Raw genomic sequence first — 72,089 nt, forward strand, 5'->3', positions numbered from 1 at the left:
GTCTACTTTTATGATACCTTTCCTCTCAAGGAGCAGGCCGTCTTTTCATTTCCTGACTGCAGCCACCTTCAGCAGTGAGGCCCCGGCCGCCTCACCCTCCCACTGTCCCCACGCAGGCCTGACGTCTCTCCGGCTCGCGCCCCTGACCACCGGCCTCCGCTGCCGCTCCGCCTTTTCACTGCGCGTGCGCACAGCGTCATACCCGGAAGGGGAGAGCGGCGAGCGGAGGTCTCAGCGCAAAGTGAGTTTCTCTTTTTCTAGACAAGTCTTCCTCTCTTAGTTGTCTTTCCTCTGTAATGTGGGTTGAGGGTCGCTACTAAATCTAAATCTCTGCGCCCGTCCCACCACCACCAGCAAATTCAGATGTCCGTGTGTGGCGAAGAGGCGCCTCCATTTTGCTTTAAATACGCTCTGAAGCGGATGCCTGCGCTTGGTCCCTGAGACTCCTCGTTTCGCACCTCTTTGCTGCTTAAAACCAATTTCTGAGTTCACTGACCCCTCTGCCCTTTGTGCACCGCGTGAAATTCTCTTGGGTGATGTGGCTTTATTCGCTCCGCGGTCCCCAGGCTCGCGCTGTCGGTCCCAGGAGGCCGGGCCGGCCCCCGCTTCCGGAGAGGCCCGGTTCTCTGCCGGGTCCTGGGATTCTGGAGAGCCCGCCCCGCTCCTGAGACTCCCAGCCGCTCAGTCGTCTCCTCTCATCAGGCCAGTAGTTCTGCCCCTCAGGCCGTGTGGGGGGAGGTGGCCTGGGCCAGCCACGTGACACCCATGATTCTGTGTCCCAAATACCACCCCCTGGAATGTGTCTCTTACGGGTGGGGGCTTCTTATTCAGTCGCCATCCCTGCAAATAGGAGGCCAGGAGGGTCAGGAGAAGCAGAGACAGTGACTCCGAGAGAAATAGAAAATTGAAGAAAGCATGTTGGAGAAACGATGGCAACGAAGAGGATTGGTGACGAACTTGGGAAGAGATAGCAACATGGAAGAGCATGAGCTTTAAAGGTAACGGTGGGTCAAGGAGAGAAGCTTAGAGAAAAGCAGGGTCTCTGGAAAGTTAAATGTGTGCAACATAGGGAGGTGGAGTTGAGTCCAGGGATGCTATCTAACCATCTCATCCTCTGCTGCCCTCTTCTATAGCCTTCAAGGGAGAAGGGCTGTAAATCAGCGGTCCCAAATAGGGCGACAGTGGAGAGGCAGTTCACACAGAGAGCCCGCAAAGGGGATACAAGTGTTGGAACCTTGACCTACAGACAATATCCTGCTGGCAGAGAAAGGGGACTACTAGTGAACGGAAACAGTGACGCACTTTATTTTCCTGGGCTCCAAAATCATTGCAGACGGTGACTGCAGCCATGAATTAAGACATTTGCTCCTTGGAAGAAAAGCTGTGAGCAACCTAGACAGCATATTGAAAAGCAGAGGCATTACTTTGCTGACAAGGGTTTATACAATCAAAGGTATGGTTCAAGTAGTTATGTATGGATGTGAGAGTTGGACCATAAGGAAAGCTGAGCTCTGAAGAACTGATGCTTTTGAATGTGGTGTTGGAGAAGACTCTTGAGAGTTCTTTGGACTGCAAGATCAAACCGCTCAATCCTAAAGGAAATCAGCCCTGAATATTCATTGGAACAACTGATGCTGAAGCTGAAGCTCCAGTCCTTTGGCCCCTTGATGTGAAGAACTGAGTCTTTGGAAAAGACTGATGATGGAAAAGATTGAAGGCAGGAGGAGAAGGGGACGACAGAGGATGAAATGGTTGGATGGCATCACTGACTGGGAGGACATGAGTTTGAGCAAACTCCAGGAGTTGGTGATGGACAGGGAAGCCTGGCATGCTGCATTCCATGGGGTCGCAAAGATTCCATCAGGACTGAGGAACTGAACTGAACTGAGTGAGTGGAGCAGAGAGAAAGAAATTGAGCTGAAAGGAATCATTGCACTTGGAGGTGCCAGAGAGTTGGGAGGAAGGGGGGGCAGAGATGGAGGAAGAAAAGGAGAAATACATGGAGATTTTGGATTATCAGGGAGGTTGGAGAGAAAACATCTTTATGGGGAACAGATGGCAGTGAGAGGCAGGATGGGAGTCAGGGAGGAAGTAGAGAGGAGGACAGGCACAGCAGGAGAGCAGAGGGGAAGAGGAAGGGAGACGGAGAAAGAAATAGGGAAACAGATAAACCTTATGAAGTGGAAACAAGTAGTGTGCAGGTGGTGGAGGGGACTAGATCCAGAAGAGTGCTGAATCGATTGGATAAAGAATTAAGATGTGATACATTGATTTTTAGCTTTACAGTCTAATAAATTTAAATCTTGCTCCTTTAAATTATACAGAGGAGGATGAGAATTGCTAAACTGTCTGTAAGGCTTCTGGGTGTTGTAATTATTTGTATTAAAAGATAGCATCCATGTGCAGAGTCTTTTGAGTTGGGGGCTAAGGCACTGACTTGATTCTCTCAGAGGTGGGTCACCCCCTTTCCTTTTCCTGGTGTGGAGTAGAGGTTGTGGGAGAGGAGAAGTGGTCCAAGAATTATCAGAATCTGTTACTACATGGTACCTTTTCAGGGAACTTTCAGGGAACATGTTCTTAGTGATGGTTTTCCTTTTTGCTTTCTCCTTTCTTTACAATAAATTCTTTTCGTAGCTTGTGATAAAGATTAGTTCATTCAATACCTACTTTCTTATCAACATCTATTGACTTCTGACAAGATTTGGTCGTCTCCTATCATTAATTCATGTCATTGTTTTCTAAATATTCTACGTTAACAATATTTTCTTTCACTTTGCACCAGAATTTTTCAATGAAAAAATTTTTAATAAGCTGATTAACTTTAGGTTTGTTACACATTTATTTGAGGCCCTTTTGCTGTCTCTTTACATTATATCTTGGAGATGTTCTTTTGTAACTAACAAATAGTTATAGACTGTTTTCATGAGTACTTAGTAAGGATGTCAGTGATCTTTTTTATTGAATCAGGACCTAATTTAAGCAGTTAGTATGACAGTCCATTTTCCTCTCTTTCATGTGGTCTGGTAACTAGTGAGCTATGAGTTGATCTGATGATATTTACTCAGGTCCAGAAGGTGAGCAACAGTGACCCCTGAAATGATTGGCCAAATTGGGTGTGTGACTATGTGTGGCAGTTCTTTGAGGGAGTTGCCACTTGTCATTAGAATTTGAGATGAATCAGTTTTCCACAATGCAACAAGGACAACAGTGGGATTGAGGCAGGAACATAAGCGCAGAGTCAGAGAGAATCATGAGCCGTCTTCTGTGAATAAAGATCAATGTGAAGCGATGCCTCCCACCTCCACTGGCTTCCCCGTGTCCTCAGGGCAGCATCCTGACTCCTCAGGTCGCGGCCAGTGTCTCCAGCCTCATCCTGGGAGCCGACCCCGTTCTCATGGTCAGTCGTCCTGCTCACATTCACTTAGTCCTTGTTTTTAGACACTGAAACCTTCTCTGTCTTGGATCTTAGTTTTTTCTCCTACCTTTGGTCATTACATCGCTGTGGCTCTTGCTCTTTCTGTTCCTTCTGGTCTGGGCCAGAGAGGTCTCCATCTCCTTCTGATATTTGCTGTCACATTAACCAGATTAACTGCCTCTGTATTAATCACCTTCATCAGAGATGCTCTTCTTTGATTATTTGGAATCTTTTCTCTTTTCCCTTCATTGAAGGATGCCCCATGTACCTTTTCCTCCCTGGATGCTTGGAGTATCTTACTCTAGGGGTGAGGACTGGGACTGTGGGTTGGGCTGAAGAATTCTCAGGGGAGTCAGAGGGGACAGGGTAGGTGATGATGGTTCCCATATCTGTTCTGGACGTTTCAACTCTAATTGATCCTTACCCCATGTGATCACTTCATTACTCAAAAACAAAAAGATTGAAGAATCCTGAAAAGCCCGATAGATTTAGTGTCTTGAGGTATCACCTTGTTTTAGTCTGCAGTGTGACTGCTCACTGCAGCCCCCAGGTCTACTAAGCTCTGTCCATCCAGGGACCAGTTGCTATCTTGGACAGCAGCTCTGCCTTCCAGCAGTTCATGTGCTCAGAGCAGGGTATGATGAGTTTACTATATTTAGAGTGGCCAGAAGGTTTGGAAGTTAAGTGTATATGAAAGAGACACCTCCCCATCCGACAACCGCACACCCCCTTAATGACCTGAAGTATCTGCCAGTTAGCTGTGAGCACAGAGAAAAGGAGCTAGTGAGATGGGACCTCTCTCTTGTGACTTCTTTACCAACCATCCCTCAACTGCATAAAGTCTGCAGCAGCTGACAGGTTTTCCCAAGAGAACCGGGTTCTTGGTCTCCATTCTGAATGCTCAGTGTTCTTGGATTTACAGCTCAGGCAGGTTTCTGTTGCAATGCCCACGCCCAGTAGTCTCTGCTTTTTAGCCCTCTTGTTCAACCGTTCCTGGGGAAGAGGCAGTGAAAAGGGTGTTGGGTCACTAGAGGTGCCCCCTGCTACTGTGTGCATGATCCTCACCAGGAGGGGGAGTGTGATGCCAGGGAAAGTGTGGGAAAGTCCCTTGTTGGGCTCTGTGCGGGAGTTGACTGTTCTGCATCCCTCCTGAGACAGTGGGACTGTCTGTTCCACATGGTGAGGTCCTCCCTATGTGTGTGGTTGGGACACAGGAATGGGCTGTGTTGACTCTAAGTGCTAAACAGCATGTTTTCCACTTTCTTGATACCCATCTGAAGACTCCTGTTGCCTGAGGACGCCCAGAAGAGGAGGGAGGGGAAAAAGCAGGAGTCAGGCATGGCTCTTTCTCAGGTAAGGTCATATTCTCAGTGGATTCTCAGTCTGTCCTTCCTGAAATACCCATCTTTGGACTCACTAATCTTCTCTGACTCTGGAGTATCCTGTCTCACACCTTTACATGCACACTCATCAGAGACCTTCCCTCAGGGTCTGTTGTCCTCACTTAGATCCCGCCTCCCCATGACCCGGTGACCTGGCCCTTGTGAGGAGGCTCCCCTGGACACCGTCCTGGACAGGGCTTCTCACCCACAGGTTGGAGACGGGGTCTCAGTGCTGTTGAGCAGCAGGGATTGCTTAGGGCCCATCTGGGTGTGCTGTCTGCTCTCTGTCAACCAGGGTAAGGAAGCTGCAGGTAGATGTCAGGTATTAACATGCACAGTACGTTGTAAAATATGGATAGGGGCCACTAAGGTGAAATCAGTTCTGACTTTGTGTAGTACATTTAAAAGTAATTGAGCCTCCTTGAAAATCTTAAGGATTTGGGAATGGAACGGAAAGATCAGAAAGAGACTTCAGGGCTAGGGTATGTTTCATTATATCATCTAATTGAAACTATGAAATCAGCATTTTTAAAAAAATTTATTTTCTGGCTACATGATGCAGCTAGTGGAGTCTTAGTTCCCTGAGTAGGAATTGAACCTGAAACCATGCGATAGAATATGAGTACTTAACCACTTGACCTCCAGGAAATTCCCCAACTCTCCTAATCTCAATGCAATATTTTGTTCATGGAATAAAAAGATAAACTTTGGTTTTTGTTAATAACTGGATACCTAACTTTAAGGATTAAATCATTTTACTATTTTTTAAATATATTTATTTGTTGTACTGGCTCTTCATTGCTGTAGTTGTTTTTATCTAGTTCTGTGTAGTGGCCACTCTCTAGTTGCTGTGTGCGGGCATTGTGGTGGCTTCTCTCATCTTGTAGCACAGGCTCTAGAGGAGGCTGGCTTCAGTAGTTTCACCTTCTGGGCTCTAGAGCCTGGCTCAGAAATTGAGGCTCATGGGCTTAGTTACCTCTTGACATATGGGATCGTACTGGAGCAGGGATCAAAGCCATGTCTCTTGCACTGGCCAATGGATTCTTTACCACTTTGCTACCAGGGAAGCCCTCATATTACCTTTAAATAGATGTTATGTTATGAAGATTGTAGTTGGAGTCTTTTATATGTTACTTTATGCTTATACTACTTTTTATTATTTTGAACTAGTATAAAATAATGTTGAGGAGTCCTCCTAGTACAGTGGAGAAGAATGTGCCTGCCAAAGTAGGCTTCACAGTTCCACCCTATGTCCAGGAAGATCCCTCAAAGCAACTAAGCCCATGTGGCACAACTACTGAGCCTGTGCTCTAGAGCCCGGGACCATCACTCCTGAAGTCCTCACACTCTAGAGCCTGTGCTCCAAAACAAGAGAAAGCACTGCCGTGAGAAGCCCATACACTGCAGCCTCAACTGGAGAAAGCCTGCTCACAGCAACGAAGACCCAGCATAACCAAAATAAATAAGCTTTAGGGAAGAAATAGATTGTTGACATACTTACTGAAGTGCAATTGATTCATTTTTAATGTCCCAGAGATGGGGAAATATACATGCTTAAAATGTAAATGGGAGTGTCATCCCAGAATGTGTCAAAAGGCAACTGTTTCCAGAAGAGAATGGCCACCCCCTCCAGTATTCTTGCCTGGGAAATCCTGTGGACAGAGGAGACTTGCAGGCTACAGTCCATGGGGTTGCAAAGACTTTGACATGACTGAGCAACTGATCAGCAACCTCCACACTCAGTCAAGTGAGCTCTTAAAAACAAATCTAAGTGTCTAACTTTCCTCCGGCAGATTCTTCAATGGCTTCCAGTAGCTTTTGGAATAAAGTCCTAAATCTACAGACCTTGCAGAACCTTTCAGAAATCAGCCTCTACCTGACATCACCCCTCTTTATTCCCTACATTGCAGTCACACTGGCTGACTTTCTGTTCACTGAATATCTTCCTGCCTCAGAGTCAGCACACAGGCTGTTCTCTCTGCTTGCCTCACTTTTGTATTTTCCATCTTGCCAATCTTAAGTGTTTCTTCCTCACAGAGACCTTGTCTGACTTCTCAATGTAGGTCAAGACTTTCTGTTAAATCTTCCCTTATCACCAGGCCTGTTTCAGAGCACTTATTACAGTAGTAATGTTAAAATTATGGATATAATTGGCTGACTGGCTGCTGGATTGTAAGCTCCATCATGTTCACTGCTGTATTCCAAGTTGGGGCACAGAGTTGTTGCTCAATAAATTTTGATTGAATGAAAGAAAAAACTGTAAAGACAGGTCTTCCTTGTTTCAACCAGTTGTGTGTTTACATGTGCATGCATGAGTGCATGGTTATGTAACTCCATGGTTTTATTACAAAGCATCATGTCTTAAATATGTTTTATGCTTTGTAGCAGTTGTGCTTGTATCTTAAGTGTATTCCATGACCTTAAGTTTTTTCTACCTCATCACATGATTGATGGAAATAGTAGTAAGATTATTGACATGTTGTGGGTTTGGTGGGAGAGGGCGACCCTATACAGTGACTATTTATACTGTTCCATTGCATTTCAGTTGTCTTTTTCTTGTTTAAGGTATTCTCAGGGAACTCTTTGTGCATGCACTTTCCTGCTCTGTTACTTAGCTTTTTATTCTTTGTCAGGCTTAACCACCTGACCTCAAGGGCTGTTGCCTCATTTCTTAACTTGCTGATGAGTGATTTCTTAGAGTGACTGAGTTTTCTCCCCATAAGATGGACACAGATCTTTCTCTAATGTGGTTTTATGTTGACGACAAGATCATATGTGTAAAGTGTTTAGAATAATGTTTAGTGTGTAGGATGTGTTGAAACCCCTATAGTCAGTGTGATAGTGTCATCATCTTCACAATGTAAGATCTGGTGTTCTTTTAAAGCCGCTGTGGACTTGTCATCTCTAAAGATACCATTCTTGTTGTAACTCAGCTAGATATTAAATGTCACCCAATGTGTAAAATGTAACCCTTCTACAGGGGCAACTCATTGTTACAGGGGCAACTCATTGTTGAATGTTATTTGTATGTTTTTCATGTATTGTCCACACAAATGACAAGTTCATGTCGATTGGAGTATATCATAGTCTTAAGAGAAAACAGGAAATTAGAGACCAACAGTGTGTTCCAAATAGCTTTTAATAGATCTATCAGAATATTACTTCCACTGAATTGAACCTTATCCCTCTCACTTATTCTCCTTTTGTGTAAAAATAAGAAGCCTCCTTAGCACCTGTTAGTGAAATGCGCTTTCATTTCAGACTCAGTTGACCATCAAGGATGTGAACATCAGGTTCACTCCAGAGGAGTGGGAGTGCCTGGACCCTGCTCAGAGGGCCTTGTACCGGTACGTGATGGAGGAGACCTACAGGAATCTGCTGTCTGTGGGTGAGGATCTCTTCCCTGTGAAGTTGGAATCTGGTTTGGGGTATCTCTGCATTTTCCCTCTGTGTCTCTTGGGAGCCCCTGTTTCGCTTGACTGAGTTCACAGCCTTGTAGATTCAGAGGTGGAAAAGCTTTGTGATTGGCATCAGGAGTATAAGCTTGTCCTTTCTTCAGGTGCTCTGCCCACTGTGATACACAAGGAGTTTTTCCACAGCTTGAGCATTTGTTAAGCTGATTTCAAACTTTGAAATATCCAAATCCCTTTTCCTTCCCCTGTGTTCTTGGTTCAGTATTTCTTCAAAAGTAATTACATATCTGCATGTGTGTGTGCTCTGTCACTGTGGTCATATCTGACTCTTTGGAACCCAATGGACCACAGCCCACCAGGCTGTTTGTTGGTGGAATTCTCCCGGCAAGAATACTGGAGCGGGTTGCCCTGCCCTTGTCCACAGGGATCTTCCCCATGCAGGGATTGTCTGCATATTCCTATATTTTATAAGACTGATAGTAAATTAATTTGTGAAGAGCTTTTCTCTCTGTCTATAATGTCCTCATTTCTTGGCTGATGAAAGAGCTGTGACTCTACCCCTGCCAATTCAGGAGACAGGGGTTCAATCCCTGGTCTGGGAAGATCCCACATGTCACAGAGCAGTTAAGCTTGTGTGCCACAGCTGCTGAACCAGCACTCTAGAGACCAGAAGCTGCAAGTACTGAGCCCACAGGGGACAACTTCTGAAGGCCATGCACCCAAGAGAAACCACAGCAAATGAGAAGTGGAGCACTGTAACTGGAGATTAACCCCCAGTTGCCAAACCTCGAGTAATGCCCAAGCAGCAATGAGCACTCACCATAACCAATATAAATAAATGAATAAACAGAAGTGTTGAAAGTAACATACATTAGTTAAAAAGGAGAGGTTGGATTTTGGAAGAAGTCACAGTACATGGCATTTCATCTGAGCAAGAATTTCTGTATCTGATCTGAATCTTACCTCTTTTTTTGTAGCAGAGGAAGATCCCTGGATTGTGTAGAATGAGGTGCAAATGTCTGGAAACCAGATGAGTTGTAAGGTATCAACAGTGTGATCAGAGGTCAGATCTCACAAGGACAAGAGAGGAAGCCACACCATTCATAGTGTTTGGGAAGCTCCAAATGGGAAGTTCTGTGGGAAAACAGATGTTTAGTGTTTGTGAACTCTCACAGGAAATTTTTCTTCTGCCCAGCTTCCTCCTACATTCTTTAACGTGTGAAATGTATACCACCTTCCAGTGGTGCTGTGTCACCCAAAGACCCAAAGGCAGAGTCTTTTCTTTTTGGCTGTACTGGATCTTTATTGCTCTACATTCTTTTCTCAATTTGAGGCGAGCAGCAGGTACTCTCTAGTTGCAGGGCCCATGGCTTATCATTGCAGTGGCTTCTCTTGCTGTGAAACATGGGCTCTAGCCTGTCCATCACCAACTCCCAGAGCTTGTTTAAAGTCGTGTCCCTCGAGTTGGTGATGCCATCCAACCATCTCATCCTCTGTCATCCCCTTCTCCCACCTTCAGTCTTTCCCAGCGTGAGGGTCTGTTCCAATGAGTCATCTCTTTGTGTTAGGTGGCCAAACTATTGGAGCTTCAGCTTCAGCATCAGTCCTTCCAATGGATATTCAGGACTGATTTCCTTTAGGATGGACTGGTTTGATTTTATTGTCCAAGGAAATCTCAAAGAGTCTTCTCCAACACCACAGTTTAAAAGCATCAGTTCTTCAGCACTCAGCTTTCTTTATGGTCCAAATCTCACATCCGTACATGACTACTGGAAAAATCATAGCTTTGCCCACACAGACCTTTATTGGAAAAGCAGTCTCTTCATTTTAATATGCTGTATAAATTGAGGATCATCTTGATCACTGTCTCCTGTACAGTGTGACAAACCTCAGTCCATAGTTCTTCAGGCACTCTATCAGATCTAATCCCTTGAATCTGTTTGTCACCTTCAGTGTATAATCGTAAGGGATTTGGTTTAGGTCATACCTGAATGGTCTAGTGGTTTTCCTTACTTTCTTCAGTTTAAGTTTGAATTTAGCAATAAGGAGTTCATGATTTGAGCCTCAGTCAGCTCCTGGTCTTGTTTTTGCTGATTACTGTGTAGAGCTTCTCCTTCCTCGGCTGCAAAGGATATAATCTATCTTATTTTGGTATTGACCATCTGGTGATGTCCATGTGTAAATTCGTCTCTTCTGTTGTTGGAACAGGGTGTTTGCTGTGACCAGTGCCTTTCTTGGCAAAACTCTGTTAGCCCTTGCCCTGCTTTATTCTGTACTCCAAGTCCAAGCTTTCCTGTCACTCCAGGTATCTCCTGACTTCCTACTTTTGCATTCCAGTTCCCTATGGTGCAAGGGAAATTTATTTTTAGTGTTAGTTCTCAAAGGTCTTGTAGGTCTTCATAGAACCTTTCAACTTCGGCTTCTTCGGTATTAATGGTTGGGGCATTGACTTGGATAACAGCAATTTTGAATGATTTGCCTTAGAAACGAACAGAGATCAATGCCTTTATTGTTTCTTATGTTTTAAAGATCATGTTTGGGAATATTCATAATTTTGTTCAGGATGGGTATGAGTTTTGGTATCATGTGTTCAACATAAAATAATTTATTTATGAATTGTAATTAGTAGGATACCTGCAGTTCTTTGTATCTTGTAGATACGTCTCAAATACATATGGTCAAGAAATTCCAAGGAAAAAGAAACAGTGGAAAAGGAGAAATTACTCAAAAAGTGATGTTGGGAAGAGCTGAAAGCCATGAAATCAAAGATGACTTCCTCGGGAAGATACAGGAAGCTATACATGATTTTGAGAGTCTGTGGACAGGTAATGAAAGAAATGACAAAGGAATGTCTATATCCCATAACAGAAATCTCACTGATGGAAGAGATCAGAGTAGAAATGATACAGGAAATAAGTCTGTTGAAAGGCATGAATCAAGCTTTCAAGATGAATTGCAGATAGTTCAATCTGAAGGAACAATTTTTGAATGTAGTCAAGTTGTGACGAATATCAACAGTAGCGCCTCAGGTTTGCCACCTCAGAGAACTCGTGTCCACAGAGGCATTTCTCATAAACATGAGAGTGCTGTCACACATCCCTCAGAACAGGCACCAGACCAGGAAGCATACAAGAAAAACCCTAATGAGTGTGACTCAACCTTTCTTCAGGACTCAAAACTCCCTAGACAGGAAAGAATCCATATAGGAAGGAAACCATATAAAAGTGACATATGTGGCAAGGCCTTTAATGATAATGCAACCCATGCAGTTCATCGGAGAAATAATACAGGAGAGAAACCATATAAATGTGATGTATGTGGCCACTGCTTTAAACAGAATATACACCTTCAAAATCATTGGATAATTCACACTGGAGAGAAACCATATAAATGTGATGTGTGTGGCTGCTGCATTAAACGAAATACATCTCTTCAAGTTCATCGCAGAGTTCATACTGGAGAGAGACCATATAAATGTAATGTTTGTGGCCACTGCTTTAAACAGAATACACACCTTCAAAATCATCAGATAATTCACACTGGAGAGAAACCATATAAATGTGATTTGTGTGGAAAGGCCTTTAGTCGAAAAGCAAGCCATACAGTTCATCAGACCCTTCATACTGGAGAGAAACCATATAAATATGAAGTATGTGGCCATGGCTATACTTAAAAGTCACAACTTGTAGTTCATCGGAGAGTTCATATTGGCGAGAAGCCATATAAATGTGATGTGTGTGGCAAGGCCTTTAGTGTAAATGCAAGCCTTTCAGTTCATCGAAGAATTCATACTGGAGAGAATCCTTATAAATGTGATGTATGTGGCCGTGGCTTTACTGAAAAGGGATATGTTGGAATTCATCGGAGAGTTCATACTAGGCAGAAACCTTACAAATGTAACGATTGTGACGAAAGTTTCAGTACACGGTCATCCTTAACTAAACAACAGGCAGTTCATAACAGGAGAGAAAGCATGTAAATGTACTTTATGTGACAAAGTCTTCAGTTCCAGGCATTACTTTGCAGTTCATCAGAGAACTCATACTGCAAAGAGACCATGTAAATGTGATGTGTGTGGAAAGGCCTTTTCTCTCTCTCTCTCTTTCTCTCTAGTTGGAAAGCAAGCCATGCGCTTCATCAGATTCTTCATACTGGAGATAAACCATATAAATGTGATGTATGTGGCCATGGTTATAGTCGAAGCACAGAACTTGCAATTCATCAGAGGGTTCACACTGGAGACAAACCATATCAATGTGATGTACGTGGCAAGGCCTTTAGTATAAATGGAAACCTTCCACTTCATCGGGAAATTCATACTGGAGAGAAACCTTACAAATGTAACAGTTGTGACAAACATTTTAGTGCACCATCATCCTTAATTCGCCATTAGGCAGTTCATATAAAAGAGAAAGCATAGAAATGTAATTTTGTGGAAGAGTCTTCAGTTCCAGCTCTTACTTTGCAGTTCATCAGAGAACTCATATTGGAGAGAAACCATGTAAATGTGATGTATGTGACAAGACATTTAATCAAACTGCAAAACTTGGAATTCATCAGAGAATTCATACTGGGGAGAAACCATGTAAATGTGATATGTGTTGCAAGGCTTTTAGTCATACTGGAAGCCTTGCAGTTCATCCTAGAATTCATTCTTGGGAGAAACTTTAGAAATGTAAAAATTATGACAAACATCTTAGTGAACAGTCAGCTTTAACTCACTGTCATGTAGGAGAGAAAGCATAGAAATGTGCTGTATGTGGCCAGTGCTATTTGAAACACTATCTTAGAAGTCATCAGATAATTCTTAGTGGAGAAAAATGTACAAATGGAACATTGTGATAAACATTTAGTGCGAATGTAATGAGTGTGGCAACACCTTTAATCTGAGTTCAGGCATTATAATTCATCAGAGAATTCATACTGTATAGAAAGCATACAGATGAAATGAATGTGGCAAAGCTTCTAGTGCTTGCTCAGCCTTAACTGACCGTTAGGTGGTTCCTAGAGGAGATAAACCACATAAATGTAATATATGTGACAAACCCTTCAGTCACAAGGAATGACTTTGCAGATCGTCTGAGAGTCCATGTCAATGAAACCTTACAAGTGTAGTAAATGCAGTAAAGTATATCAACTTTTTGACACTCAGAAAAGTCAAATGAAATGTGCAAGGTGTGGCAAAGCTTTGATTCTGTGTTCAGACATAATTAACCATCAGGTAATTAATTAGAACTGAATTCTTACCCACGTAGTGTGTGTTTTATGTGTTTTGGAAGACATTTGGTTTTTACAAAATTGATCCTGGTGAGAAGCTGTACATTTAGAGCGCAGTCAGTCCCTCCAGTCTAGATTGGAGGGGGTCATATAATGCGTGTGGCCAGAGCTTCAGTAATAGGCTGATCATTCCCATCATCAGATTATTCATAATATGGAGAGACCTTACAAGTGTACAAGGGTGGCAAATCCTTTACGTGGCAGTCAGGCCTAAAAAGACATCAGGTGATCCATACTGGAGAGAACATCCAAATGCAATCAATGTGGCCAGGCTTTTCAGGTGTTTACACTTTCGGCTTCTTGAGAATATTCCCTAGGTAGATGCTGTATCAATGAAATGAATGCATCAGGGTTTTTAGACAATCTGAAGTTAGGATTCAGTAAAGAAGTCATCCTGGAGAGAAAACTTACAAGTGACATGAGGGTGTAGAACCTTTACTCGGGGCTCACATCTCACCAACCATCAGATGATCCATCCTAGAGAGAACTTTCCAGTGTACAGAATGTGGGAAGGCCTCTTGGTACTGCTTCAAACTCAGGGTTCACCAAACACTTTACTTAGAAATGCAATGACTGTGATCATTTTCAAAATTGCCTCTCACTCTTTAGGTATCTGAGACTATATATTCTGGTATTAAATCACACAAATAGAGTATTTGTGTAAAGGATTTTACTCAAACGTCTAAGTTGGGGAACATACCTGGAGGAGTGCTTTACAAATGCAACAGGAGTGGAAAAAGTTTCACCTTGGATTGAAGTATTAGGTAAGAGTCCATAGTAAAGAGGAGTCTTGGAAATGGATGGGCAAGGGCTTTCTCTGGGGTTCAGAGTGCACTAGACTTCAGAATATATGTCTTTCAGAGAAACCACACAAAATGTGCACACTGAAGCTTTAACCCAAAGATCAAAACTGTGAAACGTGAGTGGTTTTATATGGAGAGCAAGCTTGCACAGGTAATGAATATTGTGCAGTTTTTTTCCATCAAATATTCACCCCTTGGACATAATGAAGTGATTCACGCAAGTCAGAAACTGTACAGTTACACCAAATTTGGAAACACATTGAAGAAAACCATATTTCCTCAAGATTCCCCCCAAAATTCTTATCAGGGAGAATCCGTACAGCTGTGATGAATTTGGTAAAATTTTGGACAGTTGTTACAACAGATCACATAAGAGATAATTCATTTTAGGAATAAATAAGTCCTTAGTTTTTCAACAATTAACCTACTATATTACTACAGAATAATTATGTTTCTAACTTAACGTGTGGAAATGACCCATTATCTTCAGTGTGTATTTAATTGAGTTTTCTTGAGAAGTTGACATTATTTTTTATGGCATTTCTGCAAGGTTTGAAAGCTTTTATAGCTTTCTTTGAGACTTTCATGATGGTCTGTGCAAAGAAATGAGTAAGATGAAGGGGCAGACTTCCTTAGCTGTGGTTCATTCATATCTGTCTTTCGTGGGTAAACAGGGCCACTAAAATATCAAATTCAGTGGTGTGTGAATTAGAATCAGTGAGGGACAGAGAATCATATAAAAAGCTAAGACATCATTCTTAAAATGCTGAGGGTGCCCTTCCGTAGAGAGGCCACCTTGGGTTATGGGACTGAATGCTGTACCATTTGACCATGAAAAGGGCAGGCTAGACATTACAGGACTTGGGCTTTTCTTGGGAGGAGGGTTGACAGGTTATTGGGGACTGATTATGTGGGAGAAGTTATACCAGGGAAATGCTGGTTGTTTTCTCCCTTAACTGGGAATTGCTGTTGTATATAAATGATCAGTGGAAACTTATTCTTTGAAATTGAAGAGAGCAGTTTTCTTGAAGAAAATTTAGTCAAAAGGACCAGAAAAGTATGTGTGTGTATCTGCTTCAGATTAATTGCTGCCGTTTATATTGTGCCTCTGTTTTATTCAGAATGTATCCTAAGTCTTGTGCTCTAATAAAGTTTGTATCATTTGTTCCATAACTCAGAATGGATCATGTTTCTTCCAACTACACAGCTTTATGCCATCTCAGTTCTTCATAACAGAAACTAGCAAGGCACCAAAGGCTCTCCAAGGTGGAAAGAAGGTAGAAGAATTTCTTTTCATGATGAAATAAAAGAATAGACAATTTTGGGATTATATACTAATAATTTGCTCTTGAGTTATTCTCTCCACACTGTCCATAGTGGAGCAATTATATTTCCCGATGTCCTCTTTTGTGCCCAGATGAAACTAATAGCATGTGCCTAGTTTACATGAGGTTATTGATATTTCTCCCGGCAATCTTGATTCCAGCTTGTGCTTCTTCCAGCCCAGCGTTTCTCATGATGTACTCTCCATATAAGTTAAATAAGCAGGGTGACAATATACAGCCTTGACATACTCCTATTCCTATTTGGAACCAGTCTGTTGTTCCATGTCCAGTTCTAACTGCTGCTTCCTGACATGCATATAGGTTTCTCAAGAGGCAGGTCAGGTCGTCTGGTATGCCCATCTCTTTCAGAATTTTCCACAGTTTATTGTGATCTACACAGTCAAAGGCTTTGGCATAATCAATAAAGCAGAAATACACGTTTTTCTGGAACTCTCTTGCTTTTTCGATGATCCAGCGGATGTTGGCAATTTGATCTCTGCTTCCTCTGCCTTTTCTGAAACCAGCTTGAACATCTGGAAGTTCATGGTTCAGGTCTAGTCAAGGCTATGGTTTTTCCAGTGGTCATGTATGGATGTAAGAGTTGGACTGTGAAGAAAGCTGAGCACCGAAAAACTGATGCTTTTGAACTGTGGTGTTGGGGAAGACTCTTGAGAGTCCCTTGAACTGCAAGGAGATCCAACCAGTCCCTCCTAAAGGAGATCAGTCCTGAGTGTTCACTGGAAGGACTGATGCTGAAGCTGAAACTTCCAATACTTCGGCCACCTCGTGCGAAGAGTTGACTCATTGGAAAAGACCCTGATGCTGGGAGGGATCGGGGGCAGGACGAGAAGGGGACGACAGAGGTTGAGATGGCTGCATGGCGTCACCGACTTGATGGACATGAGTTTGAGTAAACTCTGGGAGTTGGTGATGGACAGGGAGGCCTGGTGTGCTGTGATTCATGGGGTTGCAAAGAGTCAGACATGGCTGAGAGACTGAACTGAACTGAATTCACATGAAGTGAAAATAGGAATAATAGATGGGCAAAAATTAGGAAATAAAAAACTTTGGAAATAACGTTAAAAGTGATAGCTCTTTTTGAACTTGGAGCATTCTGAAAGTTTTTTTGTTTTTTTTTTTTTTATTATTTATCATTGGCCGAATAGTTGTGGCTCGCAGGGTCAGTAACTCCACAGCATGTGGGAATTTCCCCAACCATGTCTCCTGCATTCGAGACATGCAATTGGAGTATTGGAGTCCCATGTCTCCTGCATTGGCAGGGAGATTCCTTACCACTGGGCCACCAGGAAAGCCGTGGAAATAATTAGAATCCACATTATATGATGGGAATTTTTTTTTTGTTTGAAAAACTGGAAATTTCTTACATTCAGTTCCCAACGTATTGGTTCTTGTTACTTTGCTGTCACCCACTGGAACAAGATGGAACCAACCCAAAGTTTGGTTTGGATATTGAGACAGATACAGCCATATGCTAAAATGTTATGAGAATGTTAACTGCTGAAGCTTTCTAGTGGGAACAGGGTAGACTTCCAAGCTGCTGGGGGAGAAAGCTTGACTAACAAGGAATGGTGACATTCGTGGAGTGTTAAGATGATTACTGATGACAAGGAGGAGAAGGTACCTGCTCTGGTGAGTTACCACTTGGTATCAAAGGAAGGGGGCCTTAGTCTTTTTTTCTCAGCCTGCCCAGAGAGGCAGCACAGGAAGCGGTTGTTTTTAAAGTCTAAAGGAGTCAGTAGTCAAACATGGAAAAACCACAGTGAGACTGTAAGAAAACACTGAATGTTTACTCATGCTATGAATTTATAACATTCCTTTTCCTGCTGTACCCATATGTTCCATTGTTCTACATGGTTTTTGAAGATGGTAGTAGCTTACTATTTATCTATCTTACTAAACAGATAAATTACTAATTACTGTCTCTTGCCTAAGGTATTTTTACAGTAGCCTAATGAACATTAATGGTTGGAAATATTTATTAGGTAATAATTACTAAATAGAAGTCCAGTTTTCCAGAGGATATTAAAGTGTTGATGTCACATTATAGAAATAAGTAATATGGTCCATGGTTCATTGTCGGCTGTAGTAAAATTCCTGCTGTTTTTTTTTTTTAACAATATTTTGATGGTTTTTTCCCACACATCAACATGAATCAGCCGTAGGCATACATAGGTTCCCTCCCTCCTAAATCCACCTCCCTCCCCAGCCCATCTCTGCAGGTCTTCACAGAGCAGTGGCTCTGGTGCCCTGTGTCATACATCAAACTCCCACTGTGTGTCTCTTCTGTATATGGTAATATACATGTTTGAATGCTAGTCTTTCAAATCATGCCACCCTATTTCTTTTGTTTTCTCAGTAGTTTTTCCTTAGCATTCTTTTTGTCTGTCCACATGTTTTGACCTAGATTTAATGTTTAATTTCTATTTCTTCCCTGCTTTATACTAACAAATACATTAGTCTATAGGTTATTTTGAGACTTGTAAGATTACAATGCACATAAGGTAGTGACAGGGGACATAGTACATGCCTTATAAATATGAAGAAAGTTCCTTTAGAACTTGAGTTCAGTCAGTTAATACATGTAGAAGTATTTATAAATAGTGCAAAGTTGATAATTTTGGTGAAAATAAACTTCTCAAGACTATATTTTACAGTCTTGTCCACATCTGACAGCTTGCTGGAACAACAGAAGAAAGAAAATATATTACAATGTTTAAACAAAATGTAAACTACCTAATTACCATCAAATGATTCTCTAGTAATTTGGCTAACATTCCCTTCCATTGAGGAAGTACTGATATAAGTATTATATATTACGATGTATACAAGTTTTTCACAAAAATATTTGAAGCTATGTCATGAAAAGCATGGAACAGAAACACTTTTTATAAAGTCGAATGCAGTTCTTATTAAAGGGCTTTTTTTTTTTTCTCTTTAATAATGTTTAAATTTATTTCTGGCTGTGGTGGGTCATCACTGCTGCACTGGCTTTTCTCCTTGCAGCAAGCAGGGGCTATGAATTCTGTTCATAAAATACATAAACTTGGCAGGGGCTTGCTTGCAGACAGGAGTCCTGACCCTCCTTGTTTTGGTCAGTGCGCAGTACTCAATGTCTTTTCTGTTTCGGGCTGTGCTGATTTGCTTTTGCTGCACGTGGACTTTCTCTCGTTGCAGCCAGCAGGATCTACTCTCTAGTTGCTTTGTGCAGGCTTCTCACTGCTGTAGCTACTCTTGTTGCAGAACGCAAGCTTTAGAGCACAGGCTCAGTACTTGTGTTGCACAGGCTTGTTGCTCCGAGAGACGTGGTATCCTCCCAGACCAGGGATCAAACCCGTGTCCAGTGCATTGGCAGGTGGATTCTTTACCACGAAGTGTCTTTCAACTGAGGAAATCCCAGTATCTTTCAACCAGGATTTGCATGTATATTTTAACTGGAGGGCTATGTATGTTAATATAGTGCCATATAAAATTTGGTGTCCTCAACCAATAACTGGGTGACCTGAAACCAGGAGAGAATCCCCAAAACTTACCTGGAGCTGCTGAGGAGGATGATGGGCCCAAGCGGCCCTTCCTGGTCTACCAAGGCCAGAATGTCCAAAGCACAGAACGGTGCCTGCTTTTCTCCGTCCTGCATTCCCCTCAGGGTGCACTGTAGGTGGGCCACTGCAGTGACTACTAAACTTGATCCTTGAAGAAGCGGAATGTCATGAGCAGGAAACCTTACTTTTGATGGTTATTATCCCACAGAATTTCCAGCTTTTATTTTGAAACTGTTACAGATAGTTACTGAAACTAATGATGAATCAGTGGTGGAACTCAAGACCTGAAACACTGTGTGTGTGGTTAGTCGCTCGGTCATGTTAACTCTTTGGGTCCCCATGAACTGTAGCCTGCCAACTTCCTCTGTTGATGGTTTTCTCCAGGCAAGAAGACAGAAGTGAGTTGCTGTGCCCTCCTCAAGGGGATGTACCCACCCCAGGGAGCGAACCCAGACTGCTGCATTCTGGGTGGATTCCTTTAGCATCTGAGCCACCCGTGAAGCACCAAGTACTTCTAAACCCTGACAAAATGCCTCGGCAACCAAAGGATGGAACATGCTGGTATCTGCTCTGGCCCACTTGGGCCCGCCCCTCATGCCCAGAAATGGAGTTTACAGCAAATGTTTTTTGTTTTTTGTACTGTTTTTTATTTTTATCTTGTTAAACTGCGCCTCTGCTCCCTATCCATGGTCTCGAGTCACTTTGGACCCTCCTACTCATCCACCCGTTCCTCCACCGCAAGTAAATTCAATTGTGGACATTAGAGGCCCGGGGTTTGAGTCCTTTTCATGTAAAATCCTGACACAAATAGTGCACGAAATACATAGTAGTTTATAGAGGAAAATCATTTTAATTAAAACATGACACTTTATAATTTTATAAATATCCTGTAATAAGTGTTCAGGAACTAGATTAGAATTTCGACTTTGGGGACTAGTGATAGACCTGCAGTTTCTTCTCAAGTGTTAGGGAGGCTTATTACTGTCCTTTTCTGGTTTATATGACCAGAGTAATAAATTGGCTACAAAGACTCTTCATTTTAGAAGATTATTTTCAGTAATGCTAGTTACTTGTATCAGCACTAGAGTGAAAGAGAAATATAGAATGGTCACTGTGCTCTGTTGCCTCTGACTCTGAAACCCCATGGAGTGTAGCCTGCCAGGCTCTGCTGTCCATGGGATTTTCCAAGCAAGAATCCTGGGGTGGGTTGCATTTCCTAATCCTGGGGATCTTCGGCTCAGGGAATGAAGCCCCATCTCTTGCATCTCCATTGGCGGGCAAATTCCCACTGAGCCACCTGGGGAGCCCCTATGGTCTGATACTAGTGTAGAAATTTTTCTCTGAATTAAAGAAGTGGGTTTTTGTTGGATGTTTTCCAGTCCAATGAAAGCCAGTGGGGATAGGGCTGAATTTTGGATTGCTGACATGTGCAGTGGGTAGTGCTGTGTAATAGTGGCAAAAGATCCTAAAAGATTGGAGAATCTGATGACATTTGAGGGGTAATTTTACATTTTGTGCATTAAGGTTGATTGCCAGTGCTAGACTCAAGCCTGAGATGATTATATGGGACGGGTGGGGCGAGGAGCAGTTATTGTTAAGTACCTCAGCCTTGTTCGGCTCTTGGCGACCCCATGGACTAAAGCAGCCAGGCTTCCCATCCTTCTGCATCTCTTGGGAGTGTGCTGAAACTTGTCCATCCAGTCGGTGATGCCATCCAACCATCTCGTCCTCTGTTGTCCCCTTCTCCTGCCTTCAGTCTTTTCCAGCATCAGGGACTTTTCTGAGTCAGGTTTTCCCATCAGGTGGCCAAAGTACTGGAGCTTCAGCTTCAGCCTCACTCCTTCCAGTGGACATTCAGGACTGATTTCCTTTAGGATTGACTGGTTTGATCTCCGTGAAGTCCAAGGGACCCTCAAGACTCTTCTCCAGCACCACAATCCAAAAGCATCAGTTCTATGCTGAGCCTTCTTTATGGACCAACTCACATCTCTACCTGACTACTGCAAGAACCATAGCTTAGAGTATAGGGACCTTTGTTGGCAAAGTAATGCCTTTTGTTTTTAACACAGTGTCTAGTTTTATCATAACTTTCCTTGCGAGGAGCAGGCCTGTTTTAATATTCTGACTGCAATCAGCTTCAGAGGTGATTACAGTAATGAATTCTTTCTCCCCGCCGCCCCGCCCACTGCGCCCCGAATCCTATCCTGTGGCTCCCGCTGTCCCCCAGCGTGTTCGCTCAACGCCCCGCCCCCCGACGACCAGGCTCTGCTGAGTCCCCGCCCCCAGGCTGCTCCGCCCTTTCACTGCGCGTGCGCGCAGCGTCCCGCAAACCCGGAAGCGCAGCGCGGCAAGTGGAGGTCTCTCAGCTCAGCGTGAGTTTCTCTCTTTCTAATCATACCTCCGGCCTGCAGTCTCCTTTCCTCAGTATCCTGAGCCTCAGCTTCGCTAGTGACTGTAAATCCCTGCGCCCTTCCCACCATCCCCAGCAAGTTCAGACGTCTTGATGAGCAGCAAAGGGGCGCCTCCATTTTGCTTTAAAGTTGCTCTGAAGCCGCTTCCAGCTTTTGGTCCACAGAGACGCTGCGTTTCGCTCTCTTTCCTGCTTCAAACCATGTACTGACCTCACCGAGCCCTCTGCCCTTCCTACACCGCATACAATTCTCTTCGGCGAGGTGGGTTTATTAGCTCCGCGGCCCCCAGCCTCGTCCTCTCGGCCCCTGGCCGCGCCGACCACCCCGCTTCCGGAGAGGCCGCGTTGTCTCCCGGGTCCTGGGATTCTGGAGAGCCCGCCCCGCTTCTGAGACCCCCTCCCTGCCAGCCCTTCTGTCCTCGCGTCTCCTCAGGCCGGTGTTTCTGCCCCGTAGGCATAGTGATGTTGCCCTGACTCGTGTCGGGGGAGGTGACCTGCGCCAGCCACGTGACAGCCGAGGTTCTTCCGTCCCAAATTCCACCCGCTGCTGCTTGGCTTTTGCGGGAACCGGGCTTCGTATTCAGTCGCCATCCCGGTAAATAGTGGGCGAGGCGTTGTCAGGAGAAGTAGAGACAGCGACTCCTAGAGAAATAGAAAATGAAGAAAAACATGAGGGAGAAGCGATGACAATGAAGAGGATTGTGAGGAACTTGTGAAGAGAGAACAACATGAAAAAGTATCGGCCTTGAAGGTAGCGGTTAGGGGGAAAGTTTAGAGAAAGGCAGGATTTCCTGAGAGTTAAAGGTGAGCAAGATAGGGAGGTGTTGTTCGGTCCGAGTCTTTGCGAACCCTGTATCTCCCAGAGTTCGCTCAGATTCGTGTCCGTTGAGTCCAGGGATGCTATCTAACCATCTCGTCCTCTGCCGCACCCTTCTATAGCCTTTAAGGGAGAGGGGCTGTAAATCAGGGGTCCCAAAGAGGGCAACAATGTAGACGCAGTTCACACAGAGAGCCCGCGAAGGGGATACAAGTGTTGGGACCTTGACTTACAGACAATATCCTGCTGAGAGAGAAAGGAGGCTCCTAGTGGTTGGAGGAGCTGAGAAAGGACGCTGAAAGGTAGCATAGCCACTTATGGGTGCCAGAGAGTTGGGAGGAAGGGCGGGCAGAGATGGAGGAAGAAAGGCAGAAATGCAGGGAGATTGAGGATCACCAGGGAGGTTGGAGAGAAAGCATCTTGACGGGGAACAGATGGCAGAGAGAGGCCGGATGGGAATCAGGGAAGAAGTAGAGGAGGACAGGCACAGCAGGAGAGCAGAGGGGAAGAGGAAGGGAGACGAGAAAGAAGTAGGGAAACATAAACAAAATGAAGGGGAAACAAGTAGTGTGCAGGTGGTGGAGGGGACTAGATCCAGAAGAGTGCTGAATCGATTGTATAAGTCAATTATACAATGTATTATTAAGTCGTGATACATTGATTTTTGGCTTTAAAATCTACTAAGTTTAAAACATTCTTTTTTAAATTATACAGATGAAAATGAGAGTTGCAAAACTTCTGTCTGTAAGGCTTGTGCATTTTGTAATTATCTGTATTAAAAGATAACATTCATATGCAGAGGCTATAGAGGTGGGGGCTGCGGCAGTGACTTGATTCTCTCAGAGGTGAGTCAACCCCTTCCCTTTTTCTGGTGTGGAGTAGAGATTAAGAGTCACGACGTAATTTAAGCAGTTAGTCTGATGCTCCATTTGCCTCTCTTTTATGTGATCTCGTAACTAGTGAGCTGAGTTGATCTGACAATGCTTCCCTCAGGTCCAGAAGCTGAGCAACAGTGATCCCTGAAATGATTGACCAAATTGGGTGTGTGGCAGTTCTTGGAGTGACTGCCCAGTTAGTATTAGAATTTGAAATGGATCCCAGTTTTGCAAAATGAAAAATGACAATAGTAGGATGGAGGCAGGAGCATAGGCTCAGAGTCAGAGAGAATCATGAGCCGTCTTCTGTGAATAAAGATCAATGTGAACCGATGCCTCCTACCTCCACTGGCTTCCCCATGTCCTCAGGGCAGCATCCTGACTCCTCAGGTTGCTGCCAGTGTCTCCAGCCTCATCCTGGGAGCTGACCCCATTCTCATGGTCAGTCTGTCCTGCTCACATTCACTTAGTCCTTGTTCATAGACACCAAAACCTTCTCTGTCTCGAATCTTAGTTGCTACGTCTACCTTTGGTCATTATATCACTATTGCCCTTGCTCTTTCTGTTCCTTCAGGTCTAGGCCAGAAACGTCTTCCCCATCTCCTTCTGATATTCTCTGTCATGTTAACCAGGTTTACTGCCTCTATATTAATCACCTTCATCAGACATGCCCTTCTCCTTTGATTATTTGGAATGTTTCCTCTTTTCCCTTCATTGAAGGATGCCCCTGTATTCCTCTTCCTTCCAGGATGTGTGCAACATCTCTCTTACAACATGTCACAGGCTATGAATGTGTGTTTTGCTGAAGAATTCTCAAGGGAAATGGAGGTTACAGGGTGAGTGATGATGGTTCCCATATCTGTTCTGGACATTTCAACTCTAATTGATCCTTACCCCATGTGGAGACTTAATTACTCAAAGCAAAAAGATGTGAGAGTCCTAAAAAACCCGATAGATCTAATGTCTTGAGGTGTCCCCATGTTTTAGTCTGTGGTGTCACTGCTCACTGCAGCCCCCAGGTCTACTAAGCTCTGTCCATCCAGGGACCAGCTGCCATCTTGGACAGCAGCTTTGCCTTCCAGCAGTTCAGCTGCCCAGAGCAGCAGATGCTGAATTTCCTGTGGTTATCTTGCATTTAGCTGTGAGCAGGGAGAACAGGAGCCAGTGAGTTTGGGGCCTCTCTCATCTTGTGACTTCTCAGTCCACCTGTCTCTCAACTATATAACGTCCACAGTTGCTGACAGGTTTTCCCAGAGCACCAGGTTCTTTTTCTCCATATTCAGTGCCCAGTGTCCTTGGATTTACAGCTTGGGTGGATTTCTGTTGCAATACACATGCCTAGTGGTCTCTGCTCTTTTTCAAACATGCATGGAGAAGAGGTAGAAAAATGGGAGAAGGTGAAGGGAAGCTTCGATGAGGTCTCCAGGAGGATTGTGAGAGCAAGAGTGGACCTTTTGATGAACCCAGTGAAGGGGTGTGTGTTTGTGTGTGTGTGTGTGAAACAAGCGTTGTTATGGGAGATGTTGGTCAAAAGGGACAGACTATGAGTTGTAAAATGAGTGCGTCCTGGGGAGGTATGCGCAGCATGCTGACCGTAGTTAATCCTGTTCTGTTACTGCATGCTGGGAATTTGTCAGGAGAGTACGTCGTCAGTGTTGTCACCACACACAGAACATGGGAATTTGGAGGTGATGGATGTGTTGGTTCGTGGATTGTGATAAATATTTCACAGTGTACACGTGTCACATGGTCACACGTTGTATGGTATGTATATACATAACCCTTTCATTAGTCATCTCTCCCGCATCAGACACGCTCCTCAGGATCTCGTGTGGGGCCTCGCCCCAGGAATGTGCACAGAGCCGCAGATGATTCCAATCTGGATCCTGCATTGAGCACCAGGGCTCTTAGCCTCCACTTCTGAGACTGAGATCAGGCCCTGGGGGTGGGGAGGGCGCGCTGCTCTGAGTGGGGCTGGACCAGGGCCTGCTGTGTGACCTGAGGGGCATCGTGGGGTCAGCAGAGGTGCCCCTGCTGCTGTGTATATGAGGCCTCACCAGGAGGGGAGTGTGATCCAAGGGAAGGTGTGGGAAAGTCCCAAGTTGGTCTCTGTGTGGGAGTTGACTGTCCTGAGTCCCTCCTGAGACAGTGGGTACAGAGGACTTTCTGATCCTCATGGTGAGGGCTTCCCTGTGTGTGTGCTTGGGGCTCAGGAAGGGGGTGTGTTGACTCTTAAGCGTTAAACAGCATGCTTTCCACTTTCATGATAGAACTGTGAAGACTTGTGTCACCTGAGGAAGAAGCCTAGAAGAGGAGGAAGGTGAAAGAAAACGTGTCAGGAATGGCTCTTTCTCGGGTAAGGTCGTATTCTCAGTAGGTTCTCAGTCTGTCCTTCCTGAAATGTCCTTCTCTGGACTCACTAATCGTGTCTCACTCTGGAGTGTCCTGTCTGACTCCTGTACATGCACACTCACCCGGGGCCTTCCCTCAGGGTCTGTCATCTTCACTTAGATCCCATCTCTCCATGACCCCGTGATCTGGCCCTTGTGAGGAGGTTCCCCTGGGCACCGTCCTGGGCAGGGCTTCACACCCATGGGTTGGAGACAGGGTCTCAGTGCTGTTGAGCAGCAGGGATTGCTTAGGGCCCATCTGGATGTGCTGTCTGTTCTTTGTCAACCAGGGTAAAGAAGCTGCATGTGGAAGTCAGGTATTAGTGTGCACAATACTTGTTAAAATCTGGAAAAGAGGGAGAATCTTTTCCAGTACATAGTACTGGAATGGATTTCATAGTACATAGATGCTGGAGAGGGTGTGGAGAAAAGGGAACCCTCTTACACTGTTTGTAGGAATGCAAACTATACAGCCACTATGCAGAACAGTGTGGAGATTCCTTAAAAAACTGGAAATAGAACTGCCATATGACCCTGCAATCCCACTACTGGGCATACACACTGAGGAAACCAGAATTTAAACAGACACCCCAAAGTTCGTCGCAGCACTGTTTATAATACCCAGGACATGGAAGCAACCTAGATGTCCATCAGCAGACAAATGGATAAGAAAGCTGTGGTGCATATACACAATGGAATATTACTCAGCTATTAAAAAGAATACATATGAATCAGTTCTAATGAGGTGGATGAAACTGGAGCCTATTATACAGAGTGAAGTAAGCCAGAAAGAAAAACATCAATACAGTATACTAACGCATATATATGAAATTTAGAAAGATGGTAATGATAACTCTATATGCAAGACAGCAAAAGAGACATAGATGTATAGAACAGTCTTTGGACTCTGTGGGAGAAGGTGAGGGTGGGATGATTTGAGAGAATAGCATTGAAACATGTATATTATCATATGTGAAACAGATCACCAGTTCAGGTTTGATGCATGAGAGAGGGTGCTCAGGGCTGGTGCACTGGGATGACCCAGAGGGATGGGATGGGGAGGGAGGCGGGAAGTGGGAGGGGTTTCAGGATGGGGAACACATGTACACACATGGCTGATTGATCTGAATGTATGGCAAAAACCGCCTAATATTGTAAAGTAATTAGCCTCCAATTAAAATAACTAAATTTTTTAAAAAATAATAATAAATAAAACTAAATGCGTGTATCTTGAAAATCTTAGTGTTTGGCAATGGAATGGAAAGTTGAGAAAGAGACTTCAGGTCTAGAGAGTGTTTCATTACATTTTCTCATTTAAACTGTGAAATCAAGTTTACTAATTTTTTTTCTTTTTGGCTGCATGGTGAGCTTGGGTGGTCTTAGTTCTGTGAGTAGGGATTGAACCCAAAACCATGCAGTGGAATTGTGGGATCTTAACCACTGGACCATCAGGGAATTCCCCAACTTTCCTAATCTTAATTAAATATTTCATTAATGGAGTATAATAATAAATTTTTGATTGTGTATACTTCATACACATACATAACTACATACCTCAAATTAAGGATAAAGTCACATTTAAAAAATATATATATTTATTTGTTGTACTGGGTCTTCGTTGCTTCAGTGGCTTTTCCCTCGTTCCGTTGAGTGGTGGCCGCTCTTGTTGCAGTGGGGGCTTCTCCTTGCATTAGCTTCTCTCATTTTGCAGCACAGGCTCTAGAGCACGCTGGCTTCAGTAGTTTCACCTACTGGGCTCTAGAGCTCTGGCTCAGGAGTTGAGACTCAGGGACTTAGTTGCCCCTCAGCATGTGGGATCTCAGACCAGGCAACAACCCATGTCTCTTGCATTGGCCAGTGGGTTCTTTACCATTGAGCCACCAGGGAAGCTTTCATATTATTTTTAAACACAGGTATTTTATACACATTAGAATAAATCTTCTGTATATTATTTTCTGCTTGTATTACTTTTTATTTTTTTGAACTAGTATCCTTTTATTTTTTTGAACTACAATAAGATAATGTTGAGGACTTCCCTGGTGGTACAGTGTATAAGAATGTGGCTGCTAATGTAGGGTGCACGGGTTCAATCCTAGATCTGGAAAGATGCCTCAGAGCAACTAAGCCCATGTATCACAACTACTGAGCCTGTGCTCTAGAGCCCGGGAGCCATAACTCCTGAAGCCCGCACACTCTATAGAGCCTGTGCTCCCAAACAAGAGAAGCCACTGCAAGGAGAAGCTGGGTACTGCAGCTTCAACTAGAGAAACCCCACTCATAGCAATGAAGGCCCAGCATAACCAAAACAAACAAGCTTTAAAAAAGACATAGAATGCTGACTAACTTACTAACGTACAACTGATTGACTTTTAATGTCCCAAAGATGCTGAAATACACAAGTAAAAGAAAATGGGAGTATCATCCCAGAATGTGTCAAAAGGCAACTCTTTGGAGTAGGAAATGGCCACCCTGGCAGGCTCCCATGGGGTCGCAAATAGTCTGACACGACTGAGCAGCTGAACAACAACAACCTTCACACACAACAGAGTGAGCTCTAAAACACAAATCTAAACCTCTGTCTTTCCTCCTACAGATACTTCCGTGACTTCCAGTAGCTTTTGGAAAAACGTCCTAAATCCATAGACCTTGTAGAAAGCAGCCTGTAGCTGGCATCACCCCTCTTTGTTCCCTGTGTCCCAGTCACACTGGCTGGTTTTCTGTTCAGTAAATATCTTCCTGCCTCAGAGCCGGCACTCAGGCTGTTCTCTGTCCTTACAACACTCTTCCATTTCCCACCATTTCAATACTAAGTGTTTCTTCCTCACGGAGACCTCATCTGATTTCTTGATGTAGGTCAAGACTTTCTGATAACTTCTCTTAGCACCAGGCCTGGTTCAGAGCACATATAACAATAATAATGTTAAAATTATGGATGTAATTGGCTGACTGGCTGCTAGATTGTAAGCTCCATCACCTTCACTGCTGTATTCCCAGTTTGGGACACAGAGTTGGTGCTCAGTTAAATTTTGATTGCATGAAATAAAAAAATAAAGACAACTCTTCTTGTTTCAATCAGTTGTTTGTTTCCATGTGCATGCATGAGTGCATGGATACGCAACTCTGGTTTTATTACAAAACATCATCTCATAAATATGCTTTATGCTTTGTAGCAGTTGCACTTGTATGTTAAGTGTATTCCATGACTTTAAGTTTTTCCTACCTCATCATATGAATGATGTAAATAGTAGTCAGATTATTGACATTGTGTGGATTAGCGGGGAGAGGGGGTGATTCTGTATAGTGACCGTTTTGCTGTTCCATTGCATTTCAGCTTCCTTGAACTCATCTCCTGTATTCTCTGGGAACTCTCTGTGGATGGTCTTTTATGTGTTACTTAACTCTGATTCCTTCGGTTCAGTTGTCTCTCCCAACCACCTGAACTCAGGTGCTGTTGCCTCATTTCTTAACTATTTAATATGAGTGATATCTTAGAGTGACAGAGTTTTCTCCCCAGTAAGATGGACACAGATCTTTCTCTAACGTGCTGTTATGTTGATGACAAGTTGATATGGGTAAAGTCTTTAGAGTAACGCTTAGTGTGTATGAAGTGTTGAGACACCTCTCGTCAGTGTGATGATGACATCCTCATCACAATCTGTGTTCTTTTAAAGCCACTGTGGACTTTGTCATCTCTGAAGACACCAGTCTTGCTGTAGCTCATCTAGACAGTGAATGTCACTCAGGGTGTCGAACGTAACACTTCTGCATCAACAACCCACTGTTGATTGTAATTTGTTTATTTTTCATGTCTTGTCCACACATATGACAAATTCATGTTGATTGGAGGATATCATCATCTTATGAAAAAACAGGAAATTAAATTAGAGACCACCAATTTGCTCCAAATAGATTTGTATAAATCTATCAGAATATTACTTTAGCTGAATTGACCTTACCTGTCTCGCTTCTTCTCCTTTTCTGTGAAAATAAGAACCCTCCTCAGGACCCGTTGGTGAAATGTGTTTTCATTTCAGGCACAGTTGACCTTCAAGGATGTGTTCATAGATTTCACTCCTGAGGAGTGGGAATGCCTGGACCCTGCCCAGAGGACCTTGTACAAGGACGTGATGGTGGAGACCCTCAGGAACCTGCTGTCTCTGGGTGAGGATCACTTTCTTCCGAAGTGGTGATATACTTTGGGGTACTTCTGCATGTTTCCTCTGTGTCTCTTGGGAACCCCTGTTTTTCTTGACTGAGTTCAAAGCCTTGTTGACTCTCACATGTAAGGCCTTGTGATTGGCATAGGAGTTCAAACTTGTCCTTTCTTCAGGTGACCTGCCCACTGTGTGATACACAAGGAGTTTTTCCACAGCTTGAGCATTTATAAAGCTCATTTCAAACTTGTGAAGGATTGAACCCATGCCTCCTGTATTTGCAGGTATAGAGCCACCAGGATGTTAAGGAAATTAAGTAGTCTTGTTTAGGCTTCAAGACAAAGCAGTGCATTCCTCTGACCTTCCTTCTCACCTGCCTGGACGCACCCTGACTGTGAATGCCCTGACTGCCTGCTGTGAGTGCAAGGCTTGTGGCACCATAAATAAGTTAGGGGACAAATCTTAAGTTTGTTCAGCCCATGGAGCGGCTCAGGCCAACCAAGCCCCAGACTTAGCAGCATCCAAGTTTTATAAGACGAAACAAACAACATTAAGATGAAACCAGAGGTGCTGTTTGCTCACAGATTGATGATGTCAGTTTGTGTCCTGGGATTATAAGCAGGAACCCCAAACTGCAATCTTTGAAGTCTCACCCATGGAGTGGACACGCTGCCTGGGACCTTTTCCCAATTGAGACTCCAGATGTGCTGTGTCCTGGGACTTCCCAGCGCTGTTTGAGTCTAGATGTTGGTCGGAAGCCAATTTGATGATGTATCCTCTTTTGTTTCTATTTCTCTTTTCTTTTAATGGTAATATATTGAGAGTCAGCTAGATAATTCTCTATTTGTGTTATCTATTATTTATTTGTATAGGGATTCCCTGGTTTCTCAGATGGTAAAGAGTCTGTGTGCAATGCAAGAGACCCATATTCGATTCCTGGGTTGGTAAGGTGCTCTGAGGCATGTGTAATCTCCCCAGACCAGTACTTGAACCTATGTGCCCTGCATTGGCAGGTGATTCTTTACCCCCGAACCACCAGAGAACCCCAAAGCGTGTTCCTTTACATGTATGTTGGGGCCAGTGAACTAGATAAGGTTACTGTATAGATAGGGAATTGCTGTATTGAATGGCTATTGTGTAAGTAGAGAATATTTCATTTACTAATTTTTTAAATTTACAGATGATGGTCTTTATGTATTATCCAGTGTAACTGGTATGAATTACTTGTTAATATCATAAAATGGCCTATACGTCAATATACTGATAGATTTATCACAGATATTTATAAAAGTGTGTTTTGTTTTGGTTTTAAATCGTATGAAGGAATTCCCTGGTAGTCCAGTGGTTAGAATTCAGCACTTTTAACTGCTTGGGCCTAGGTTCACTCCATGGTCATGGAATTAAAATCCCACAAGGGATGTGGTATGACCAAAAAATAGAAAATTGTTTTAAATGAATCCTTTATTTCCTAATGCTGTGTTTGTTGTGCAGTTGTAAACTGCCCTTTTGTTCTTTTTTTTGTTCCGTCACTAAGTCATGTTTGATACTTGGCAGCCCCATCAACTACAGCATGCCAGGCTTCCCTGTGCTTCACTATTTCCCTGAGTTTGCTCAAACTCACGTCCATTGAGTCAGTGATGCCATCCAACCATCTCATCCTCTGTTGCCCCCTTTTGCTTCTGCCCTTGACCTTCCCCAGCATCAGGGTCTTTTCCAGTGAGTCAGCTCTTTGCATCGAGGAGTCTGAGTATTGGAGCTTCAGCTTCAGCATCAGCCCTTCCAATGAATATTCAGGGTTGACTTCCTTCAGGGCTGACTGGTTTTATCTCCTTGCAGTCCAAGGGACTCTCAAGAGCCTTCTCCAGCACTACAGTTCCAAAGCATCGATTCTTTGGCACTTGGCCTTTTTTATGGTTTGACTCTCACATCCATACATGATGACTGGAAAAACCATAGCTTTGACTCTGTGGACATTTGTTGGCAAAAGTGATGTCTCTGCTTTTTAATATGCTCTCTGGGTATGTCATAGCTTTTCTTCCAAGGAGTAAGCATCTTTTAATTTCATGGCTGCAGTCACCATCCATGGTGATTTTCGAGCCCAAGAAAATAAAATCTGGCACTGTTTCCTTTTTTTCCTCATCTATTTGCCATCAAGTGATAGGACCAAATGCCATGGTCTTAGTGTTTTGAATGTTGAGTTTTAAGCCAGCTTCTTTTTACTGTCCTCTTTCACTCCATCAAGAGGCTGTTTAATTCCTCTTTGCTCTCTGCCACTGAAGTGGATTCATGTGCATATCTGAGACTGCTGATACTTCTCCTGGCAATCTTGATTCCAGTTTGTGTTTAATCCAACCCAGCATTTTGCATGATATACTCTGCATATAAGTTAAATAAGCAGGGTGACAGTATACAGCCTTGACGTACTGCTTTCCCAGTTTTGAACCAGTTAGTTGTTCCATGTCCGGTTCTAACTTTTGCTTCTTGTCCTGCATACAGGTTTCTCAGGAGACAGGTAAGTTGGGTATTCCCATCTCTTTAAGAAACTGCTCTTTAGTTTTTACATTATTCATTATTTAGTTTCTTTTGGATTATTTACCATTATAATATATTGTCTATTCTTTGCATGCATACTCAAATCTTTCAGAGGTGTCTGACTCTTTGTGACCCCATGGACTGTAGCCTGCCAGGCTTCTCTGTCCATGGAATTTCTTTCAGGCAAGAATACTGGAGTCGCTTGTCATTTCTGTCTCCAGAGGATCATCCAGATCCAGGGATTGAACTCTATAGTCTTTTGCATCTCCTGAAGTGGCAGGCGGATTATTTACCACTGAGCCACCTGCAAAGCCCTGTCTGTTCTTTAGCATGTAATTTTGTATAAGTATGTGTATATTGTGTATAATGTATTTTTTTTTTTCTCCTCAATTATGAGACAGTAGTATATTTACTACCAATTAGAGCTAGTAGAGTGTGCTTCGGGGTCATGGTGTGATAATACCCTTTTCTTTGAGAGCTGACATAGGTTTGAACTATATGAATGTTTTTGTCATTGTGTGTTTGAAACTAGCCTACTGTAAAATTAATTTGAATTACAGGTGATCACTCTTCTTTTTTTATTTTTCTAAATTTTATTTATTTATTTGGCTGTGCTGGGTCTTTGTTGCTGCATGAGCTTTTCTCTATTTGTGTAGAGCAGGTGCTACTCTATAGTTGTGGTGTGTGAGCCTCTCATTGCCTTGTCTTCTCTTATTTTGGAACACAGGCTCTAGGTTGTGATGGCTTGTGTAGTTGTAGCATATGGGCTCAATAGTTGTGGCTCCGAGGCTCCCAAGCATAGGCTTAATAGTTGTAGCTCATGGGCTTAGCTGCTCCACAGCATGTGGGATCTTCCCAGGTCAGGGATTGAATGCATGTTTCTTGCATTGGCAGGCGGATTCTTTACCACTGAGCTACCAGGGAAGCCCGATTACTCTTTCTTTATTAAACACTCTTCCTTTAGTGTTTCTTTTATTTTGAAAATCATCACTGGGAAGATTCATAATTCCATTTAGGATGGGTGTTACTTTTGGTGTAAGATCGTGTGTTCAACATGAAAGAATTTATTTATGAATTATAATTAATAGGATACCTATGGTTCTTTATATCTTGTAGGTATGTCTCATACACATATAAGCCAGAAATTACCGACAAAAGCAAGCAGTGATAAAGGAGAAGTATTTCACACAGTGATGTTGGGAAGACCTGAAAGCCATAAAATCACATATTTTTTCCTCAGAGAGGTCCAGGAGCATTTGCATAAATTTGAGTGTCAGGGGAGAGATGATGAAAGAAATTACAAAGGAATGTCTGTAACTATAACCCAGAACAAAAATCTCACTAATGAAAGTGATCGGCGCAGTAGAATTGCAGGGGGAAATAAGCCTGTTGAAAATAGGCATGGATCAAACTTTCAAGATGAACTGCAGATACTTCAACCTGAAGGGAAAACATTTGAATGTATTCAAGCTGTGAGGAGTATCAACAGTACCACCTCAGATTTACGACTTCAGAGAACTCCTAGTTTCTGCACCAGCATTTCTAATATGTGTGAGAGTGCTGTTATGCACCCTTCAGTACTGGCACAAGACCAGGAAGCACAGAGGGGAAAACCTTACAAATGTACTGAGTGTGCCATGACCTTTGTTCAGGTCTCGGAACTCACTGGACATCAAGGGATCCATAGAGGAGAGAAACCATATAAATGTGATGTATGTGGAAAGGCCTTTAGTCAAAATGCAAGACTTATAGTTCATCGGAGAATTCATACGGAAGAGAAACCATATAAATATTATGAATATAGCAAAGCTCTTAGTGCACATTCAGCCTTTACTGACCATCAAGCAGTTCATACAGGAGAGAAACCATATAAATGTAGTTTATGTGGCAAAGCCTTCAGTCACAGGTCTTATTTTACAGTTCACTGGAGAATTCATACTGGACACAAACCTTACATGTGTAATGAGTGTGGCAAAGCTTTTAGTGCACATTCAGACTTAACTAGACATCGAGCAGTTCATACAGGAGAGAAACCATATAAATGTGACATATGTGGAAAAGCCTTTAGTCAAAACGCAAGACTTAAAGTTCATAGGAGAATTCATACTGGAGAGAAACCGTATAAATGTGATATATGTGGCCGGTGCTTTACTCGAAATGCACACCTTGGGATTCATCGTAGAATTCATACTGGAGAGAAACCATATAAATGTGATGAGTGCGGAAAAGCTTTTAGTGCCCATTCAGACTTAAGTAAACATCAAGCACTTCATGCAGGAGAGAAACCATATAAATGTAATTTATGTGGCAAAGCCTTCAGTCTCAGGTCTTATTTTACACTCCATTGGAGAATTCATACTGGAGAGAAACCATATCAGTGTGATGTATGTGGCCAGTGCTTTAGTCAAAATTCATACCTTAGGAATCATCAGAGAATTCATACTGGAGAGAAGCCTTACAAATGTAATGAGTGTGGCAAAGCCTTCAGTCAGAGTTCAGGCCTCATAACTCATCAGAGAATTCATACTTTAGAGAAACCGTATAAATGTGATGAGTGTGGCAAAACTTTTAGTGCACATCCAGACTTGACTAAACATCAAGCAGTTCACACAGGAGAGAATCCATATAAATGTAATTTATGTGGCAAAGCCTTCAGGTACAGGGCTTCCTTTGCTGTTCATCACAGAACTCATACTGGAGAGAAACCATACAAATGTGATGAGTGTGGCAAAGCTTATAGTGCACGTTCAACCTTTATTTACCATCAAGCAATACATACAGGAGAGAAACCATATAAATGTAATTTGTGTGGCACAGCATTCAGGTACAGGACCGACTTTTCAGTTCATCAAATAATTCATAATGGAGAGTAACCTTACATATGTCCTGAGTGTGGCAAAGTCTTTAGTCAGAGTTTAGTCCTCATAGTCAATCAGAGAGTTCATACAAAAGAGAAAGCATGTGAGTATGATATGTGTGGTCGGTGCCTTACTCAAATTGCACACCTTGGAATTCATTGGAGAATTCATACTGGAGAAAAATCTCACAGATGTAATCAGTGGCAAAACCTTTAGTGCATGTTCAGCCTTAACTGACCATTAGGCAGTTCATACAGGAGAGAAACCATAGACATGTACTTAATGTGCAAAGCCTTCAGCCACAGGAATCACTTTTCAGATCTTCTGAGAATCTATACTACAGTGAAAACTTACAAATGTAATGAATGCAGTAAAGCATATCATCTCTTTGACCCTCAGAAAAGTCACACTGGAGGAAAACCACACAAATGTGGCAAAGCTTTGATTCTATGTCCAGACTTAAGTAACCATCAGGTAATTAATTCTGAATTGAGATCTTACCCACATCATAAATGTGGCAGGTGTTTTGGAAGGCATTCATTTCTTACAAAGCAAGAGAAAATTCATGCTGGAGAGAAGCCATACATTTAGAGTGCAGTCAATCTCAAGTGACCATAAGGTAACTCTTATGGAGGGAACCATATAAATGTAATGTGTGGCCGGGTCTTCAGTAACAGGTCTCCATTCACATCATGAGAGAGTTCATAATGCAGAGACACCTTACAAACGTAAGGTGGGGAACATACTGGAACAGTACTTTACAAATGCAGTGGGGGTGGAAAAAGTTTCACCTTGAGTTGGATGCATTTGACAACAAGAGTCCATATTGAAGAGGAGTCATGGAAATGTGTGGGCAAGGGCTTTCTCCAGGCTCTGAGTGCACTAGACCTCAAATTACACGTCTTTCAGAGAAATTACACAGATACAATGTGCACGCTAAAACTTTAACCCAAAGTTCAAATCTATGAAACATGAAAGGATTTATATTGGAGAGCAAGCTTGTACAGGTAATGAATTTTGTATAGTTTTTTTCATCAGATATTCACAGCTTGGGCATAAGGAGGTAATTTATGCAGATCAGAAACTGAACAGATATACTGAAAGTGAAAACACTTCTAAGAAAACCAGTATGTCTTCAAGATTCACCAAGAAATTCATATTGGGGAGAATCCTTATAGATGTAATGAATTTGCTAAGTTTTTAAACCAGTCCTTACAGCAGGCCACACATCAGACAATTCATATTAGGAATAAATAAATCTTTAGTTCTCCAACATCAACCTCCAATACTATTGCAGAATAATTGTATTAAATATGTTAAAACTTATGGCATGAGGGGTATATTAAATATGTTGAAACTGAAGGACATGTAAGAAGATAGCCCAGTATCTTCAGTGTGTATTTAATTAGTTGAGTTTTCTTGAGAAGGCCATATTACTATGACTTTTCCACAGTAGTTTGAAAACCTTCTATAGCTTTCTTACAGGCCTTTCTTGATGGTCTCTGCAGAGGAATTAGTAAGATGAAGAGGCTAACCTGATTAAGTGTGGTTCATTCATATCCATCTTTCCTGAGAAAACAGGGACACTGAATTATTCAATTCACTGGTGTGTGAATTGGCATCAGGTAAGGGCAGAGAATAATGTAAAACTGTGCCATAATTTATCATGCTTGTTATGTTCAGGGTGCGCTTCCATACACAGACCACAGCGTGTTGTAGGACTGGGTGCTATACCATCAAGAGAGTAGTTATCTAAGGGGAATTTAATCAGAAGAAATCAAATAGTATGTATATGTCTATGATTGACATTTAACTGCTGCCATTACTGTTTGCTACTGTTTTATTCAGAATGTATCATGAATCTCCTCTTTTGATTCATAAAATGTAATCTCCACAACCCTGGATGAACCATGTTCTTCCCACCAACAGGGTTTTATCCAACCTCAGTATTTTGTAACAGATGGTAACAATGCAATGTTAGGCTCTTGGGGCTGAAACAAACTATGAGAATTGCTTTCCACAGTGGAACCAAAGAACATGCAATTTGGGAATTACATATTCATAATTTGTACTTGCGTTACTCTTTCCACACTCCGCTTCAGAACATTCAGACAGCTGTAAATAAAATACCATAGCAGTGCATTTTCAGACTCAAAATATATTTAAATAGAAAAATTGTGGACTTCCCCAGCAGTCCAGTGGTTCAAACTCCACCCTTTAGAGGGCACAGGTTTGATTCGTGGTCAGGGAAGTAAGATTCCGCAAGATGCCAGGCAGGGTGCCCCCCGCCCCCCCTCCCCCAAAAAAGGTGCAAAAAATTGAACTTAGAAATTTTAAAGATCTAATTGACGTCGAATGATTCATGAATCAGGCAGCATCCTATCTAGTTCATTCAGAGGTGCTCAAAGGAACTGTACAACATGGAAGGTTTCTGTAGGTAGAAACTGGATAGGACAAGAAAATTATTCACAAACACATTGCTTCAGGTCTGGTCTCCTGTGCAGGGCTGTGGGCAGGTGGAGGGTGTAGCCAGCATCTTGCCCTGCAGATTACTGCACTAGTGTCCTGGAAATTCCAGTCAGTGACTCCTGGTCACGGTTTTAAGCAGGCAGACACTGCAATGAAGTGTTGGTTTGCCCTCCTGGAGGCAGCGGCTCCACCTTGGGCCTGTCTCTTCTTTTTACCATGGCCTGAACCTTGCCATGCCTCAGTGAGTGTGCCCTGTATGAATAGGTGTCTTCATGTCCTTTCTGTATTCCTTGATTGACATGAAGAGAAAGTAAGGATATAGTTGTTTAGTCATGAAGTCGTGTCCAACTCTGCGACCCATAGACTGCTGCCCGCCAGTCTCCTCTGTGGAATTTCCCAGGCAAGAATACTGGAGTGGGTTGCCATTTCCTCCTCCAGAGGATCTTCTTGACCCAGGGATCAAACCTTCGTCTCCTGCATTGACAGGCAGACTCTTTACTGCTGAGCCAGCTGGGAAGCCCCAAATAACAAAGGTGAGTCTTTAAATTTTAATGTTATATATTCTAATTCTAGCATCAAGGCTGGGAAATGAAAAATACCCATTTCTGAAATGTCATTTGTACCACCCTACCTGAAAGTGAGAGATAAAGGCTTGTAGTTGAGAAATTATTTTAAATTTTCATTATGTAAACTTTTTACATTTGTTTTGAAAGACATGAAACACTTTTTTCTTACAATCTTCAATTTTTTTTTATTTCCACATATAAATTTTCAGTAAAGATCACTCCAGTGTAATGACTTCCTTCACTCTTATGATAACTTCACAAACATAGCCATGTGTATTCTTAATTTCTCAGCCACTGTGCAAAGGCAAGGCCATGAGACCAGTTTTGCCAAATACAGTGTGAGTACAAGTAATGCATTACTCATCTGAATGACCAAAATTTTTTTTTGAATGACCAAATTTTTCTGTGTTACAAATAAATCACCCAGGGAATTCCCTGGTGAACCAATGGTTTGATTTCTGTGCTTTCACTGCCCAGAGGGCCTGAGTTCAAGGTTTGGTTAGGGAACTAACATTCTGCAAGCTGCATGGCATGTTAAAAAAAAAAAAAAATCACTAAGAAAGACCCTTTGTCAATCTCCAGCTGGATTAATTGACCCAAATGTGGCCTAGCTATTGCTCCAAGCAATTACTGGTGTGATATCAGTGTAATTTTCTACCAACCTGTAAATTCTTTTTTTAACTTAAATTCTGTTTAATGTGGGGATGATTCATTTGTTTGTTTTTGGTTGTGCTGGGTCTTATTTGTTGGGCTCAGGGTTACTCTAGTGGTGCTTGGGCCTCTCATTGTGGTGACTTTTCTTGTTGCAGAGGATGGATCTAGGTCATGTGGGCTCAGTAGTTGTGATGCTTGGACTTAGCTGCCCTGCAATATATGATGTTTTCCTGGACCAGGGAGCTAACCATGTTCCCTGGGAGGTGGATTCCTAACCACTGGACCTACAGCGAAGTTTCTCATCGAATGTTATATAAGCACCTGTGAGATCCATTGAGAGGAAGCTGAAACCATAAATAAATTCTCCCAGACCGAATTTTTTGTTCGTTTGTTTCGTTGGTTGTTTTAAATTATGGGGGTTCTTACGGTTAACCATTATATGTCTTTGTATTCACCTTTTAATTTGATCTTTTCAGAGATACAAATAAAACTACAAGAAAGCTGTTTCTCTCTGTGTATGTGTAGGAGCATGCTAGGTCACTTCAGTCCTGTTTGACTCTGCGACCCTAAGGACTGTAGCCTCCCAGGCTCCTCTGCCCTTTTGTCTCCTGCACTGGCAGTCAGATTCTTTACTACCAGTGCCTCCTGGGAAGCCGAAAGCTGTTGCTATTGAGCTCTGAAACTGTAGCAGTTTAGAAGTTTCTCTTATTTAAAGGATCCACCATCTGGCTATTGAGTAGTAATAGCTCAACAGCCCCTCAAGGCGGTAAGACACAAGACACGTCACCACAAGAGGGTGCAAAGAATGCAGCCTTCAAAATAGTCTAAGAAAGTGAAAGCCCTTGTACAAGTAGACAAAAGAAGGTTAAAATAATGGCAGGGACTGTTAAGGGCTGGGACCCCTAATGACAAATTCCCCTGAGAGCTGGCCCAGTCTATTTGACTGGCTGCCAAATATAACCCTGTGTGTACCTTCCAGACCAAGTTCTCAAAACAGAACAAAATGCCTAAAAAGATCGGGTAGAACATTGATATCACAAAGGTACAAGGAGAGAAATGCAGGTTCCTCTTAGAAGGACTTAATCCTTTAGGGTCAGAATTCTGAAAAGATGTTTTACAAAACTGGCTTTCTCTAGCCAGTTTTGGAATGTCAAAAAGAGCTCCCATGTTGGCCATTTTTAAAGCAGAATTTCCTTAGTACCCAGTTAAGTACCCCAAGTATAAATTCCATACCTCCATAAAGCTGGCTCAGGTTTGCTTGGAGGTTGGAGTCCTGATGTTTCTTGGTCAGTCCAGATCACTCGGTGTTTTTTTGTTTTCCTGCTGTGCTGGATCTTTTGCCTTGCATGGACTTTCTCTAGTGGCAGCAAATGGGGGCTACTCTGTAGTTGCTGTGTGCAGGCTTCCGTAGCTATGGCAGTGAGCCTACTGTAGCCCACTAGGCACTAGGAGAAAAAGTGAAGGTCACTCAGTCGTGTCGGACTCTTTGTGACCCTATGAGCTGTAGCCCTCGGAGGAGCCTGGTGGGGTCACAAAGAGTCGGACATGACTGAGTGACACTTTTCACTTTTTCTCCTAGTTTTCAGATCTCCCAGTTACTGGTTGATGACCCTGAATTTTACTTGGCAGTGTATTAACGGACTTAGTTCAAACACACTGAGTGGGACTCAAACTTATCTGGACTTGCTGAGGAGGTGGATGGGTCCATGAGGCGCTTACTGATGTACCAAGGTAGTATCTCCAAAGCACAGACTGGTGCCTGTTTCTCTCCATCCTGAATTCGCTTTAGGGTGCACTGTCGCTGGGGCACTGTAGTGTCTAACGAGCTTGATCCTTGAAGAACTGGGATGTCAAGATACTTTTCTCCTTACAGGTGTTAGTAGGAAGTAGCCGGTTGTAAGAGTTGTCTGTTTCACATTCTAGCTTGTCACCCTTACACAAATCCAGTTGTTTACTTAAACTGCTTAAATTAATTCTAATTGCAGGAATATTTCTGGGTTTCTGGGTCCAGCCACCACCCTACATTAACCCTCACCCACACCCAGCCCCGCCACCACATCAGGTTTCAGTTCCCACACCTCGGAATCCCTTCAGCCTCATCAGCAGGACTCCTCCTAAGAATAAACCTTACTTTACAGCGTAATGATCCCACAGAATTTTAAGTTTTTACTTTAAAACTGTTCTGTGACAGTTACCTAAACTAGGGAGGAATCAATGGTGCAACACAAGACACGGAAGACCCTCAAGTACTTCTAAACCCAGACAAGCTACGGTGGGAACCAAACGGAAGGACGTGCACCCGCTCGGCCCCGCCCCTCTCGGCAGGAAGCTGGCGAGTGCCCTACGCCCCGCCCTTCTCAGTGGCGTCCGCTCAGGCCCCGCCCCCAGCTCCTCTCCCTTCTTTACCCAGGTTCTTGAGTTTCCAGCAAGTTCCGAAACCGTGACTGCGGAGCTGAGGTCACTGTGGGGAGCGTGAGGTACCTTTTTTTCCCCTAAACTGCGCCTGGGTGTCCCCTCTCCTCCATTTCCGAGGTTTTCGGACCGTCAAATTACCCTCACCTGCTCCTCCACACCAAGTAATTTCAGTTTTGGTCCGCAGAGGCCGGACTCATGTCTGGATGTGAGCGTTCTGCTACAAAGAAAGCTGAGCACCAAAGAATTGATGCTTTTGACCTATGGTGTTGGAGAAGACTCTTGAGAGTCCTTTGGACTACAAGGAGATGCAACCAGTCCATCCTGAAGGAGATCAGTCCTGGGTGTTCATTGGAAGGACTGATGCTGAAGCTGAAACTCCAATACTTTGGCCACCTCGTGCGAAGAGTTGACTCATTGGAAAAGACCCTGATGCTGGGAGGGATTAGGGGCAAGACGAGAAGGGGATGACAGAGGATGAGATGGCTGCATGGTGTCACCGACTCGATGGACATGAGTTTGAGTAAACACCGGGAGTTGGTGATGGACAGGGAGGCCTGGCGTGCTACGATTCATGGGGTCGCAAAGAGTCAGACATGGCTGAGCGACTGAACTGAACTGAATTCACATGAAGTGAAAATAGGAATAATAGATGGGCAAAAATTAGGAAATAAAAAACTTTGGAAATAAAGGGTCCCAAAGAGTTGGACATGACTGAGTGACTGTGTGATTGGTATTCTTGTTGCCTTATATAAAATCGGAAATTCAGCTTCAATTCATTAAGAAAAATTTTAGCTGTGAATTTATGACTAAAAAAGATTTTTTTTTTTTTCGGACAGTGTACAACTACAGTATTCTTCAGACTCCAGAAAAGGTTGATTAAGATGAGAGTCTTAAAATTAAAAAAAGAAAAAGGTTCTTTTTGCATATGCAGTTAGAGAAAGCTAACTTGATAAAACACTTTTTTCAGACCCTGAGGAAACAAAAACCTGCCTCAGAAAAAGTTTGAGGTTGACATTTATCATGTCCTTTAAACACAAACACAGTCCACTTTGCCTCGATCTTCAGCCTTGGGTTAACTATGTAAAGGAAAAAAGGCTTTAACATTGAATGTATAATTTGGCTATAATCCATAAACTGATTACCTACTTTTGTATTCTTGTAAAACCAACAGGGAGTCTAAAGATGTTTGGGTTTATTAAGCATACATGTTGTACCACGGAAGAAAAATTATACTATTTAAAAAGTGCGTGTTTTTTCAGGTTATATGTTCTTAAGTTTGCCAGTCAAAAATGCTGGTGTAACATTTCAATCACTTGTTTCTTGGTTTTGTTAAAACTTTCAAGGGTTAAAAATTGTTATATATAAAAATGATAAGCAAAGCATTTCAGTATGTAAAGCAAGTAGGATATATGTTGTCAACAAAGAAGTTATAAAGAAAGAAGATATTTTTGTTGAGCAAAAATGATAATTTTGTCCTACAGTTGTTTGTTTCTGGACAAAGATATAAAGGACAAATTTGTTTGGATCTAGAATATGACAAAAAGGTTTATGACAAAAGGTTTGTGAAAAGGAATTTTGGAAAAAAAAATGTGTGTGTTGTCAGGATTAAGATTAGACTGACTTTGATTAGGTAAATGAATTTTGTTACTAACAGTAAACTGATGCAAGACTAAAGTTGGTTTTTCTCTCTGTTAAGAAAACAAAGTTCTCCTGTACTATTGATCTGATTTTGGTAACAGAGACTTCTAATGGAAAGTAATTTTTTGTTTCTAATCATACTTTTGACCCCCGTGTTCATGATGGAAAAATTGTCCAGGAAAGTTGTCACAGAGTGTAACTGCTCACGATGTGTAGCACTGCTGGCTTTAAGTGTACTGCTTAAAGCACATGTACAGTGTTTGTGTGACAATCAGTTATGAATGATAAAATGTATAGCCTATAAAGCATTGCCCTATTAAGCTCCGAGTCTGTTCATGATGTTTAATTAGTTTTCCCCCAAGGTGGACAACTAGGCAAATATATACATAAAAAGGAGGTCTAGCACCGAGGGATGTGGATGGACCCAGAGCACGCAAATAAACCACTGTGGTAGCGTTAGAAAACTGCATCGATTATCATTGCTGTCTATGGAAAGAGTTAACAACTTAAATGGTGAAAATGAGGGAAGAAATATTCACATTTTGAGGTATGGAGAAGTCATTCTAGCCTATACAAGATTTAATTTAAACTTTAGACTAAACAAAACAGCCTGTTTGTGGCTTCTTAAACATACATTGTTCAATTCAGTTCAGTCGCTCGGTCGTGTACGACTCTTTGTGACCCCATGAATCACAGCACTCCAGGCCTCCCTGTCCATCACAAACTCCTGGAGTTTACTCAAACACATGTCCATCGAGTCAGCGATGCCATCCAGCCATCTCATCCTCTGTCGTCCCCTTCTCCTCCTGCCCCCAATCCCTCCCAGCATCAGGGTCTTTTCCAATGAGTCAACTCTTCGCACGAGGTGGCCAAAGTATTGGAGTTTCAGCTTCAGCATCAGTCCTTCCAATGAACACCCAGGACTGATCTCCTTTAGGATGGACTGGTTGGATCTCCTTGCAGTCCAAGGGACTCTCAAGAGTCTTCTCCAACACCATAGTTCAAAAGCATCAATTCTTGGCGCTCAGCTTTCTTCGCAGTCCAACACTCACATCCATACATGACCACTGGAAAAACCACAGCCTTGACTAGACGGACTTTTGTTGGCAAAGTAATGTCTGCTTTTTAATATGCTATCTAGGTTGGTCATAACTTTCCTTCCAAGGAGTAAGTGTCTTTTAGTTTCATGGCTGCAATCACCATCTGTAGTGATTTTGGAGCCCCCAAAAATAAAGTCTGACATTGTTTCCACTGTTCCCCATCAATTTCCCAAGAAGTGATGGGACCAGATGCCATGATATAGCTTTAAACCAATTTTTTCACTCTCCTCTTTCACTTTCATCAAGAGGCTTTTTAGTTCCTCTTCACTTTCTGCCATAAGGGTGGTGTCATCTGCATATCTGAGATTATTGATATTTCTCCCGGCATTCTTGATTCCAGCTTGTGCTTCATCTAGCCCAGCGTTTCTCATGATGTACTCTGCATATAAGTTAAATAAGCAGGGTGACAATATACAGCCTTGACATACTCGTTTTCCTATTTGGAACCAGTCTGTTGTTCCATGTCCAGTTCTAACTGTTGCTTTGTGATCTGCATACAGGTTTCTCAAGAGGCAGGTCAGGTGGTCTGCTATGCCCATCTTTTTCAGAATTTTCCACAGTTTATTGTGATCCATACAGCCAAAGGCTTTGGCATAGTCAATAAAGCAGAAATACACGTTTTTCTGGAACTCTCTTGCTTTTTTGACGATCCAGTGGATGTTGGCAATTTGATCTCTGGTTCCTCTGCCTTTTCTAAAACCAGCTTGAACATCTGAAAATTCACAATTCACATATTGCTGAAGCCTGGCTTGGAGAATTTTGAGCATTACTTTACTAGAATGTGAGATGAGTGCAGTTGTGCAGTAGTTTGAGCATTCTTTGGGATTGCCTTTCTTTGGGATTGGAATGAAAACTGACCTTTTCCAGAGGTCATCAGAGGGCAGACACACTGAAACCATAACCACAGAAAACTAGCCAATCTGATCACAGGACCACAGTCTTGTCTAACTCAATGAAACTAAGCCATGCCATGTGGGGCCACCCAAGACGGACAGGTCATGGTGGAGAGGTCTGACAGAATGTGGTCCACTGGAGAAGGGAATGGCAAACCACTTCAGTATTCTTGCCTTGAGAACCCCATGAACAGTATGAAAAGGCAAAATTATAGGATACTGAAAGAGGAACTCCCCGGGTTGGTAGGTACCCAATATGCTACTGGAGATCAGTGGAGAAATAACTCCAGAAAGAATGAAGGGATGGGGCCAAAGCAAAAACAATACCCAGTTGTGGATGTGACTGGTGATAGAAGCAAGGTCTGATGCTGTAAAGAGCAATGTTGCATAGGAACCTGGAATGTTATGTCCATAAATCAAGGCAAATTGGAAGTGGTCAAACAGGAGATGGCAAGAGTGAATGTCGACATTCTAGGAATCAGCGAACTAAAATGGACTGGAATGGGTGAATTTAACTCAGATTACCATTATATCTACTGTGGGCAGGAATCCCTTAGAAGAAATGGAGTAGCCATGATGGTCAACAAAAGAGTCCAAAATGCAGTACTTGAATGCAATCTCAAAAATGACAGAATGATCTCTGTTTGTTTCCAAGGCAAACCACTCAATATCACAGTAATTCAAGCCTATGCCCCAACCAGTAACTCTGAAGAAGCTGAAGTTGAACAGTTCTATCAAGACCTAAAGACCTTTTAAAACTAATACCCAAAAAAAGATGTCCTTTTCTTTATAGGGGACTGGAATGCAAAAGTAGGAAGTCAAGAAACACCTGGAGTAACAGGCAAATTTGGCTTTGGAGTACAGAATGAAGTAGGGCAAAGGCCAATAGAGTTTTGCCAAGGGAACGCATTGGTCATAGCAAACACCCTCTTCCAACAACACAAGAGAAGACTCTACACATGGACATCACCAGATGGTCAACACCGAAATCAAATTGATTATATTCTTTGCAGCCAAAGATGGAGAAGCTCTATACAGTCAACAAAAACAAGACCAGGAGTTGACTGTGGCTCATATCATGAACTCCTTATTTAAATTTGATTTCTGTCATACCTGAAAGGTCTAGTGGTTTTCCCTACTTTCTTCAGTTTAAATCTGAAACCACTAGATCTTTCAGGTATGACATAAATCAAATTCCTTATGACTATACAGTGGAAGTGAGAAATAGATTTAAGGGACTAGATCTGATAAACATACATTGTACATCTGCTTTAATCATTAAGAAAAAAATAGTACAAAGGTGGGTTTTTATTATTATACTATTGTAATATGTCTAGCAATTTTCAAATGTTTGTCTAGATGCTATGAAAGTTTATTGCCTTTCCTGTTCTGTATTGGTCCCTCCTCAAGATTGAGGAGTATCAAAGAAAAGGGGGGATTGAGATGGAGCAGGATTCTAAGATCCTTGCCCCTGCCACCATGTCTTCTGCTTGCCTTTTGCCTGTGGAACACTTTAATCAAAGAATAAGTTTAATCAGAGAATTGAGAAATGCTGAAACGAAAACAGTTTGAGACTAAATAATAATAATGTAGTCATTAAGCATAGTCAAGGACCTTTAGTTCTTTCTCAAGGGCTGTATGTAGATAATGTTCTGAGCCATATCCTGTGAGCTGTCCTACAGATACCAAAACCCCAGGTGGAAAAGTTAACTACATGATGAGCAGACTGTACCCAGGACTTGAGCTGCCACAATTCCAAGAATTGATCACAAAGAAATGGGAACAAACGCACCCCGGAACTAAAGATTAACTGTGCCTAAAACAACCAGAATGATGCTAGTCAGACCAGTGATGACCAATTTGAAGATGACTGTTAGAGATGACTGTGATGTTTCTGTGTGTTGCCCCTCACCCCTTGCTTGTCAGGGGGGGAAGTTGGCCTTTGGACAAATGTCCACCACCCTCCTCCCATCCCCAGTTACTGGCATCTGAAATAAAGCAAACTTTCCTTTCCACCAACCTGGCCTGCATATTCACTCTTGAGCTGCAAGCAACCGGACCCCCAACACATATCTTTCAGTAACAGCATTGCAGCTGGGCTACATAGCTCAAATCAGGTTCCAAATCTGGAAGAGCATCACATAAGGCCTCAGTCGTTTGTTTGTAGCTAGACCCAGAACCTCAGTGTTGCGTACTTCAGCATCTATTAAGTCTTTTATCTCAGTTATAGAGTTAATCTGTTTTTTTAGTTTTGTTAATATCATTTGGTCATAAGGGTGACTTCCTTGTCCCTCAGGAAACAGTGGAGCCTAATTTAACTAGTAAGTCCGTTGAGTTAAAAGAGAGGTGACAGGCACAGAAATCAATGTGGAAACAATTGGTTATTGTTGGACCAGGAAGGGGCTTCCTGGGAAGCGGGCCCTGTGTCGGTGCTAATGTTCCCATTATGCATTTTTACGGTTGTTAAGGTTTCCAGGCCTTCGGGTTAAGGCGCAAAGGACTGCGCTGGTGTCTGAGGGATTCCATCTTGGCCCCCACTTCAGTGGCCCCCCGAGCTTCAGCACTAGTTACATGCACAGTGCTGTAGGCAGAGCCCCTTGTGAACTCGGGGCCCCTCAGTATCGGGGAACCATCCAAAGCCGAGGGCCCAGGGATCTCAGGTGTCAGGGGCATTCCCTCCTCCAGCTCCCCGGCTGTTTAAACGGGCGAGTCCACCACCGTCTCTCCTCCAGTGCCCTTCTGCCCACACGGGGTACCCTGGGTTGGTCTGGGTACCTGTGGGCCTTCTGATCCACCATGGCCAGCTCGGCCTGCAAAGGCTGACCTCCCCTCTGGTGGTCTCTGAGTGGACAAAGATACAACCATCATTTTAGCCCTTTGTGTATTTCTCTGGGAGCGTTCAGCCTTTTCAACCATGTCCCTATTATCAAGAACTGAATAAGCCACTTGGAGCAAATAGCTCACAGGGGTCTGAGGACCAGCAGTTGCTGTTTGAATCTCGCTCCTGATGTCTGTGGCAGGGTAGGCTATGAAATGCATAGCCAAAAGGGCCTGTCCCTCGAGGGAGAAGGCATCCACACTCATATATATATATTGTCTATGCTCTGTCTTTGTTGCTGTGTGGGCTTTTCTCAGCATGGGCTTCTCACTGCAGTGGCTTCTCTTGTTTCAGAGCACCGGCTCTAGGGCCTGGGCTTCGGTAGTTTCAGCTCCCGGGCTTAACTGCTCCATGACACATGGGATCTCCCTGGATCAGGGATGGAGCCCATGTGCCCTGCATGGCACGTGGATTCCTTCCCAGTGAGCCACCAGAAAAGCCCCTGCTATGTTTTTTAAAAGCTTCTATCAACCTCTCATGAAATGCTTTCCGATCTTCCTCTCACCCCTGTTGTACTACCTGCACTTCTTCATAACTGACAGATTTTACTCTAAGTGTCTTCATAACCTCTGTTAATCAACCATGTAGTCTCGGGTCTGCCTCAGGGACAGCGGCGGTGCCCCCTGCCCGCCGTGTGGCCCTCTTGGGCTCGGGCTGCCACTGGGTCAGCACGGACCCTAGCTGCCTGTGGGAGAGTAAAGTCTGCAAGTCTCCCTTTGGATGAGATCAAAAGATCCCATTAACTGGGTAACCTCGGTCCTGGAAAGTTCAGTTCTCAGAAGAATGTGTCCATCTATCTTCTGCTGACTTAGATGGACAAGGAGAAAGGCGGAGAAAGATGGACATGAAGAAAGGTGCTTCTCACAGAGGCAGAGCCATGGGGCAGTTGGTCAGTAACTTACACGCTGCAGGTGCTGTCTGGGCTGAGATTTGGCCCCTTGGGTAACTCGGGGTACAGAGAAGCAGCTCCTGAATATAGTGGGCAGTCTCCTCACCCTTGGGTGCCCTTGACTCTGGGCTAGTGGCCTTGGTTGGAGCAGCGGCTGAGACAGGCTTTGCCGCTCACATCCCTCGAGCAGTAGTTAGCTATCCAGAAGTCATGGTCCTGTGTCGCATTTCACTGTGCAGTTTAGTCAGGATTTGTGCTTACAGCTTTAGATGCTATCCCTTCTGAGTAGTCTCAGCCAGGTGTGAGTGGCTGAGAAACTGTCCCAGTGGAATAGTCCAGAGTGTGTGTCCAGTGGCATTGACAGGGAGCTTTCAGGAACTGGTCTGGCTGCAAATTGGAAGTAAAGGGTCAGGGGAGGAGGGAAAATCCTGGAAGTTGATTCCCTTCAGTATCCTTGTGCAGGATGCTGAGAATACCTGATAAGAGGCATTTATCCAGCGTGGACACAGATTTTTAAATGATGTGGGTTTTTTTCTATTTCTAGAACATATAATCCCCTGGTTATAGATCATGGGCATCTGATCTGCATCCAAAGATAGATTACACTGCTGAGCTTCAGACCCAAGCCTAGAATATCTTCCTAACAACTCAATTAAGCTTTACAAAAATATGACAAAAGCGCTATTTAAAAAGTGAGTTTTAGACAGTAGATACTGATCTCAGACAAACTAAAATTTATTATCTATTAAAACTTAATTCCTTTCTTCCTAAATTACCCTCATTGGTCCCAAATGTAGCCAAGTTAAGATTAACTTGTTTGTAAAATAAGTCTGGTTAATTGATAACATAAACTTGTAAAATTTGTCCAGGAAAGTGAGTGTCTTGATCACTAAAAATTGTACAAAGTATACCCCAAATGAAAAACACATTTTAAAAATATTTATTTATTTAATTTTGGCTGTGCTGGGTCTGCATTGCTGCTCGGACTTTCTCTATTTGCTGCAGGCAGGGGCTACTGTTTGCTGAGGTGCCCTGGCTTCTCACTGCGGTGGCTTCTCTTTTGCAGAGCACGGGCTCTAGGGCGCACGGGCTTCAGTAGTCCTGGTTCCTGGGCTCTAGAGCACAGGCTCAGTTGGTTGGGTTGCACGGGCTTAGTTGCTCCACAGCATGTGGGATCTTCCCAGATCAGGGATCGAACCCACGTCTTCTGTATTGGTAGGTGGATTCTTTACTGCAGAGCCTTCAGGAAAGCCCATGAGTTAATTTTCTTGCTGACAAACTTTACAACAATATACTTACTGACTTTGAGTAAACCCAGGTACCATAAAAACATTGTGCTTAATAGTGATGTGTCTAAGTGACACGTCTCTGTTAAATAACAAGCAAACAACAAACTTTAATGCCAAATGTTAATTTAATACTAAATGTTTCTCAGGTCATACAAATCTGAAATCCATTTAGCTTAGTTTCTGTTATATTTAGAAATGTTTAATATGCAAGCACTTTTTAAAAAGGGAGTTAAATAGAGCTCACCTACAAATTAACCTTAGCAATACATATATCCCAATAGAGATCTCATAGTTTCATTTTAAAACTTAGTCACAAAACAAGCATTGCAATGCAAAACTCACCAGCTTAGAGATATTTGAGGGCTTCCCTGGTGGTCCAGTAACTAAGACTCCATGCTTCCAATGCAGGGGCCCCAGGTTCCATTCCTGGATGGGAAACTAGATCCCACTTGCCACAACTAAGAGTCAGTGCAGCCAAATAAATAATAAATATCTATTTCTAAAAAATACATAAATAACAGGTGGAATAGCTAAATGTACAGACTTGAGTTTTAACAGGGTTAGACTTAGAACATAGGAGAAAAATCCCCAAATTTAGAAGAATGTAGATTGTCAGATCCTGTGAGCAGCACTCAGACAGTAAAATTTCTTCCTTCTCACATACCACCTACCCTGTCTCCTACGCTAGCAACAAGATCCTTTCTGTGTCTCTAGACATCTATACCATCTTTCTATGGCAGCCTGTGCTGACTGAAAAGAAAAAAAAAGATAGGACACTTGTGAGGCTTACAAGCAGAGGGGGAGAGCGTGCTGCCCAGAGTAATTAGTGGGCTACAGTTCTATAATAAAAGGAGAAGTGGGGAGGGGGCGAGTGTCCTTATCTTTCTCTTCTTCTTCCGCTTCTTGAGTTGTTGTTCAGTTGCTCGAGTCATGTCCGACTCTTTGAGACCCCATGGACTGCAGCACACCAGGCTCCCCTGTAATTCACCATCTCCCGGAGCTTGCTCAAACTCATGTCCATTGAGTCAGTGATGCCATTCAACCATCTCATCCTCTGCCCCCTTCTCCTCCTGCCTTCAATCTTTCCCAGCATCAGGGGCTTTTCTAATGAGTCACTTCTTTGCATCAGGTGGCCAAAATATTGGAGCTTCAGCTTCAGTCCTTCCAATGAATATTCAAGGTTGATCTGTTTTAGGATTGACTGGTTTGATCTCCTTGCAGTCCTAGGGACTCTCAAGAGTCTTCTCCAACACCATCACTCAAAAGCATCAATTCTTCAATGCTTATCCTTCTTTATGGCCCAACTCTCACATCCATACATGACTACTGGAAAAACCATAGCTTTGACTTGATGGACCTCTGTGGGCAAAGTAATGTCTCTGCTTTTTAATATGCTGTCTAGGGTGGTCATAGTTTTATTTCCAAGGAGCAAGTTTTACTTTTAATTTCATGGCTGCAGTCACCATCTGCAGTGATTTTGGAGCCTAAGAAAATAAAGTCTCTCACTATTTCCATTGTTTCCCCATCTATTTGGGTTGAAGTGATGGGGCTGGATGCCATGATCTTAGTTTTTTGAATGTTGAATTTTAAGCCAGCTTTTTCACTCTCCTCTTTCACTTCAGTTCCTCTTCACTTTCTGCCATAAGGGTGATGTCATCTGCATATCTGAGGTTATTGATATTTCTCCCAGCAATCTTGATTCCAGCTTGCGCTTCATCCAGCTCAGCATTTTGCATGATGTACTCTGAAGCTAAGTTATATAAGCAGAGTGACAATACACAGCCTTGACATACTCCTTTGTACTCCTTTCCCAATTTGGAACCAGTCCATTGTTCCATGTTTGGTTCTAACTGTTGCTTCTTGACCTGCATACAGCTTTCTCGGGAAGCAGGTAAGGTGGTCTGGTATTCCCATCTCTTTAAGAATTTTCCAAAATTTGTTGTGATCCACACAGTAAACGCTCTAGCATAGTCCGTGAAGCAGAAGTAGATGTTTTTCTGACATTCTCTTGCTTTTTGGATATTAGCAATTTGATCTCTGGTTCCTCTGCCTTTTCTAAATCCAGCTTGAATGTCTGGAAGTTCTTGGTTCATGTACTGTTGAAGACTAGCTTGGAGAATTTTGAGTATTACTTTGCTAGCACCAACACTATGAAAAGGCAAAAAGATATGACACTGAAAGATGAACTCCCCAGGTTGGTAGAGTGCTACTGGAGGAGAGCAGAGAAATAGCTCCAGAAGGAGTGAAGAGGCCGAGCCAAAGCAAAAACAACACCCAGTTATGGATGTCTCTGGGGGTGGAAGTAAAGTCTGATGCTGTAAAGAACAGTATTGCATAGGAACCTGGAATGTTAGGTCCATGAATCAAGGTCAATTGGAAGTGGTCAAACAAGAGATGGGAAAAGTGAACATTAACTTTCCAGGAGTCAGTGACCTAAAATGGACCAGAATGGGTGAATTTAATTCAGATGACCATCATATTTACTACTGTGGGCAAGAATCCCTTAGAAGAAATGGAGTAGCTATCATAGTCAACGAAAGAGTCCAAAATGCACTACTTGGATGCAATCTCAAAAACGACAGAATGATCTCTGTTCATTTCCAAGGCAAACCATTCAACATCACAGTAATCCAAGTCTATACCTGAACCACTAATGTCAAAGAAGCTGAAGTTGAACAGTTATATGAAGACCTACAGATTTCATAGAACTAATACCAAAAAAAAAGATGTCCTTTTCATCATAGGGGACTGGAAAGCAAAAGTAAGAAGTCAAGAGATACCTGGAGTAACAGGCAAGTTTGGCCTTGGTGTACAGGTGAAGCAGGACAAAGCTAACAGTTTTGTTAAGAGAGCACACTGGTCATAGCAAACACCTGTCAGCTATAAGTGGCATTTACCAAGAGCAATGCCAGTGACTGAGCAACAAAGGCATTTGCCATCTGCCTCTACAGAGACTGAACCCCATGCTGCTATAGCTGCTGACCTTCAACAACTGTGGAGTGAGGCACTCCATGCTCCAAGGGAATCTGGTGAGACAGGTCTTTAGATAGTTGGATTTTTTTTTTTAATGTTTTTAGGAACAGATTTTATGGTCTCAATCGTTGCATCTCCTCCTATCTAGAGAAGCACTAAATCCCTTCATGGTGACATCATATCCTCATGGCTAACAAAAAACCTTTTATAAAATAATTCCTTCATGGTATTCATCTTCCCATTCACCAAAACCTTCTATACTGACCTTCCCCACTGCCGCTTTGAAGCAGTCTCTCAGAGCTATCTGAGATGCCGCCTCCCGGGCTACAGTCCTCATTTTGCCCTCATTTTGTTTGGTGCCATCCTAAAATGTTCTCTCTAAGAAAGCAAAGGTTTTAGAAATTATCACTGGTATCTATGTTCACCAATCTAAAAAACACTAATATAAAAGTCAGTTCTTGGCAGTCGAGGTGTCCTCCCGGGGGAGGCAGCATGGCTCAAACATTCATGAACAGCTAGGTCCAGTCTGGGAAGGTGGTCATGTTCATCAAGCCCACCTGCCCCTACTGCAGAAGGACTCAAGAGCTCCTCAGCCAACTGCCCTTCAAACAAGGGCTTTTGGGATTTTTCGATATCACTGACAACGGCAACACCAATGAGATTCAAGATTACTTGCAACAGCTCACAGGAGCCAGACCGGTACCTCAGGTATTCATCAGTAAAGAGTGCATAGGTAGATGCACTGATTTAGTAAATATGCATGAGAGAGGGGAACTGTTGAGACAGCTAAAGCAAACTGGAGCTCTTCTATAATTACAGAGACGATCCAGGCTGATATCCCCCTTGAGGACTGGATGGCATTGCTAATCATGACAGCAGATCCTGGAGGATGGACCTGGGACAACTTTACCCAGTTACAGCAACTGTTTACTTAAAATTCTGAAATATGTTAATCTCAATAAAAAGGGATGGGCATTTTGGGAGGCCAAAAATAGCTTCTTTTGACTCAGTATTAAAAATGGACCAACTTGCCAAAAAAATTTTTAAAAAAGTCAATTCTTTGTTGCTTAAGGAAAGTAGGAAGTGTGTTTTTGGTAAATAAGGCATGAGGAGTGGAATTGCATTTTGTGAAGGGAAAAGGAAGTAAGCCTGACTTACAGGTGGCTCTTTAGGATGGAAGAACAAAGTAATAGGTACAAAGAGTGACAGGGTTTCTGAAAAGTGAACCATGAGAAGAGAATTTTATACATGGTTTAAAATAAGTGTGAAATAAATTTAATTAAGTTTGCCTTTTAAATAAAGTAAAACTTATTTAGCTTTGAATTTCTCTTTCCTGCCTGTTGCAAAAGTTGAGTTTAGCTTTTCTGTCTGTTAAGATGATACCTTTTCTTCAGATGGTGAACTGCCTTTGATAAAAGATTTAAGTTTTTTTAATCTCTTAAATGATGTGTTCTGAAATCTTTTATTGTTACTTTGGCTATGTGAATAGCTAGAGCTGACTCATTTGAAAAGACCCTGATGCTGGGAAAGATGGAGGGTAGGAGGAGAAGAGGACGACAGAGGATGAGATGGTTGGATCACATCACCGACTCAATGGACATGAGTTTCGGTAAACTCCAGGAGTTGGTGATAGACAGGGAGGCCTGGAATGCTGTAGTTCATTGAGTCATAAAGAGTTGGACACGACTGAGCAACTGAATTTAACTGAACTGAACTGGTTGTTTCACAATGACCTATAATCTTATCTGACTGAGTGTTCCAAACCTTTTTGATATTTGTTGACAAAACTTCCTAAGTCATCGTAATGAATAACTTGATTTCTAGGTAACTTTGGGATGCTTCAGAGGGCCCATGAAACACCCCAAAGAGAGATATTACACTAATTAGGCTCATTTTCTATACAGAATTCCATGGGAAGTATTGTCAAGTGAGTAATAAGTCTCGGGTTACATTGTGTCATAAATGTTACTAATATAGATATTGTAGAAACTATATGGCGTTCCTAAAATTCTGATATGTTTGGGTAAAATGTTATCAGGCATAATTCTATAATTACTATCTCAAAATATTGTCATTGCACTAATCAAGCTTCACAAAAATACTTGCACTTCAAGAAGATTTATAGAAAGACTTTCAGATAAATACCAGTTTCTGAAGTAAGTAAGGATTCTAATGAAAACCCTGATGACTTCACAAAGCTTAACAGACGGACTGAAAGAACTGGCGAATATGCTTATAACTTTTATGGCTTGTATCTGAAAAATTACTGGTTTGAATATGTGTTTTCCAGGTGTAAGAAAAAAAAAAAACTTTCCCCTGAAACTAATTATGACAGTAATTTGTTAAAATTATCTTTTATAAACAAATTGAAACATTTATCTTTTCTCTCTATCTGAACCCTTCAGAGATTGGAAACTCTTAGTTTCCAGCAACTTTATCAGATAAGTTAGGAGGGTTATCTCACTAACAGGTACAGAAATCTCAAGGAATTTTTGGAGACCTTGAGATGGGAGGAATTCACATAAATCTGTGATAAGCCTGTGACTTGACTTTCCTAGCCCTAAAAGATTTATTTTAAAAGTTCACTCTGAGACTCTATACAATTCTCAGCAATTCATGTTGAGGTTTGACAGAAAACAACAAAATTCTGTAAAGCAATTATCCTTCAATTAAAAAGTAAATAAATTTTTAAAAAACTCAACAAAGCAAAAAAGTCTATAATCAATTATGGTTACATAAATCATCAGGCCAAGTTTATTGAGACTGAACCTATATCACAAACAAGTCTTAATTTGGTTATATTTGGTAAAAATGATGGTGATTTTAGGGAGAAAAAGAAGTTCCAATGAATGTTAAATCCCAGTTTGTTAATGGAGGTCTGTATCTAGTAAGACTCACTTCCTGGATAGTTCTTTGCTGTTCAGTTCAGTTCAGTCACTCAGTTGTGTCCGACTCTTTGTGACCCCATGAACCGAAGCACGCCAGGCCTCCCCGTCCATCATCAATTCCTGGAGTCTACCCAAACCCATGTCCATCGAGTCAATGGTGCCATCCAACCATCTCATCCTCTGTTGTCCCCTTCTCCTCCTGCCCTCAATCTTTTCCAGCATCAGGGTCTTTTCTAATGAGTCAGCTCTTCACATCAGGAAGCCAAAATATTGGAGTCTCAGCTTCAACATCAGTCCTTCCAATGAACACCCAGGACTGATCTCCTTTAGGATGGACTGGTTGGATCTCCTTGCAGTCCAAGGGACTCTCAAGAGTCTTCTCCAACACCACAGTGCAAAAGCATCAATCCTTTGGCACTCAGCTTTCTTTACAGTCCAACTCTCACAGCCATACATGACTACTGGAAAAACCATAGCCTTGACTAGACAGACCTTTGTTGACAAAGTAATGTCTCTGCTTTTTAATATGCTGTCTAGGTTGGTCATAACTTTCCTTCCAAGGAGCAAGCGTTTTTTAATTTCATGGCTGCAATCATGAAATCTGCGGTGATTTTGGAGCCCAGAAAAATAAAGTCAGCCAGTGTTTCCAGTTTCCACTGTTTCCCCATGAAGTGATGGAACTGAATGCCATGATTTTAGTTTTCTGAATGTTGAGCTTGAAGCCAACTTTTTCACTCTCCTCTTTCACTTTCAAGAGGCTCTTTAGTTCTTCTTCACTTTCTGCCATAAGGGTGGTGTCATCTGCATATCTGAGGTTATTGATATTTCTCCCGGCAATCTTGATTCCAGCTTGTGCTTCTTCCAGCCCAGCGTTTCTCATGATGTACTCTGCATATAAGTTAAATAAGCAGGGTGACAATATAGAGCCTTGACGTACTCCTTTTCCTATTTGGAACCAATCTGTTCTTCCATGTCCAATTCTAACTGTTGCTTCCTGACCTGCATACAGGTTTCTCGAGGCAAGTCAGGTGGTCTGGTATTCCCATCTCTTTCAGAGTTTTCCACAGTTTATTGTGATCCACACAGTCAAGGGCTTTGGCATAGTCAATAAAACAGAAATAGATGTTTTTCTGGAACTCTCTTGTTGACTTCACAAGCTAAACAGTTTTATCACTGACTGGATCTGAAAATGCCACACATAAGGTACCACTAACTGAGAATTCAGCTTGTTTTTTATGGCCTTTAACAAGCACGACTGAGAGGAGCTACCCCATGGCCAAGGTAAGGGGGAGCAGCTGAGAGGAACTACCCTACGTCGAAGGTCAGGGGTGGCGGCCGAGAGGAGCTATCCCATGTCCAAGGTAAGGAGCGGCGGCTGCGCTTTGCTGGAGAAGCTGTGAAGCAATACCCCACGTCCAAGGCAAGAGAAACCCAAGTAAGATGGTAGGCACTGAGAGAAGGCATCAGAGGGCAGACAGACTGAAACCACAATCACAGACAACTAGCCAAAGTGATCACACGGACCACAGCCTTGTCTAACTCAATGAAACTAAGCCACGTCATGTGGGGCCACCCAAGATGGACGGGTCATGGTGAAGAGGTCAGACAGAATGTGGTCCACTGGAGAAGGGAATGGAAAACTACTTCAGTAGTCCTGCCTTGAGAACCCCATGAACAGTATGAAACGGCAAAAAGATAGGACACTGAAAGATGAACTCCCCAGGTCGGTAGATGCTCAATATGCTACTGGAGATCAGTGGAGAAATAACTCCACAAAGAATGAAGGGATGGAGCCAAAGAAAAAAACAACACCCTGTTGTGGATGGGACTGGTGATAGAAGCAAGGTTCAATGCTGTAAAGAGCAATATTGCCTAGGAACCTGGACTGTTAGGTCCATGAATCAAGGCAAATTGGAAGTGGTCAAACGGGAGATGACAAGAGTGAACATCGACATTTTAGAAATCAGCGAACTAAGACGGATTGGAATGGGTGAATTTAACTCAGATGACCATTATATCTACTACTGTGGGCAGGAATCACTTAGAAGAAATGGAGTAGCCATCATAGTCAACAAAAGAGTCCAAAATGCAGTAAGTACTTGCATGCCATCTCAAAAACAACAGAATAATCTCTGTTCGTTTCCAAGGCAAACCATTCACTATCATGGTAATCCAAGCCTATGCCCCAACCAGTAATGCTGAAGAAGCTGAAGATGAACAGTTCTATGAAGACCTACAAGACCTTCTAGAACTAACACCCCAAAGAAGATGTCCTTTTCATTATAGGGGACTGGAATGCAAAAGTAGGAAGTCAAGAAACACCTGGAGCAACAGACAAATTTGGCCTTGGAGTACAGAATGAAGCAGGGCAAAGGCTAATAGAGCTCTGTCAAGAGTTTCTCTTTTAGTCCTCCATTATTAATGATATGATTTCTAATAGATAGTAAACTATTGTTATGCTAAAGTGTTTTATCCCTTACTCATGTTTCTCTTCTAAACCTCAGCAACCACAATCTTGTCCAATTATTTTCAGTAGTTGGCACCAATTTACACTTGTTCTTGGCTAAAAAGAAATGTGTCTTCTCTATCAATCATAATGAACCACTCTTGCCTAAACAAATACAACTTCACCTTGGATAATCTCTCTTCTACGATTATATGGTAATCAGTATACGTACATCTTATTTAAACATTCATTAGCAACACTGACCAATGAAATAAAACTAAAGACATGGTCTGGAGATATTGTGGGTTCATTTCGGGACTACCACAACAAGAAGGCACTTATTACTGGGTCATGGTGGCGCTAGTGGTAAAGAACGGTTTGATCCCTAGGTCAGCACCATACCCTGGAGGACTGCATGGCCATCCACTCCAGTATCTTTGCCTGGAGAATCCCATTGCCAGAGGAGCCTGGGGGGCTACAGTCCATGGGGTCACAAAGAGTCAGGCATGACTGAAGCACCTTAGCACACATACGTAGTGCATATAAAAGTTACATTTTCACTATTCTACAAACTAAACTATGCAACAGAATTATGTCTTAAAAAAAAAACAGTCTAAATACATTAATGAAATGTTTATTCCTTGTCTTTTTCTTCTGGGAGGCAGCCCACTGGACACAGATATTTAGTGGATTGGCCAAACAGTTTTGTTCAGGTTTTTCTGTTAAGTTCTTCCAACAGATCTTTGTAAATACACTGAGGTCATCCTAACTGACCCGCAGCATTTGATTGTTGTGGGCACAGAGCTGGTGGAGGGCCCTATTCTCTCAGAATTACTATATGCAGAGAGTCCACCTGCACTTGGTCTGCTGCCTGAGGTGCCGCCTCAGGGAGCCTCCCCTCAGCTGTTCCCCCAGAAATACAACTGCGACAAGGTGACTTGTCCCACGCTTTGTGCCTGCCTGCACCTTGGCCCTGTCAACTGCAACAAGAATTACTGTAGCCATGCCAACAACCTGGGCTGCAGTGTAGCAACATGGTGAAGACATCTTTGAGGCGAGACAACGTGGATTCAGGCTCCGATTCAGTCACTTCCTGGGATGGGGTGATTTTTGTTCCATTTAAGTTCCTTCATCTGGGAAACGAGAAAGAACATCAGTACTTATTTTGGAGTTCAAATTCAAAAAGATAGCACGCAGAAAGCATTAAAACAGGGACTCTCAAATTGTGAAATAAAAGTGAATTTGAGTCCAATTTGACATCAGTTATCAAGGAAAGTATTTCCAGTTGGGAACAAAGAACACATCTCACTTTCTCGGCAAGATCTTCAGGCTCTGAATGTGAACACAACACTGAGAAACGGCAGGATGGTTTGCAGGCATTTGGCACTGGAGACTATTTCCCTGTCACAAAATACAGTTGAAATCCATACTCATTCCCTTCATCTTGTGCTTGTTCAACTCTACTCACTTCACTTTCAAGCACCTGAGCACAGTCAACTCCCAAATTAAACATTTCATTTCACCATTTTGCCATTTCAGTTTTTTCATGGAAGTGAACTCCACCCCAAAAGAAACTCAGCTTCTTTGTGTTTATGCTGCCCCTACTTTGTACACGTCATGGCATTTATGAGCATATTCAGGTCACCAAAGTTTGAAAACAACCCACTGATTCATATATACCTTGGTGTAAAGAGGACAGACAGCTTCTAGGAGCACCTGTTTATTTACCAGGTGGGATGCTGGCCAACCCATAAATCAATGAATAAGGCCAAAGAAATCTTTTTTTTTTTTTTTTTTAGTATATGTGCTGCCGAAGCGAGCACAGGCCAAAGAAATCTTTAACATTTACTTCTGAAGACCAGTGGGCCCTGACCACAGGAGCCCCACAGGGATGGGGAAAACAGAGACTTCACTCTTAACAGGTGCAGACGAAGCCTCATGCACACTGAGATGAAGCTGAGATAAAGGGCAAAACACAACTGTTTGCTAGGATCCTGGATGGTGAGACCTGCCTGCTGGTCTTGAAGGATCTCTGGGGAGTGGGGATGGGCTGTGGCTCACTGTGGGGACACAGATCCTGAGGGCAGAACTATGAGAGAGCACTCACCTGAATGAGGTCTCCATCTTGGCCCAACACTGGCTCCACTCAGAACCTGCAGGCTACAGCAATGGGGCCCCTAAGGCCAAACGATGAAAGGGCCAGGATGCAGCCCTAACCATCAGCAGACAGGCTGTCCAAAGCCTTCATGTACACATGCCTTTCGACGTGACTCTACCCACAAAAAGGTCAAAACCCAGTTCTAACCACCACTGTGCAGGCACAAGCCTCCAGACCAGCCTCACCCAGCAGGGTTGTTGGTCAGCCACTCAGTCATGTCTGACTCTTTGCAACCCCATGGACTGCAGCATGCCAGGCTTCCCTGTCCTTCACCATCTCCTGGAGTTTGCTCAAACTCATATCCATTGAATCGGTGATGTCATCCAACCCTCTAGTCCTCTGTCGCCCCTTTCTCTTCCTGTCCTTAATCTTTTCCAGCATCAGGATCTTTTCCAATGAGTTGGCTCTTCACATCAGGGGGCAGACACCAAAAGCAAGAAAAGTGGAGTCCCACAGCTTGCAATCCGAGTCCGCAAATACACGTGGGACACCACCCTGGGATCAGATGTCCTCTGGCTCTTGGATTGGGAGAAGGGTGCCTGGCCCTTCAGAGGGCCACTTCTCCAAGGTCAAGAAACGTAACCACGCTACCAGATAGATTACAATACAAATAGAAATGTACACAAAACGAGGTGACACAGGAATATGTCACAGAGGGAGGAACAAGACAAAACCCCAGAAGAACTAAGTAATGTGGAGATAGACAATCTACCTGAAAGAGTTCAAAGTAGTGATAGTAAACATGATCAAAGAACCTGGGAGAAAAATGCACAACCTGAGAAATAAGAAGTATTTAATGAAGACTTAGAAAATATAACCAACCAAACAGAACTGAAGAATATAGTAAATGAAATGGAAAAAAAAAAAAAAACAAAAAACCCAGAAACTAAAATGAATCAGAACAGGCTAAATGAGGCAGAAAACACATCAGTGAGCTAGAAGAAAGTACTGAAAATCACCACTACTGAACAGAATAAAAAAGGATAAAAGGAGGACATTTTAAGAGACCTCTGGGACAACAAGCCACTAATATTTGCCCTGTAGGAGACCCAGAAGAATACAGGAAAGATCTTAGGAGGAGAAAACAGCTGAAACCACTCTAATCTGGGAAAGGAAACAGTCACCCAAGTCTAAGAAACACCAAGAGCCCATATCTAAATAAAAACTTTATAGTAAGGAGAAGCCATAAATCTGTAATAGATACACAATCAAAATGCACATGAAAATACCCTCAACATCCTGAGACTGTCCACTGTGTCAGGCTCCTTGGAGCACCCATTTACCAGGTTGAATTCTGCCCAATGCATCAATCATTCAATAAAGCTAATTAGAGACTTCCCCAATGGTTCAGTGGTTAAGAATCTGCCTGTCAATGCAGAGGATACAGGTTCCATCCTTGGTCTGAGAAGATCCCACATGCCATTAACAGCATGTGCTGCAGCTACTTGAGTCCATGCTTTAGAGCCTGTGAGCTGCAACTACTGAGCCCTCACACCTACAGGCTGTGCTTCCCAACAAAAAAAGCCAACACCCATAGCAACTAGAGAAAGCTTACATGCAGCAGCAAAGACCCAGCATAGCCAAAAATAAAAATAAAGCAAATTAGACCTTTATCTGATGCAATTTCTGCACATTACTGGAAGTTGGTCTAAAATGCACTGCTGTGCTATTTGGATTACAGTCATATGAATGTTCTGGTATAGAGTGTAGAGAGAGTAACTTTAGTTACAAATTATGACTATGTAACCCCCAAATTTTATGTTGTTTGATTCCATGGTGACAAGAAATTGTTCTAGATTTATTTAAACCTGAGAGCCTAATGGTGCCTTGTTAGCTGCTGTTATAAAGTACTGAAGTGAGATAAAACTGTGTTGATGGAATAAACACAATTCATCCAGGGTTAGGACACAAGTGTTTATATTTTATTCGTGGAAACAGGAAACCTTGATACATTCAGAATGTAGTTCTTTGAATACAACAGTAGCAAATGGTAACGACAGCTGTTAAATGTGATTCACACACATACACATATTATCCTGGTTCTGATCAAATTTGATGCTCAAAATAATTGCTCTGTGTCAGGGGACATTCAACTTTAAGGGATCCAATATGTTATTTTCTTCTTCTGTGTGCCGTTTCTCAAGGACTCTCTATTCCTTATCAGCTCCTGGAAAACAGGAAAGAGCAGAGCAGCACACAGTTCTCAGGACTGAGATCATGAGAAAGGGCACCTGCTTGGATTCCTTTCAGTGACTCCCTTCAGTGACCTTTTACTTAAAGGTAATCTATTCAGTTATGCCCCTCTTACTCAGGATATGGAACGCTTTCTGGCCCTTTGAAGATTGTTATTTGCTTGGCTTTGTTTCTGCTCAATTTTTTTACTGCCTAAAGCTGCCTTGTATGAAGTTATATAAACATGCATTTCTACAAATAAAGCACCCTTGTTTCACTCGAGACTTGGGTCTCCTGCATCCTTCTCATCGACTCCAGTCCCAAGGTCCCGGTCTACAAAGACTGTGACAAGTGGCGCCAGAACAGGGACCTGGTGAACGCCGTTGACAAGTGGACGGAGTGACTGTTAGGACCTACGGAGGTCGGTAAGTGCGGGATTATAGGATGAATGGCTGGAAAGCCCCACCACTTCTCTACTTTACTTCATCATTTATTTAAGGATCAAGGACTTTTGGTTTCATGTCAACGGATAGAGGCTTGTCTCCAAACAGTGGTTAAATAGAATCCCTGGTTCCCCGATGAAGGCAGTTTCCATTTAGAAATTTGGAACCGGGTTAAAGAAAATTCTGAACAAGCCACAAGACGGGGAGAAAATATTCCAATAAATTTCTGGCCCTTGTGGGCCCTCATTAAAGCCGTCATCTTGCCATTTCAAGGCAATTCTAGTCCCCCTGATATTTGTCAACAAGCGGAACGCTCATTATACGAATATAAATTAGATGACAAGACTTTACAGAAGGCCCAATTAGAGCAACATAAAATGTTTCAAAACTTTCCCACCATCCCTGCTCCAGCTGTCCCAAGCGATCCTCTTCCTCCTCTTGTAACAGGCACGAAACTGAAGGTCCCCTCAATTAAAGGACAAAGTTAATCTGATGGTGATTCTTCTGATGCTCTCTTTGACACTAAAGCCAACAATATTTTTTTTGATGACAGCGATAAGCCCCTAACACACACTCATATTTATGAAAACAGACGACCCACTCATTCTTCTTTACGATGAAGCCTTTCTGATTTACTGGCTTTGCAATCTCGAGTCTCTGAGGCCGATCATCTTTTTGCCTTTCCTGTGTTAGGAAATGTTTATGCTCAAGGGCAACTAATACCTCAATACGAAGGCATTGATTTTTCTCACACACAACAGATGAAAAAGGCTGTAACTATGTACGGCCCTCATTCACCTTTACTAAAGAACTTCTAAATGCTATGACATCTTCTATTCGAAATTTTATTCCTTATGATTGGCAAATTTTGATAAAAGCGCTTCTTAAACCAGAAAAAAATATCTTCAATGGATTAATGTGGTTTCATGATGTGACCCGAGATCATGCCAATTCTAATCTCAATCTCAATTCAAGAATGCATTACAAACTTCTACCGATTTCCAAATAGCCTTTCTGGAATATTTTGGAGAAATTTCATTTCATTATCCTTCTAACAAACTCTGGAATTTCTTCAAAAATACTGAATTTATTTTCTCTCACATTGTCACATCACAACCTATACCTCAAATGGATGTTTTCTATATAGACGGGACTAAAAATACGAAAGCCTCATTGTGGTCTCTCAAAGAATATAATGTCTTTTATACTAAATTTCACTCTGCTCAACAAAACGAATTATATGCTCTCATTCAGGTTATTCACCTACATTCTCATCCTATTAGTATAGTTTCTGACTCCTTATATTCAGTTTTTATATTAAGGAATATAGAAACTTCGACCATAAATTCTAATCAATCTATTATCCAACAACTGTTTCTTGAATTACAATCTATTATGAAGAACCACACTTCCCCCATTTATATTACCCATATTCAAACACATTCTTGTCTTCCTGGCCCTATGGCTCATGGCAATGAAAAAGCTGATAAACTTGTCTCTTTTGCTACTCCTGAAGAGCAACATGCTCTATTACATAATAATACTGATTCATTACATCAAATTTGGAAAATTCCATACTGACATGCTAAAGAAATCATTAATAATTACTCTACTTGTAGGGCCCCATATCTTCGACCCATTGAACAAAGTATCAATCCTGGAGGATTACAACCCAATAAGGCAAATGGATGTAACTCATTGCCCTGAACATTCTCCCTCTTCCTTCTTACATATCTCCATCGATACAAATTCTTCTTTTATATTGGTGACACCTCCCGGAGGTTATAACCCACCTATTAACTTGTTTTACAATAATGGGAACACCTAGTTCTATAGAAACAGACAATGGCCCTACCTCTATTTCTAGGCAATTCAAACATTTTTTACAATTATTATCTATTAAACATATTGCAGGTATTCCTTATAATCCACAAGCACAGGGCAGAGTTGAAAGAGCACATCACACACTGAAACTACAAACAAAAAAAATTTTAAAAGGGGGAATACAGAGGAACACTTCTATGTTCCTTATTTGTTATGGTCTTGACAGACTGGGACTTGGGGACTGGAGTCGATGAAAACAAGCAAAGAAAAGAAGGACATGGTGGGGGGGGGGTACCCAAGTCTCGAGTGAAACAAGGATACTTTATTTGCAGAAATGCATGCTTATATATCTTCAATAAAATGATTGCTGCTAAGTCGCTTCAGTCATGTCCGACTCTGTGCGAGCCCATAGACGGCAGCCCACCAGGCTCCCCCGTCCCTGGGATTCTCAAGGCAAGAACACTGGAGTGGGTTGCTGTTTCCTTCTCCAAATAAAATGATTACTCAGCCATTAAGAATGAAATTCCAACAGTTGCAACAAAATGGATAGTCCTGTAAGTAAAAGGTCACTGAAGAGACTCACTGAAGGAATCCAAGCAGGTCCTCTTTCCCATGATCTGAGTCCTGAGAACTGGGTGCAGCTCTGCTCGTTCCTGTTTTCCAGGAACTGATAAGGAACAGAGTCCTTGAGAAACGACACACAAAAGAAGAAAATGCAACATATTGGATCCCTTAAAGTTGAACCTCCCCTGACAATTTCCCCTTTTTTATTTTTTCATCATTGGGGGTGACTGTAAATACTTTTTGTGAAAAAGGCCCTGACCAATTGAGTTTGTTTAGTTTGAACAATTGTAGCTGAAAAGTATTGGTATACTACAAATATAATCACTAGGATAATTATCAGCATTATAGCTCCAGATCCAATACTACGTGTAATGCTTTGAAACCATCCTTGAGGGTCTAGCCCAGATAATTGATCAGCTAGCTGTTCAGCTAAGGTTTCCAAATTGCTGGAAGAGGGTAAACTCTTAGAGAAGGTTTCAAAGATTTCCTTTTGTAATAATTGTACATTTAAGGAAGGATTATCATGTATGTCTTGCAAATGAAATTTGATTTGTTCCCAAGAGTAGGCACTATAGCTGAACCAAACAGGGGTAATACAAAATTTAGTAGAATTCCAGTCACATTTTAGTATAACTTGTTTTTGTAAATCTATTAATTCATCTCCAACCCATTGGATGGCTGTTTTTATTTCCTGTATTTCATCTGGAATGTCCTCATTTATCTGAGCCTGAGTGGTCCACATAGTATGAGCATCTTTAATCCAATTTTGAATAAAGTTCTGTATCTGAATTGAGGTTTGTAAAGCAATGCCTGCGACAGTGGCAGCAGTGCAGTTCAGTTCAGTTCAGTCGCTCAGTCGTGTCTGACTCTTTGCGACCCCATGAATCGCAGCATGCCAGGCCTCCCTGTCCATCACAAACTCCTGGAGTTTACTCAAACTCATGTCCATCGAGTCAGTGATGCCATCCAGCCACCTCATCCTCTGTCATGCCCTTTTTCTCCTGCCCCCAATCCCTCCCAGCATCAGAGTCTTTTCCAATGAGTCAACTCTTCACATGAGGTGGCCAAAGTATTGGCACTTCAGCTTCAACATAAGTCCTTCCAAAGAACACCCAGGACTGATCTCCTTTAGGATGGACTGGTTGGATCTTCTTGTAGTCCAAGGGACTCTCAAGTCTTCTCCAACACCACAGTTCAAAAGCATCAGTTCTTCGGCGTCCAACTCTCACATCCATACATGACCACTGGAAAAACCATAGCCTTGACCAGACGGACCTTTGTTGGCAAAGTAATGTCTCTGCTTCTTAATATACTATCTAGGTTGGTCATAACTTTCCTTCCAAGCAGTAAGTGTCTTTTAATTTCATGGCTGCAATCAACATCTGAAGTGATTTTGGAGCCCCCAAAAATAAAGTCTGACACTGTTTCCACTGTTTCCCCATCTATTTCCCATGAAGTGATGGGACCAGATGCCATGATATAGTTTTCTGAATGTTGAGCTTTAAGCCAACTTTTTCACTCTCCTCTTTGACTGTCATCAAGAGGCTCTTTAGTTCCTCTTTACTTTCTGCCATAAGGGTGGTGTTATCTGCATATCTGAGGTTATTGATATTTCTCCAGGCAATCTTGGTTCCAGCTCGAGCTTCTTCCAGCCCAGTGTTTCTCATGATGTACTCTGCGTAGAAGTTAAATAAGCAGGGTGACAATATACAGCCTTGACATACTCGTTTTCCTATTTGGAACCAGTCTGTTGGTCCATGTCCAGTTCTAACTGTTGCTTCCTGACATGCATATAGGTTTCTCAAGAGGCAGGTCAGGTGGTCTGGTATTCCCTTCTCTTTCAGAATTTTCCACAGTTTATTGTGATCCACACAGTCAACGGCTTTGGCAGTAGTGCAAATGGCTATTAACCCCAAAATGCCAAGAATTAACCATCCAATGTATCATTTAGATTGTTGAACTAATTTAGTAAGTAGCTTGGCGACAAGGCCTGCCTGGGACCCTCTTCCCAGGGTCGTTGGAGATCTAATGGCAACCATAGACTACGTCGAGATGGAAGAATAAAAGGGAATTGTTTTTCAAAGAAACAGAGGAATTAAGACAAGTATACAATTTGCAATCAGTACAAGTCACAGAACGTAAAGTCTTATTAAGCTGCAAGTTCCCTATAGCTATAACAAAAGGAAGGGGAAGAGAAGCTTTTATGAAATATGAATGATTATAACGAAAGGAATAGTTACTATGCCTACAGCTGGTCCCCACTAAATATCCAGTCCAAGTTCCAAGTTCTTCAGTGCTCGCAGCAAGTTTCCAGATGTCCCACTGTTCAGGCCCAATCCATTTATTGAGGACAATTCGAGGGTAAGGGTGTGCCATTCCACTGTCAAGCCAGCCAAGAAATCCTTTTTCATGGTAATGTTCCATCATAGTATTAGTAACCTTCTATGCTACTTGAGTAGCATAATCACATACAGTGCTGTTAATATCATCTGAGCAGTTAGTCAACCACATACCATGGGGTCCCCAATCAACAATGGTGTAATTGGCCACAAACATTAATTTCCCTGATTTAGCTTGACATCTGTCCCAATGAACAGGAGTACATTTAAAGTTCTTATATGTAAACCCTCTGCATAATAATTTTTGTCATTTTCCTAGAGTTTCAGTAGTGTTGACATGGTTCTCATAGAAAGAAAGGGCAGTAAACAGTCCAAGCAATGTCCGAAAGTTCTTCTTTGGAGGCAGAACGAAAGCCCATGTTTGTCAGCTAATGTTAATGCATAATTCTGCTGGACCCACGCATAGAGGAAGGACTTCAAACACTAGAGAAATATTGATTAGTCTCCCTTCTTCCTCAGGATAAAAGGGCCCCTCCAAGCTCCAAGGAGGAGACGTATGTACTGAGTCATTGGTGGATACGATCGGTCGTTTATCTGTCCATTCTACAACCTGCATTAAAGGGGGGTTTGGTATATAGGCCCAGTAAGTATGATTAATTTTTTCAAAAGTATGATTAAGTAATTCAGCTTGAGCAGGAGATGCAAAAGCAAGCAAAGGAAGCATAGCAACAAAAATATTTTCTGGATTCCGCGGCATTCCCTGTTGAGAAACCAGACGTTCAGCTTGATTAGTAAGGGCTTATTTTTTTTTTTATCTTGTTATTGTGATAATTTGCCTCATTTCTTTCTAGTAAGGGTTTTTATTTGTCCCCAAGTAGGGAGATCATGGGAGAAGGCAATGGCACCCCACTCCAGTACTCTTGCCTGGAAAACCCCATGGACGGAGGAGCCTGGTAGGCTGTAGTCCATGGGGTCGCGAAGAGTCGGACATGACTGAGCGACTTCACTTTCACTTTTCACTTTTGTGCATTGGAGAAGGAAATGGCAGCCCACTCCAGTGTTCTTGCCTGGAGAATCCCAGGGACGGGGTCGCACAGAGTCGGACACGACTGAAGTGACTTAGCAGCAGCAGCAGGGAGATCATGAGGTTGATGGTGTTAAGGGCAGTGCTTCTTGGAGATTTTTAGAGCCACCATGGGCCTGTATTGGAATTTTTTCCTCCCAGGGGTTGTGTCTTTTCGTCTCTGTTTTGAACACCGGCGGCTCCCCTGAGGCAGATCTTCCGAAGAGGAAGCCAATTGAGTTCGTTGGATCCATCTGGAGAAATACAAGCATACCCCTTTCCCTGTAAGATTAATTTCCCAAATTTCCATTGCTTAGTTAGCCCGTCTTAATACCAAATGGACAGAGGAAGAGAGGTATCCTTCAATTCCTCGAAATGTTTTTCTGCTCGTGTCAAGATATCTTCTTGTGGTAAGTTTTAAAAATTTAAAACAAACAAAGCTGTATTAACAATAGTTATAGGATTAGAGAGTACATAGTGCTGAGATCTAGTAAAATCTGCTCTGGATAAGGAAGATAGAAATGTTCCTGTGTATTCCCCCTTTTTAAAATTTTTTATTTGTAGTTTCAGTGTGTGATGTGCTCGTTCAACTATGCCCTGTGCTTGTGGATTGTAAGGAATGCCTGTAATACGTTTAATAGAAAATAATTGTTTAAATTGCCTAGAAGTATAGGCAGGGCCATTGTTTTGTTTTTATAGAGTTGGGAGTTCCCATTATTGCAAAACAAGCTAATGGGTGGGTTATAACATGCCGTGTAGCCTCACCTCAAAGAGGTGTGGTTCATATAAAAGAAGAATTTGTGTTGATACAGACATGTAGGAAAGATGGAGAAAGTTCAGGGCAATGAGTTACATCCACTTGCCATAATTCATTGGGTTGTAATCCTCAAGGATTAACACCCTGTGCAATGGGCCGAAGATGCAGGGGTCTACAAGTAGAGCAATTATTAATGATTTCTTTAGCATGGCGGTATGGAATTTTCTAAATTTGGTGTAAGGAGACAGCATTATTGTGCAATAGAGCATGTTGTTCCTCGGGAGTAGCAAAAGAAACAAGTTTATCAGCTTGCTCATTACCATGAGTCATAGGGCCGGGAAGGCAGGAATGTGTTCGAATATGGGTGATATAAATGGGGGAAGTGCAGTCCCTAATAAGAGACTGTAGTTCGAGAAAAAGTTGTTGAATAGTTGATTGGAATTTATAATAGAGGTTTCTATATTTCCTAATATAAAAACTGAATATAAGGAGTCAGAAACTATATTAACAGAGTAAGGATGTAGGTGAGTAACTTGAATAAGAGTATATAATTCATTTTCTTGAGAATGAAATTTAGTATAAAAGACATTATATTCTTTGAGAGACCAGAATGAGGCTTTGGCATTTTTAGTCCCATCTATATAGAAAACATCAGCTCAAGGTATAGGTTGTGATGTGACAATGCAAGAGATAATAAATTCAGTATTTTTGAAGAAATTCCAGAGTTTGTAGTAAGGATAATGAACTGAAATTTCTCTAAAATACTCCAGAAAGGCTATCTGGAAATCGGTAGAAGTTTGTAGTGCATTCTCGAATTGAGATTTATTAATAGGTATTACAATTTTATGAGGATCTGAGCCAATTAGAGTCTTAGTTCTATTTCTCCCATTGACAAATATTAGAGCAATCAAATCAAGATAGGGCGTCAGTGACCTTGTCCCTCTAAATTGTGTATAGATCCATTCTAGCTGGTGTTCTTGTTGGGCAAGAAGTCCCATGGGGGAATGGAGAGAAGGGAGTATAAACAACTCTAGAGGTAATTCAAGTCTAATACGAGTAAGAAACTGTTTCTGCAATTTATTTTGTATCAAACGAGGGCTATTTAAATTGGGATCTCCTTTCAAAGTATTAAATAGATTGGTCAGTTGATAATTTGCAATGCCTAAAGAGGGTCTAATCCAGTTTATATCGCCTAAAAGTTTTGGAAAATCATTCAAGGTTGATAATTTATCAACATGAATCTGTGTTACTTGGGGAGTAATACGTTGTTGTAGAGGTTTGAATCTTTTCAGGGGCAATGATTAATCCAGAGTCCTTTTAAGTATTCTTGAGCTATGTCAAATATTTCTTGAGTTTCTAAAACAGATGGAGCTGAATACAATATATCATCCATATAATGAATAACAAGAAAGTTAGGAAACTGTTTTCTCATAGGTTCAAGGGCTTTGGCTACATAATACTGACAGATGGTGGGAGAATTCCCACATGACAGAGTGTGGGAAGAGTATATACTCTTTCATTTTTCCAAGCAATTTTAATAATTGCATTGTTTGTTAAGTGAGCAGTGGCCCCTAGGAAAAATGTGGAATATATATTTGAGTTTGCCATTGCATAAGTAAATCTCTTCCTATTAAATTAAGGGGTGCATTTATCACATAAGGTTGCAATGTTGCAGGATGGCCTTTTCGTCCCTCACATGGATATATTTGGACACTTTGATAAACCTCTTGTACTTTGGTTTGAGAAACTCCTGCAATTTGGCAAGAAATTGTATAGGCCAAGATTTGGGCCATTACTGTTTGGAAATAATAGTAATATTGGATCCATATCAAGAAGACCAGGAAACCTTTTGCCATTAATTTTGGTATTTATATTTGGTCATGCATATTCAGATACTATTGATGTACATAAGGATTGTTTTTGATCTGTACTGCCAAATCCATCTGTCTGGATGCCATTACAGGAGTTAATAGAAATGTAAGGTAAAAGAAGTAGTTTGGCAATTTTGTCCCCCTTTTTGAATTGCTATAGTATCTGAGATGACATAATAATTTGAATTTCTCCCTTATAATCTGAATCAATTATTCCAGGGTGAACAATAATTCCTTTAGAAGTCAAACTAGATCCGCCAAGTAAGAGGCCAAAGGTTTGTGGGAGTAGAAAGAGTATCCGCCTCATTGGTTTAAGTGGGACCTTAGATACTTCTCAACTAGCTGCTGAGAATAAATAAAAAGAATACCTCAATGTTGTAAGAGGTCTATTCGGCCCTTTCCCAAGACACACATCCTGAGATAACTTTGGTACAAGGTTAGCCAGGGAAAACAGGTTCCAGACAATGTCTCTGGGCAAGATATACTCTTGCTGTGTAATCACCTGTACAAGTCTTGAGATATAGGTTCCCAGGCAAGATTTGTTACAATTATAATCATTAACATAGAGCCGCAGAAAAGCATTTCCATG

At 42.3% G+C, this 72,089-nt stretch overlaps 2 protein-coding genes and 1 pseudogene across 2 annotated transcripts; all 3 read left to right on the forward strand.

The window, feature by feature from the left end:
• Positions 1-207: 207 nt before the first annotated feature.
• LOC133054776 (zinc finger protein 347-like) lies at positions 208-15,457 on the forward strand. Its single transcript, XM_061140085.1, has 4 exons — positions 208-241; positions 4,696-4,768; positions 8,059-8,185; positions 10,868-15,457. The coding sequence occupies exons 2-4, from the start codon at positions 4,754-4,756 to the stop codon at positions 11,881-11,883; spliced, it is 1,158 nt and encodes a 385-aa protein (XP_060996068.1). The 5' UTR covers positions 208-241; positions 4,696-4,753; the 3' UTR covers positions 11,884-15,457.
• A 6,044-nt stretch (positions 15,458-21,501) lies between these two features.
• Positions 21,502-39,363, forward strand: LOC133054777 (zinc finger protein 160-like). The gene is made up of 5 exons (XM_061140086.1): positions 21,502-21,547; positions 24,026-24,113; positions 25,548-25,633; positions 29,702-29,828; positions 33,470-39,363. Exons 3-5 carry the CDS (start codon positions 25,619-25,621, stop codon positions 35,224-35,226), a joined length of 1,899 nt encoding a protein of 632 aa, XP_060996069.1. The 5' UTR covers positions 21,502-21,547; positions 24,026-24,113; positions 25,548-25,618; the 3' UTR covers positions 35,227-39,363.
• Positions 39,364-53,467: 14,104 nt separating this feature from the next.
• Positions 53,468-53,788, forward strand: LOC133055174 (glutaredoxin-1-like; annotated as a pseudogene).
• The last annotated feature ends 18,301 nt before the right edge of the window (positions 53,789-72,089 follow it).

Source organism: Dama dama, chromosome 4 (assembly GCF_033118175.1).
Source record: "Dama dama isolate Ldn47 chromosome 4, ASM3311817v1, whole genome shotgun sequence".
Taxonomy (NCBI): Eukaryota; Metazoa; Chordata; class Mammalia; order Artiodactyla; family Cervidae; genus Dama; species Dama dama.

Bases quoted from the DNA above. Each gene is read 5' to 3' on its own strand.
- LOC133054777 (XM_061140086.1), top strand. The intron at 29,829-33,469 runs GTGAGGATCACT...TATATCTTGTAG, and splicing joins CAGGAACCTGCTGTCTCTGG to GTATGTCTCATACACATATA.
- LOC133054776 (XM_061140085.1), top strand. The intron at 8,186-10,867 runs GTGAGGATCTCT...TGTATCTTGTAG, and splicing joins CAGGAATCTGCTGTCTGTGG to ATACGTCTCAAATACATATG.